The 72,089-nt window shown below is 41.3% G+C and overlaps 3 protein-coding genes across 5 annotated transcripts in view; all 3 read right to left on the reverse strand.

Annotated features, from left to right (window-relative positions):
• Positions 1 to 221: 221 nt before the first annotated feature.
• Positions 222 to 16,019, reverse strand: LOC115819466 (inactive all-trans-retinol 13,14-reductase-like). The gene is made up of 11 exons (XM_030782978.1): positions 15,848 to 16,019; positions 14,248 to 14,430; positions 13,471 to 13,712; positions 5,276 to 5,471; positions 4,868 to 5,065; positions 4,458 to 4,577; positions 3,570 to 3,708; positions 2,603 to 2,712; positions 1,958 to 2,124; positions 1,332 to 1,491; positions 222 to 367 (listed from the first exon to the last, which is right to left on the reverse strand). The coding sequence occupies exons 1-11, from the start codon at positions 16,017 to 16,019 to the stop codon at positions 222 to 224; spliced, it is 1,833 nt and encodes a 610-aa protein (XP_030638838.1).
• Positions 16,020 to 20,179: 4,160 nt separating this feature from the next.
• mpp2a (MAGUK p55 scaffold protein 2a) lies at positions 20,180 to 32,251 on the reverse strand. 3 transcript variants are annotated; one of them, XM_030782122.1, is made up of 13 exons: positions 32,221 to 32,251; positions 31,029 to 31,129; positions 30,690 to 30,694; positions 30,415 to 30,565; positions 29,405 to 29,560; positions 25,390 to 25,617; positions 23,642 to 23,773; positions 23,428 to 23,530; positions 22,691 to 22,759; positions 22,368 to 22,529; positions 21,996 to 22,198; positions 21,407 to 21,535; positions 20,180 to 20,356 (listed from the first exon to the last, which is right to left on the reverse strand). In XM_030782122.1, the coding sequence occupies exons 1-13, from the start codon at positions 32,249 to 32,251 to the stop codon at positions 20,180 to 20,182; spliced, it is 1,647 nt and encodes a 548-aa protein (XP_030637982.1). The 3 variants fall into 3 exon arrangements, with proteins under 3 accessions (XP_030637982.1, XP_030637983.1, XP_030637981.1); XM_030782123.1 differs by lacking the exon at positions 30,690 to 30,694 and having other exon boundaries at positions 30,415 to 30,567; XM_030782121.1 differs by lacking the exon at positions 30,690 to 30,694 and having other exon boundaries at positions 30,415 to 30,567; positions 31,014 to 31,129.
• A 36,063-nt stretch (positions 32,252 to 68,314) lies between these two features.
• Positions 68,315 to 72,089, reverse strand: part of pyya (peptide YYa) — a 4,444-nt gene continuing 669 nt past the window's right edge. Inside the window, exons 2-3 of the mRNA XM_030781425.1 lie at positions 69,571 to 69,651; positions 68,315 to 68,339 (exon numbers count right to left, since the gene is read on the reverse strand). Coding sequence (XP_030637285.1) covers positions 68,315 to 68,339; positions 69,571 to 69,651 — 106 coding nt within the window. The remainder of the gene's footprint in view (positions 68,340 to 69,570; positions 69,652 to 72,089) is intronic.

Genomic DNA, 72,089 nt, shown 5'->3' on the forward strand with positions numbered 1-72,089 from the left:
ATGTGTCATTAACCCATAAAACACTGAAGATGATCTATAGCTTTGTCTTTGGAAGATTTGTTCACGCAGTATACTAAAGATTTCTGACACACTTTTCCAAGATTTATTTTTGTTGATGACAGGAATCACTAGTGCACATTTTGACAAGCATAGGTGACTCAACCAGCAGAGGAAAGGAAAGACTGGAGACGAATTTAAGGACCATTCAGTGCCAAACACAGTCAGGCTCTATTCAGACTCTTCTGTTTCTTAAGTTGTCTTTTCAGAGCAAGCAGGTCAATGTAGACGATGTGGTTTAGAACAGCCGAGGCACACAGGAGGCCTCCGTGCAGAGCCCCAGCCATCCCGTTACAGAAGATGTCTTGGCCTGCAACAAGAAGACCAAGGACTGGTCATGAGTGACTGACTCTATGCCAGGGGCAGTGTTTAGTCTGTCAGGAATACACATGTATACAAGTATATGACAAGTACATACTGTGGGAACTGCCCAGTTTTCTCTGACTGCACTAAACAACTCTACTGATAGACAGAAACACTAACCAGCAAAATCAGCAAATGAAATTTATCTCCGGTAAGGACAGTTACTTTGGACCATGTAGTTTAAAAAAATCATGACAGACATGTATACAAACACACACATAAATGCAGAAGCACACATGCACATACACACATATCCAAGAACACAAACTCTCTCTCTCTCTCTCTCTCACACACACACACACACATTATACATTAGAATATTATACTACGATTATTATTTAAGTCAATCAGAGAAGGGCTGATTAAAGACTACACTCAGGATTAACATCTCTGCTGAAAAAAACATTCTGTGTGTAATGATCCTGTCTCCTCCCCACTCTGGTACCATCATTCTGCTTCCAGTGTTGCCAGCCTACTGATCACTGGGCTAATCATCCTGTCGTCTTATTATTGTTTCCATCAGTTTCTGTTCCGTTTCTTTTAGTTTGCTGCGCCTTTCGCTAATTTGCTCTGGTCCTATTGTTTTGTATAAATACCACTGCCATTTGACTGTTTCCTTTGCAAAGTCTTAGTTAGAGACTGAGCTCCTTATCCCTCTGAGCTCTCAACACTAGTAAGTCTGTGAACCTGTTTGTTTAGCTTGGTTTTCTGTATCTAGCCCTATATCCTGTTACCCCAATCTTCAATAAATAACTCGATTTGCACATGCATCTGGCCTCTTCTGAAAATCGTGACACTGTGAGTATTTAGTATTCAGCATCAAGTGTTTTTACAAGTGTGATTTTGTGTTTTTAAAAATTTGATTCAGTGTTTTCACAAGTGTGAAATCTCAGGTGGTGAGCAGGCCTGACCTGTGAGGAACAGCCCGTTTACAGGTGTCTGGGCCCGGGTTTGGGCCACCACCTCTGGGCTGAACCTGTGTAGATTGTGCTCAGCTCCATACATTTCCCCGTGTGGAGCCCCCAGGTAGTGCATGTTGGTGAGGGGCGTGGCTGCGTCCATGAATACGACCTGAACAGAGAGAAAACCTGTGAAAGTATATTCTGATCCATGTATCCTTCACCCCATTTTCACAGATCTTTCTGAATATCATAAACTATTCTTAGAGAGTTGCTTTTATGGCAACTACACCCATGCAATTCACTGGTGGAACAGAATGGGCAGCGGAGAGAATACAAGAAGAGGTCAGACTTTGCTTTTAAAATGGATCAGTGGGAAAAGTATGGGGAGTTTTCCATTTCCACAGTGGAGCCAGTTACATGTATTGGTATATGTAAATTTCTTTCTTTTTTTTTTTTTTTTTTTACATGTATGAGATTTAAATATCATTTCTTGGAATATTGACTTTAGTGAAGGGAACTGAGCTGTGTGTCGTGTCAGTTTTCATGAAAAGGAAACAGCTGTTCCCCATTGCTGTGGTTTCACCATTGCTGAGGAAGACAATCAAAGGCTTGGGTTCTTAATTGAGCTCATGTACCTTATCACGGAGCTGAGGAAAGATCAGGAAGGCCCATTCTAGCAGCTCCTTTGCCATATTCATCTTCAGATTCTCGTATTCTTCCCCTCTCCTGCTGAGCTTTGTGTCCTTCCACTCCTCAAACCACTCATACTTGGCCATGGTCAGGAGTGTCATGCATGACTTCCCTTCAGAAATAAATCAAACTGACCACACTGCATTTACCCGTATTGCATTTACCCATATTGCCTATACCCAAAATGCCTATACTCACATTACATTTACCTACGCTGCCTATAACCACACTGCCTATACCAATGCCACCAATACTTACACTGCCTTTACCCAAAATGCCTATATCCACACTAGCTATCTCCACATTGTGTATATCCACACTGCCTATTCCCACACTGCGTATGGGCTATCCCCGTACTGCCTATATTAACACTGCATACACCCACTCTGCCTATACCCACACTGCCTATATCCACACTACACGGCCTCTGTGGAGATATCCTCAGATATAACTTTCAGTTGGAAAGGGTAACTGTCTAAGAATTTACATCTAAGGAAGGACATGGTTCTCTTGCTCTCACAGGGTGGGTGAAAATTTTGAAAGTTTAGGGACAGTGGGTTACAAGGTGATGTATATCTCTGTGCAGTTACCCGGGTGTCGCGTGTTGGCACTGGGATCTTTGGCTGAAGGGAACGTGATGAACATCATGGGGATATTCCCAACCACCTCATCCCGGTTTAGAGAGCTGTACTGTTCAATCCTGAATCATTCACCATACAGATGAAACACATACTATAACAGGAATGACAACAGCAAGTTCTCTGTAGCTTCACTTTTACTAAGCAGCATTCACAGATTTCTAAGATTTCAGAGCTAAATTTAGAGGTCCAACAATGTCTTACACCAAAAGTGTTAAACATAATATAAAAAAAGGGGACAGTTAATGAGAGATACTGGGCTGCTAAGGAGAGAAGAACACTACTTGACTTTTTTCTTTTCCAGTGAAAAAAAAAGTAAATCAACTTTGTAAGCACATAAAACAAAGAGAAAGCTATTCTCAGGTCTAGTCAAATACCGGGCACGAAAACACCTATTTTCTTAGTCTACCAGATAGCAACTCAAAAACTCTAAAACCCATTAAATCTTTTGAAAAACTAAATTGTGACATAAACAGGACAAAATCAACAAATTATCAAATCATCAATTCTGAGATTTTTATAAGATCCTAAGGCTATTGACAGTTTCTCTTAACCCTCACCCTATCAACACTCAAAAGAAAACAATGATTCTCAGAAACTGAATTTGAAAATAGTGTTTCATTTCAGTCAAATAATTTTCCTTCAGCTCAAAAACTGCTCCTTGTCTTATGGGCATTACTCAAAGCTGAAAAAACGAAAACACAGCTGAACAGAATTCATTAGGAAATTGTCTCATACTTAAAGTTTTATTATATGGCAGCATAGTTCATACTAGCTTGAAAGACTGAAGCAATCTAGTTCCGCTGGATTATGAAGGCGGCTCAGGTAGTTTGATTAGCTGATTTTTGATAAAAGAGAACCTCTACTACAAAGAGGATTTGATTGTAGTGAACACAGACAGAATCTTAGGATTTCTTACAGCAGGTCTAAGTCATTGTGTTTGTACATCCAGAAGTTGGTGGGCACTATGCCGAGTTCCTCCTTGGTTCCATTGAGGCCAACGAAAACCAAGAACGAGCCCATGCCATGGCGAACCATGCCCAGTATAGACTGGATCTCTGTGAAAGCAAAGCACGACATAATTCAGTTTACTTATCAATGTGAGGACAGGAGGTAAGGCTCATCAACCTGCCTCACTTCTGGGACACAGATTAGGTTGCCTGGCATTTCTAAGAGATATTTCATTTGTGTAGAACTTAGGATTTTCCTCACATGTTAAGGTATTAATGTTACCTTATGTATTTTGCATAACTCCATGTGATACATCACCTCCATGACAGAGTATGTATATAAATCATAAGTATCCAAATCCAGACCTGGAAACCAATGTCCTGCTGGTTCTCTTAGCAGCCAACAATGGTGGTCTCTGATTTGCTGAAGGGTGCAGACACTTGACTCTCAGATAAGAACTGCCTCTAATTAAGGTCTACAAAAACACATGGACCTTGGTCCCCCAGGACAGGACTTGGGCACCACTGACCAGAAGCAGTGTTTATATGCCTACCCCATCCAGCTACTTTCTTTTGAAGAGAGAAGCATAGCAGCCATCCCTGAAAAACTTGAACCTCCTGGTCCAACCTTCACTGATTTTGTGCCATCACTGCTCATGCTCCCATAAAAGAAATGTCCAGAATGTCTCATGTTCTTGTACATGAGATGAGAATCCTTCTATCACTTTGGCCATTGCTTGTGGACTAGTAGAAGACACTCTTTTGATTACAGATCCTGATCACCAATATGAGAGGACATTTGAACATGATGAATGTGATGTCAGTGCAGTCCTTCAACATTATGTCATATCTCATACCATTTTTGGCTTGGATCTCTGCTGGTAGGAACTTCTCAAATGTGTTGAAGATGCCAGCATCAGAAATGACCACTGGAGCATGCACCTCAATCTCCTCTTGTCCTTTTTTCACTATCACGCCTGTCAGAGTTAGAGGGTTACTCTAATGTCGGTTAGATTTGTGAACATATTAAAGATCATTCACCATCAAACAGTCCAAGGGCAGCAATTTCAATTCCAAAGCTGATAGACATCTAATCCTTGATATAGAAATGATTTTATCTACCAGAATCCCTCAGCTTTGCTGTTCAAGATTTTATCTATGGGTCCTATTTGAGAACTGCTTATGAAGCATAATGTTAAAAAACAAATTTAAAATCAACTTGCGTGACGGTTTACAAACTGGAGAGAATCAAAAAGAGTTGGCTTACCATAAGCTGCTCCCTTTTGGTCAATGAGAATACGTTGCACTGGAGCTCTAACCAACACTGCACCCCCAGCTTTCCGAATGACTGGGATTATGTGGAAGGCGAACTCACTGGCGCCCCCACGTGGATAGTAAGCACCTCGCTTATAATGGTGCAGCAGCAAGGCATTGATGAGGAAACTAGAGTCTTTAGGAGGAACACCTGGAGCACACACAGACAAATGGAAACATCAGTGCCTGTAACTTAAGTCTTAAATATCATTGTTATTATCCTGTAAGGTCTAAACCGCTTTTAAGATTACTCTTTTAAGATTACTGCTTTTAAGATTACTCTACCTCACCCTGAAATAATATTTATATTTATTTATTAATAATATTTTCAAATCAAATCAGTATCAATTTGAACACAAACCATAGAAAAGGTATGCAGAGAGAGCCTGCAGATCCTTGTTCTTGGTTAGTTTGGTGATCATATGAGAATGACTCGTAGAGGCCAAGCGGAATATATAGGAAATGCGATCCAGAAGTCCTGTTCTGATCAGGAAGTTGGCCAGCCACAGTGGCATCATCTTCAGAGAGGCCAAAAGTGGAGTGTGTCTAGACGATAGCTGGTGGTTGAATATGGGCACACACACACACATTTACCATATTCTGCACCGAGACATCAATCTAAAAATAAATTGATTTAAATTTACTCAGTTGTTTTATTTTTATTCCAAGACAAACAACAGAAAGTTTTACAGTGAGAGTAGCAATGGAAATACTCAGAGTAAGTATTTGGGCTGCTAACTTTTTGGCACTAACAGATCAGGGGGAAGGGTCTGGTCATTTCAATTCAAATTGTCACATAAGAGTCAATGTGACCATGTGACATCAAATTATTGGTGCCGTTTTGTCTCATTTTTTAACTAGCGGTGAAGAAAAACATGTCAAGGTGTTTTCATGTCAAGGATGCCCAATGATTCTTGCATGAATTAAACACAACTGTGAAGCTTGAGCTTCAAAAAAGTATCTGGAGTCCAGAAGTTCCACACAGAGTCTCATTTACCCTAGAGTTGGGGATCGACTCAAACTTGCAAAAAGTTCTAATGACCATGAATTAAACCATACTGGTGATGAGAAACCTCCTCAAGCTTTATAGGTTCCATGGCCCTGTTTACACCTTGCATTAAGTCCGATTTTGGTGATCCGATCAGAAGTGGACAGCTCAAAAGCACAGGTGTAAACGCATCGAATGCGCATTGAGGTCGCATCGAGATCCGATCACTCAGACCACATTCGCGTATGTATACATTCGCTCGCAAACGGCATCATATTGAAGTGCGACAACAGACGACAACAACAGGAGAAATTGATATAGTTTTGATTTCTTCTTCTTCTTCTTCTTCCTCTTTCAATTTCCGACAGATTAGGCACGGGAAGTGCATTGATGCATCCCGCCGATTAAAAACAACAACGTTTAACGTGAAAAAGCTTAACATGGCTTAATGTTCCTAAACTGCGATAAATGATCACCAAATTTCTCTTGGACATCTCTTGTTAGAAACCCTCCTCCTGTCAAAAAATCACAGTCGAAATCCTAGGAGTATGGTCGTTATCTCACATTAAGCGTTTTCCACTCCACTGACGCCCATTATAAGGAAACAGCTTAAGTGCCTTAATGTCCCAAAATAGCAATCAATGATCACCATATTTGTCTGACATCTCACATGTTATAAGCACTATATCTAATTAAAAAAAGCAAAAGTGAAATTCAATGAAAGGGGTAATGTGTTGGAAATGATTTACGTGGTTTATTTGCATATAGCGCGGGGAAGTGAGATTCAATCTCAAGTGGTCATTCGAGACATGGATTCTAAAGCCAGGTGTAAACGGACGTACTTCGAGCTGTCCACTTGTGATCTAATGCAAGGTGTAAACAGGGCCTATGAGATCCAAGTCAGTAGTAACATATTAGATTTGAGTTTGCGAACCTCACAAATTTTATTGTCTTTTTGCATACAGTCTGTACTGTGCCATCCAACAACAAATAATCTTACAGAATGCTTCATTCAGGGCTATAACACATAAAACAGGACACATTCCTGCTGAGATCGAGGAAGAATACTCACAGTTCGCTCCCTATTAAGCTCTGCTGCTCCATGAATACACCTTTTCCCACAGTGTGACAGTAAAATACTGCAGAGCATGGCAGAGTAAAATTGCACACAGTATAGTAAAGTCAGCCCAGAGTATAGTAAAGTCAGCCCGAAGTATAGTAAATCAGCCCAGAGTATGGCAGAGTAAAGTCACCTCAGAGTATAGTAAACTCACCCCAGGGTGTAGTAAATCAGCTCAGAGTATGGCTGAGTAAATTAGCCCAGAGTATAGTAAAGTCAGCCCAGAGTAAAGTAAAGCCAGCTCAGAGTATATTAAATCAGCCCAGAGTATAGTAAAGCCAGCCCAGAGTGTGGCAGAGTGAGATAAGGTTTCCAAGGTTCTCCTGTCATCCAGTCATGCAAAGGCCACACTGACATGCAGTGATGACCCTAAAAGAATTAGTCATATACTGCAGACACAGGAACACACTGTTCAGGACATGCTGTAAGAAATGGGCGATGTCTGCCCCTTCCTCCTCAGACATGTCAGGTACCCTACAGTGTTTTTGCAGCGAAGCATACAGATATTTCTCTCCAGGAACAGTCAGTCACCCAACAGCCAACAGGCTAGTCACCTGAGAATTGCTTTGATGGCAGATAATCAAGAAATGTTGGACCGATGAGCAAAATCCACCACATCTATCTCAACATGGGGTCTAATTGATCAAAGATACAGGCTTTACAGCCACTGAAAAAAACACAACGGCAATGAACTGATGACCCTCATCACTGTGTCCACACTAGACTGTAATGAATCTTGGTTTAAAGGATCAGGCTGAGATAAGAGAGATTCCCCTTTCATCTGACTGAAATAAGTTGGTAACTTTCACATCTGTCCCAGTTCCAAACAGAACTGAATTAGTATGCAACGGCCTATATCACCAAAAAAAATTAAATAACTAAATAAATAAATGAAATCCTTTGGCATTACATTCAGACAAGCTGATCACATTTACAGCTGCTCCACAAGGAACAGAAATGAGTCGATGTTGAATTAAAACTTCACAGTTTGATGTTAAAATATTAAATGCTGGTCTCATGCACTGTGTTTCCTCTGTAAAGGTAAAGACCATGGAACACTACACATGCATGTGAATTACCCTGCAGGTGTTGCATAATGAATTTCCAAGTTATAGCGGTTCCTAATAACTTCTTAATCCCATGAATCTCATTGTGGAGAAAGGGGACAGTTCCCTATTCATACCCACCTGAACTTCTGACTGCTGATCTATAGAACCTGTGTGAAAGTCCAAATTGGTATAATGCCCAAAATATAATGTTAGTACATTATGGCCAGGTTATTACATTTTGGGCTGGGTGTAGAGACTCAAAATATAAGAATGACCAATAATGTATTCACGGCCAATAATGTAACAAAACATAATGGAATTAGGCCACAAGTGTAAGAATTGACCAATTTAATGAATTAATGAACCAGTAATGTAATAACATTTTGGTCAATAATGAAGAAATTTATTACATCATTGGGACATTATTATATTATTGCTTTTGTAACAGCTTTTTAATGAACAACATAATAACATGAACCCCAAAATATCAGGTAAAACAACACTCATGTAAAACAAGCCAAATGTTTCAGGTCTTATAAAGTAAAAATAACGATAGGTGAGAAAAATGTTTTACACAACACCTGAACAGCTATTTACCTTGAGAAATCTAATTTTACTTTACTTCGACTTCAGTTTCTTAAGTCACTACCGTTTCTCAGTTTGCGTTTTAGCATGGAGTTGTAGACAGAGATTCCCATGGAGTTCTATGGTTTGAGTTGCTTTGTGAGCCTCTACACATCAGGTTCACAAAATCAAGCACATCAAACTAATAAATACTGGGAGATCCACAGAATAAAGTGGTTCAGAGAATTAGATGCCAAACTAAATGTAGTTGTTCTCAGGGCCAAAGGAGCGAAAGACAACCAGCTTAAATGTGGTGCATGGTCTGAACTCGACAGTCCAGGCCTCCTTATCCACTTGTCACTATTCACAATATTTTGCTTCCAGAAGTCTGCATTGTGTTGCCATTTGGGATTGGTCATATTCTCTCACTCATACTGTAAAACAACTGAACAACCTGATAACCTGTCAGTTTGTCAATCAACCAGTGCAAAAACACTAGACCAGACATGTTTCCTGTGGTTGTAGTTTCCTTCCCTGACTACTCTGGGGCTCACACTCATGGTGCTATCCATCACACCATGCAATTTACAATTACAATTTACAATTTAGTTATTTGGCAGACGCTTTTTACCAAAGCGACTTACAATCGGTGCATCGGTCGGATTTCTAATACCTTTAACAGAGATCACAATAAGACTGTGCGTCAAATTGCCCCTTCGCTTTGCGCTCCTGGAATACTTTGACAAACGCAAATACAAGACAAAGGTTTTTTTTTTTTCTTTTTTTTTGTTTTGTTTTCTCTAGGAAAGGGAGGTTAGGCATTGGGGGACAGGTGAGTTCTAAAGAGGTGGGTTTTCAGTTTCCTGCGGAAGATGTTAAGAGATTCCGCAGTCTTGACTGCATGGGGGAGGTCGTTCCACCACCTCGGGGCAATGGCGGAGAAGAGGCGTGGTCGGGAGGAGCGGCTGCCGGGTTCCCGGAGTGAGGGGACCGTCAGTTGTCCGGAGGTCGTGGAGCGGAGGGTCCTAGTTGGGGTGTATGGAGTTATAAGAGACTGAAGGTATGATGGGGCGGAGCCTCTTGTGGCCTGGTAGGCCAGCACCAGTGTCTTGAATTGGATGCGGGCTGCTACCGGAAGCCAGTGGAGCGCAGTAAGAAGTGGAGTGACATGAGAATGCTTAGGGGGGTTGAATACCAGGCATGCAGCGGCGTTCTGCACGAGCTGGAGCGGCCTGATGGCGCAGGCCGGCAAGCCAGCCAGTAGAACGTTGCAGTAGTCCAGGCGGGAGATGACAAGCGCTTGGACCAGGAGCTGGGTTGCCTGTTGTGTGAGGAATGGGCGGACTCTCCTGATGTTGTATAGGGCGAATCTGCAGGATCGAGTGACTGCTGCGATGTGACCGGAGTAGGTCAGCTGGTTGTCAAGGGTTATGCCAAGGTTTTTGGCTGCTGTGGTGGGGAACATCACAGATCCCTCGATGGTGATTGCAGTGTCGATCGCTGGGGAGTTCTTAGCAGGAAAAAACAGGAGCTCCGTTTTCTCCGGGTTGAGTTTGAGATGGTTAGTAGACATCCAGGAGGCAATGTCAGCTAGGCAGGCTGCGATGCGAGGTTGAACCTGGGAGTCAGAGGGGGGGAAGGAGAAGAACAGCTGTGTGTCATCAGCGTAGCAGTGGTAAGAGAGGCCATGGGTGGAGATAACCTGACCAAGTGATCTGGTGTAGAGAGAGAAGAGGAGTGGACCAAGTACCGACCCTTGTGGGACACCTGTGTGTAAAGGGCGGGTGGAGGAGACCGATTCCCTCCAAGAGACCTGGTAGGAACGGTCAGACAGATAGGACTTGAACCATGCGAGTGCAGAACCCGCGAGGCCCAGCCCAGCAAGGGATGAGAGGAGGATCTGGTGGTTGACCGTGTCGAATGCTGCGGAGAGGTCTAGGAGTATGAGGACAGAGCTGAGAGACTTCGCTCTGGCCAAGTGGAGCTCCTCCGTGACAGCAAGGAGGGCCGTCTCGGTGGAGTGGCCGGCTTTGAAATCGGATTGATTCTGATCCAGGAGATTGTACTGCAGAAGATATGGTGAGATTTGGTTATATACTACACATTCCAAGGTTTTGGAGAGAAACGGTAGGAGAGAGACTGGACAGTAGCTACTGACATCAGCAGGGTCTAGGGTGGGCTTCTTGAGCAGTGGCTTGACCCGTGCTCTCTTCAGAGCAGAAGGAACCGTACCAGTGGATAGGCAGCTGTTGATCAAGGATGAGATGAAGGGCAGAATGTCGTCCGAGATGGCCTGAAAGAGAGGGGAGGGGATGGGATCAAGAGGACAGGTAGTAGGATGATGGGATTTGATAAGTAAGAGAACTTCAGCGTCAGATAGAGGGGAGAAGGAGGAGAAGATAGCGGGGGGGGGAGGGTGCAGGATCTGAGGTGGGAGGGGAAGGGGGGAAGGAGTCGCAGATGTCATTGATCTTCTTCTCGAAGAAGGAGACAAAGTCATCAGCAGATAGGGATGAGGGAGGAGGAGGAGGAGGAGGAGGAGAAAGGAGGGAGGAGAAGGTGGAGAAGAGTTTGCGGGTGTTGGAGGAGGCAGAGTTGATCCTAGAGTGGAAAAAGGCAGATTTGGCAGCGGACAGGGTAGAGGAGAAAGAAGAAAGAAGAGAGTGGTAGTGGGACAGGTCGTTGGAGGATCTCGATTTCCGCCATCTCCGTTCAGCCGTGCGAAGTTTGGTTCTGTCAGCACGGATACTATCAGTCAACCAGGGACTGGGAGCGGAGAGGCGAGCCGGTTTGGTGACTGGGGGGCAGAGGGTGTCCAGGGTGGAGGCCAGCGCAGAGAGGACCGTAGAGGATTTCTCTTCCACGGGGAGAAGTGAGAAGGCTCCTACAGATGGGAGAGAGGAGCAGACCATGGAAGAGAAGGCACTAGAGGAGAGAGTGCGAAGGTTACGTCTAGCTGCGACTGGCAGCTTGGGTGCTGAGGATTTCAGGGAGGGAGAGATCGAGAGAGAGAAGGACATGAAGAAGTGATCTGAGGTGTGAAGCGGTATGACCGTGAGATCAGGAACTTGGCAGCCTCTTGTGAAGACCAGGTCCAGTTGATTACCACCCTTGTGTGTTGCAGGGGACTCCACGAGGGTAAAGTCAAAGGACTGAAGGAGGGAGAGTAGGCCATCAGACTGAGTAGAATTTGGAAGGTTGAAGTCTCCTAGCAGCAGGATGGGAGTGCCGTCTTCAGGGAAGGCGCTGAGGAGGATGTCAAGTTCATCTAGGAATGACTGCAGAGGGCCTGGGGGGCGGTAGAGAACAGTCATATGTAGTTTATAAGGGGAATAAACAGAAACAGCATGAAATTCAAACGATGTTGGGGAGATAGAAGGGAGAGAGGTTGCTTGGAAGCTCCATGAGAGGGAGATCAGGAAGCCAGTTCCCCCACCCCTTCCCGAGGGTCTGGGAGTGTGGGAGAAGGAAAAGGCCGTGGAGAGGGCAGCGGGAGTGGCCGTGTTCTCCGGTGTGATCCACGTCTCAGTGAGGGCCAGAAAGTGCAGGGACAGCAAGGAGGCTTGAGCGGAGATGAAGTCGGCCTTCTGTACCGCCGATTGGCAGTTCCAGAGACCACCTGAAATGCCAGTAGCAGTGTTAGCAGAGCGTGGTGGATGGATGAGGTTAGAGAGGTTGCGTCCACGAGGATGCATCGGATGCCGCCTGCGGAGATTGCAAGAGGAAACTTGAACAGGAATAGGGAGATGACACATGATTAGTGTGAGGGGGACAAGGTTTTTAAGGAGGTATGGAAGAGACACAATTGCACAGTTAAGCAAATGAGAATAAAATAAATCAAGATGAAAATAGATTGCTTAGAGTACGGCAAACGGGCAGCAGTTGTCTCGGCTTCCTCGTTGTCCTTCCTCGGTGGACTCCCGCAGGTAGACTCCCTTGTCTTAGTCCGACCAAGTCTTCGTCCGACGAGACAAGGGAGACGAGACCGCTACAGCTGCCGCTCGGCGGAAGCACTATTACTAATGAGTAGTAATGAGTAGTCTAGTAGTCTAGTAGTCTAGTACTAATGAGTACTAATGAGTAGTCTGCACAGGCAGACTACTGTCATTTTCAGCATAAATAATCTAGGCTCTCAAGGAAAGCTTCAGTGTGAAAACTGAAGTAATATATAATGATATAAAATACATTATATGTATGGATTCAAAACAAATGAAAAGTGTTATAGATGGAACTGTGTCGATAGTGAGAATGCGAATATGTTGCAAGCGAGATGACCAAGCAATTGTGACTAGCTATCTAGGCTAGGCAGATAGTTACATTGTGATTAATACTGTACAAAGTTGCCACAGATGTGCAGCACAAGTGCACTCTGCTGGAAACACAAACAAATGCATTTGACCTGTTCTCTCTAAGTGTTATAACATTATGGGTTGTATTACTACATCATTCATTAAAAAAACTGGCTATCAAGGCAACAGTGTAACAAGGCTTTACATTATTGTTCTGAAAGTTTATTACATTATTGGTTCATGATTTTATCACTTTTTGGGGCAATTATCACACTACTGGCTGTAATACATAATGTTTTATTACATTATTGGCTGTTATTACATTCTGGGTCTCTACATCAAGCCCAAAAAGTAACAACCTTCCCACAATGTAATGATTATTACATTTTGGGCATTATTATGTTTCGGACCTTTATAACCTGAATGAACTTGACATGATAATAACAGAAATCACAATGCATCTGACCTGTGTGAGGGTGGTGCTTACCTATGCATAAACTCCTACTGTCTTTTCATTTCATTATGTGAAAGAGCGTGACCCTCTACCTTCATCAGTCTCATCAGCTCATCCACAGCCTCCACGTCCTCAGGGAACTGCCTGACCAGGCTGTCTCTCATCTCTGTCTTGCCTGCGTGGACGTGGTAGTCCCTGCGGTTGGAGCCCTGACCAATGATCATGGTGTCGTAGTGCTCCTCCAGCTGTGAGAACTGGAGCTGTCCCTCTGTGATCTGGTCAAGAACCACACGGAGCAGGCTGTTCTCATGCAGCTGCCCAAGGTAGTGGATCCCTGGAATGATAGCAAAAGAAATACATTACGCTCATCTGTTCCTCTTTTTCTTCTTCTGATGCCCCGGTCCTCCAGTCTGTCTCCTCTCACAGCTTTAGAGCCTGACTTTCTACAAAATCTCCTCACACAGACTTTACCCTCTGATTTATTATTTCATTCATAACCTGTGAATGGAGCTGTACAGAGTGATATATTTACTATGGCACTCAGATCACGTCATCTTACATTGCCAGGTTTGGTCACTTTACATGGCCTCACACCTCATGCATACCCTATCTTACAAAGATGAGACCTGTCAAAGGTGATGCATCCATGATTTTTTTTTAGTCTTTGTGAACAGATATAAGTAGAATGCCCTCCATGGTCCAAATAGGTCAAACACCAAAAATCAGTGGATCATTTTACTCTGGAAATGTATCAATAGGAGAGTTGTGATTATAAGACTTTCATTTATATGTGAAATTAGGGTATGCTAGAAGTGATATCTCGAATCAAGCATTTTTAAACATGGGCACATTCAAATCAGTTTCCTTACCCACGTCAAACTCAAAGCCCTGGTTCTCGAAGGTGTGGCAGCATCCTCCAGCCTGGTCATGCTGCTCTAGGACCAGGACTTTCCTCTGTGCCTTAGCCAGCACTGCTGCAGCCGACAGCCCTCCGATACCACTGCCAATGACAACAGCGTCAAGGTTGACTGGTATACGGTCCATGCGGAAACCTAAACAAACACACACACACACACACACACACATATCATTTCACAAAAACGTAATCAACAGATATTAAGTGCCCCTTAGTGTGTTTTAGTGATGTATGAGTAAATTCTGCTGCTTTGTCAGCTCTCAGTGGTTTTGTCACTGCACCAGCTTTTCCAAATTATGAAATGTGATGTATCATTGTTACCCTGACCGAGGATACATTCCTGGGATTTTTTGGGAATCTCCCTCTCTCTCTCTCTCTCTCTCTTTTTTTTTTTTTTTGCTCACACAAGAAACTCATTTTACTACTTTTTCTAAATAAAGAGTCATTGCCTGTATATTTTTTAAACAGTGTGACTAACCACTGTGAATTAACACTGAAAATGAATTAACACTGTGTTGGGTCACACAAAGACACCAGACAGTTTCTCAGATAGCGTGACAATGCCTCCAGCATAAATGATTTTCATTAATGAGTGTGCTACACATGCTGGCTTTAACTGAACTGACTCAAGCAATAATTTCAGCCACTGTAGCACACCAGCCTCAGGTCAAACCAGTCAACCCAGAACACATCTGAAATAATATCACACAGTAACACAGTGTATCTCGCAGTAACACAGTGGAGCATATCACACAGTAACACAGCGCATCTCACAGTAACACAGTGGAGCCTATTCACGAGCATATTAAGATGAACATGATCTCAAAGGGATCACATGCAAGTGTTGTTGGAGAAATGGTCCACATTTTGTTTGTTTTAGGTACAACAAGAGCTATTTTCGAATTTAGTAAGACTGTTTCAGTCTTAAGGACTGAAATACCAAACAGGGTAAACATTCAATTCTTCATCTCCTTCGATTCACATTTAAAAGTACACATTACACTCAGTACATTCAGTGATGCATTAGACACAGGTATAATCTACTGTTCTCTAATACAGCAGTCAATGTGAGTGATAACTATGCACAGTAGGTAAATTTCTGCTTTATAATTTAAAGTTAACCACACAACAGTAATCGATCTGATGAGGAGGAAGGTCAGGAATCTGATGATTGCACAGCCTAAGCAAAAACATGGTGACAGTGGCAAAGAAAAACTCCCTAATGAAGTGAATGGGAAGAGGAAATTTTGTGAGGAACCAAGACCCAACAGGGACCCAACAATCCCATCCTCCACTGGTAGGCACATAGAATAAGGATATTTAATGTACAGAATGAGTCAAGGGTAACCAGATTTATTGGCCTATGAAACAGTTTTCATATCAATAAGTTGTCTTTAACTGTATAACAGCTGTATAAGGGTTAGCAGTGCTGTAGTTATTGCTGGTATGACGTGGATAGAAAAGAAAGTTTAATCTTGGTTCCACAGTCAGGTTGAATCAGCACCACAGGTGGACCACAGGCTTAGGACAGAATAGACCATGACAGCTCCTACCTCTCTTTAGCACCTCATCCCTCTTCTTCTGGTCTGTCACGAGAGGTGCTGGTGTCCTCAGACACTCCTGAGAGAATATGCTGTTCCTCTGAATGGCCCTCTGGATACAGAAAGACACACCAAATACTGTCACTGCCACAGAGAGGAGCAGACCGGCGGAAACCAACCACATCCTTACTGATTTACAGCTCGTCCTGCTGGAGCCCGTTTCCAATCCCTCAGTTTATTTTTGAACTTCTTTTTAAATTGATTGTTGTCTCAGTAATGTTTCTGTCTCTGTATAGGAACTGAGTATGCTCAAACTCGTGTCAGCACAAAAGTGACAGCTTCTGAATACTTAAAGTTACTGAGTGCCCTCCACTGTTTAAAGAGATAACTTGAGAAAGAAAACTGACTATGTAAGAGAGTTGAGGACGAAGACAGGCCTGGCGTTCATTAGTCTGTTCTTTTAGTAAGACTCTGGCTGTGAGAGAATGACTTCCCTCAGTGCTCCCCTGAACTGCTGCAGTTTTATGGTGGGTTCCGTGTCCACGCCTCCTGTCTTGCTCTCTGTCCACGCCTCCTGTCTTGCTCTCTGGGTGGGGTCAGGGGAAGTGGGGAAAGGCTATACCAGAGAGTGGCTGAATAGCACACTTTAGGAAAGCAACCCTGTTACAACTCTGATTGGGGTTTAACTCAATTTTTCATACAGGTTAGCAAGTCCTTTTCCCTGTACTCTGGTTTTTCCTCACAATTGCACAGTGAACCAATAGAGGAAGTAAGTAAGTACATTTTTATTTATATAACATGTATCTAAACTTATGTTACTAAGTGTGTTACAGGAAAGAATACACTATCAGTGTAAAAAATACCGTACAAATTAAATAGATTAAACACAAAGTGGCATCAGTGAACAAAATAACTATATGTACACACACACACGCCTGCACGCACGCACACACACATTTGCTCTTGAAAAGCGTGCGCTGACAGTTCAGATGGGTAAAAGTAGCCTCAGATGTGATCAGGAGAGGCAGAAGTGTTTTTTGATCACAGAAGGTGAAGACTAGGGTATGTGTCCTCTGATACATACCACACATATATCTGCAAGTACACAAGCATGTCCACAGGAATGTAACATGTGCGGAAGCCCATGCTTTGTCCCAGCATTTACCTGTAACCAGGATTATCGGCATTGGCTGGCACTTTAAAGCTAACACTCTCCTGCTAGGGAGTAAGATGTATTGGTCAATGAAAGTAACCAGACATATACAGAGATACACTGGTGTAATGCAAAAAAGCCTTCCAAAGGCCTTCAGACCTCAAATTTTACACAACAGTGCTAAGATAAGTATACTTCCTGTATCAGCTCCAAAGACACAAACACCCTGTGGACACATACACTGCATACCCAGTACACTGGAGTCTGAGATGTGACATGTTTTCATTATGTCTGATTAACAACTGCAGTAAAAGTGACAGGTCATTTAGACAGGCCCTTTAAAATAACACAACTGGACTAAACTTTTCCTCTCTTTGTCTCATCAAAATGGTAAGCTGACTCTCTGTATGCTCTCCTTCAGTCTGGCCTCACACTATCTCTTCTGATTATCACCTGTGGTTCATTTCCTCTGCTCTGTGTAAATGTGACTCTCTTTCATTCACCTGTCTGGGAGGCATTGCGTGCTTGAGCCATGCGATTCTTGGTTATGGTGATTGCCCTGTATGTGAATTTACACTAATCACACTCATGCCTGTTTTATCCATATCCATTTTTGGTTTATGATTTTGATTTGCTTGACACAAATAACCTTTAACTCTGCAGAAGAATTAGCGACCCTCTTCAGTGAGCTAGCATTAAGACAAGCATGTAGAGCCACATTCTTCCCTCTGGCACTGACACACAGCGGCTTGACTTGTCCCGCTACGGACAACGTATTATCAAGTCTGTACTGTTTAAACCTTAATTGATACACTTCAGCTAAAACAAAACTTGAATTGATGTACCCTTTTAAAAACACAACGAATGCCAAAAAGGACTTTACATTCAGTTTAATTTAAAATCTATACAAACAAACAAAAACAAGACCAGTGCATTTGAACAATATTACAGTATCAGAGCCTACACTAAAGACCTGGTTAACTGAAGCTACCAGCTAAAGCTACCAGTCACTCTCATGCACTCTGTCCTCTGGCTTCCTCTCCCAGTCTGTCCCAAACTGCCAACTTCAGTTGTGAAACAGCATACTGAACACGATTTGACATGGTAAAACATATCTGAATGAAACCATTGTCAGAAACTAACAAGAAGTACTGATAAAGATGTTTACAGATGCAGCTCTCACATTAACCTATAACTGCATATTTTTTCTGTCAAAAATAAGACAAAAATCCCCACCCAGGTTACTGCTTTCTGTACGATATAATAGAAGCTTACTCACCTAAGGAAAACGCAACAGTACTGAAAAAAGGCAAAACACCAATCTAATGTTTTATAGTATATGATCTAATACATAAAATAGCCTTAAACATAAAATGATGACCATTGTGCTCTCTCAAGTCATACCGCACAAATCTGTATACCCGCCCAAACCTAATCCTAGCCTGGACTCCCATCTCAGACTGAAAGGTTTCACTGAGTGACCACACATTTATGTACAGAGCTGTTTATATTTGAAGATTTTATGATTCAGCGACTACTTAAAGGTTGCATAACACAGATCTCAAACATTTTGTTGTGAAATGTGCCAAATCAAGTACATATCTTTGTACCTAGAGTAGTATACATGTCTGAATTCTGAGCTGTTCATGTGAGAGCAAATAGCTTGACCGGGCTAGAGTGAGATCAGACCAGTCTCTCTAACATGCCTCACCCGTACAATGTGACTGGCAGTCAAAAAATACAGTTAAACCTTTAAAGTTTGCATATGCATGCGAGTATGAGCTTGTATGAGGATTTGAGAGTAACTTATGTGTCTGAGGACAAGGTCTGGTTGAACAGACAGACTGCTCATTTAGCCCTGGGGCTTCTCCCTTTCCCCACGTGATCAGCCATGACAAACAACATGCTTCACAAACAGCAACACATGCTCACACATTGCTTAAGTTCCAACAGCAACAAGCCAACACACAGACGTCTGCATGAGAAACATATCTAGATTGCTTACTACAGGCCAGTGCATGACAATAAAACAAGCTATACCATAATATAAGGTTAATTATATAGTCTAGCTGAAGAGTTGAAACTGTATGTAGGACTGATGAAGAAAAAAGAAAAAAGGGCCCTGAAGATATCTGTGCAATTTTGACTTTACATATGAAATTCTCTGATCATCTTTTTCCCTGTTGTGGTCTCAAATGTCTTACTTTCACGTTCATAGCTGTCTGCCCCCAAATCCTGAAATGAGAGGCATTATTAGCATTTTTTTGGAGAAATGTAAACAACTCTGCCATACATTCATAATGTATGATACATGTGGATCCTGACTGAGTGGGAAGTGGGTTTTACAGAGTAAATATACAGAGCAATGACAATGGCTGAGATCTACACACATTAAACTGGTGTAGACAAAGTGCCTTTGTGTTTAATACGTTAGACAATGCTATTGATCTGTGGATGTCCTAGACTCAATACCATCTAGGCTAAATGAAAATACATCTCCACTCAGTGCCAACAGAACAGTTGTGTTTCAGAAGCATCAGAAAACAAAATTTACTAGGACATATGGTGAGACCACACACACTGTGTCATAACCAATGTAGAATGGAACCTGCTCATTAAAATGAACCATGCCCCTCATGTGATTATGCTCAAGAGCAATTGTTGTAATACTTATGTATTTGGTGTCATTTCTAGTTTTCTACAGTGACTTTCTACACATTGTTGTTTCTGGACTTTTTAACGTCTTATCGGTTTGTAATGTAATAAAAATTTGGTGGCATCGGTAACCAAGTATACACTTTTCCTTACACTCTTACTGCCACTCCAGTGGTGAACAGCTGACCATTAGCACTACAGTAATGGTAAACAGTGTGCTGTCTAAAATTATGCTTTATCAGTTAACCATTATAGTACATCTCAATTCAAAAAATTATTTGCCCAGACAAAACAGTATTAGTCAGTGTCAGTTTTTCAACCAATATCAAAATCCTCTTCCATTTTTTTCCTCTGATAAAAAAGCTCAATAACAATTGATGGCACTGCTGACATAGTGACAACCTGAGAAATGTTTGTTCTGATCACTGATGGAAAAAACGCACACTAGCACAAATTCCGATTTTCTTCTTTCGGTACTTGAGGAGAACCATGGGTCTTAAACACTGGATCCATAAGAAAATGGACCCATTGCTGTTCTAGAAGACCCAGCTGACAGGTACCCACTGCTGGGCTCCATTCAGTTTCTCCAGTGAGGCCTTGAGGTTCCGGTATGCTCCGTCCAGGTTGTCGTTTATGATGGTGAGGTCAAAGTAGTATCTATAGGCCTGCTCAATCCTGCTGCTCTCCTCCACTGTCCTCTTCAGTTCAGAGTCCTGCAAGAGAAGACAGACTGACTATCAGTCCAGTAACGTCAGTCTAACTCACAGAACCATGACACGGTGGTGTTCCCTCAGGAATGACAGACAGAAGACAGACTGACCATCAGTCCAGTAACGTCAGTCTAACTCACAGAACCATGACACGGGGGTGTTCCCTCAGGAATGACAGACAGAAGACAGACTGACCATCAGTCCAGTAACGTCAGTCTAACTCACAGAACCATGACACGGTGGTGTTCCCTCAGGAATGACAGACAGAAGACAGACTGACCATCAGTCCAGTAACGTCAGTCTAACTCACAGAACCATGACACGGGGGTGTTCCCTCAGGAATGACAGACAGAAGACAGACTGACCATCAGTCCAGTAACGTCAGTCTAACTCACAGAACCATGACACGGTGGTGTTCCCTCAGGAATGACAGACAGAAGACAGACTGACCATCAGTCCAGTAACGTCAGTCTAACTCACAGAACCATGACACGGTGGTGTTCCCTCAGGAATGACAGACAGAAGACAGACTGACTATCAGTCCAGTAACGTCAGTCTAACTCACAGAACCATGACACGGTGGTGTTCCCTCAGGAATGACAGACAGAAGACAGACTGACCATCAGTCCAGTAACGTCAGTCTAACTCACAGAACCATGACACGGTGGTGTTCCCTCAGGAATGACAGACAGAAGACAGACTGACCATCAGTCCAGTAACGTCAGTCTAACTCACAGAACCATGACACGGGGGTGTTCCCTCAGGAATGACAGACAGAAGACAGACTGACTATCAGTCCAGTAACGTCAGTCTAACTCACAGAACCATGACACGGGGGTGTTCCCTCGGGGATGACAGATCTCTGACGGTGCAGTCTGTTTTTTTTCTCTTTTCCAGAGACTGCTGAGTGTGTTTTTTAAAATATGCCTCATATTATTTTGTATTGTAACTCTTGGAGTGCTGCAATCTTTGTGACACTGCCATGTGTCGACGGAATCATGTGCCATCAGAAGACGTTGACAGGGTCACAGAGGTCAGGTTTGGGGCTCTTACCGTTAGCTGTTTAGTCGCCACGCCCACCTCGATGGCCGATCTATTCATGGCCTTCAAGACTTCAAACTCAGGAGCCTTGATGAAGACCACGTAAGGTAAGAACTCCGAGGTTCTCATGATCTTAATCGCCTAACACAGAAGCATGAAGAGCATTATTACATGAGACAAAACAAAAATATGCATTACTACAACACAAAACAACAAATCAGCATTACTACACCACAAAACAACAAATCAGCATTACTACACTGCAAAATGAAAATCAGCATCACTACACCATAAAACGAGAAGCTGAAACATCTCACTGCCCATCTTAAAGATGTCTACTCTCAGCTGCTACAGAGGAGCTACAGATTTTTCAGATTATAAGCTTTTTATTTGTATAATGCCATACAAGATTATGAGCATTTTAAAGGCATACAAGATTTTGACAATTATTTTTTTACGCTTGTCCAGTACATACACTTATTCATAGGCACTATGCTTTTCTTAAAGTAAGATGTCACACAAGGTCTTATCTCCTAAGAAGAACAGGATCAGCCGCCTCTGTGAGTGAGGTCTGTAGGGCTTTAGGGGAGAAGTTTCTCACCTGTGGGTTGACATCTAAGATGCAGATCCGACCAGCCTCCACCACCTCGTGGATGGAGTCAATTTTGGTGCCATAGAGATTGCCATCATATTCTCCATATTCCAGATATCTACCATTCTTAATGTCTGCCTCCATCTTGCTCCGGGATGTGAAAGCGTACATCATTCCTTCCCTCTCACCAGACTTGGGCTTCCTGGAGGTGTCTGCACCAATGAGGTCACAGGTTAAAGGTCATGCAGAAATGGTCACATTCAAACTTGCCTAACTTCTATTTTAATCTTCATCTGTCCATTAAATAACTGATTACATAAGCACATGTGCAAAGTCATGTAGGCGAATGGGATACACTCACAGGGAATGGGACACACTCACATGGAATGGTAGTGCCATAGTGCTGAGGCTCTGAAATGAGCAACTTGTTTTTCAGGCTCCGCCTCCCCACTCCTTGTGCACCAATCAAAACCAAGGTCTTCCTCTGGAATGGTGGCATCTTTGCTACCTCTTCATATATTAGAAGCTCGTGTCTGTCAAACTCTGACAGAGAGGAGACAAATAATGGAGAATGTTGGAGCATAAAAAATTAATAATAATAAAAAGGGTTGAGAATGAAACCTCACTGAAAGAAGCACTTAAGACATTCAGAATGCAGTCATGGTGAACCAGTTATTAAAAATATAGTATACAGAAGTGCAAACCTGCATTCTTGGTGGTTAAGTACATCATCTTTTTCTTTTTCTTGCCTCCGATTCCACTACACAGAGCTCCTGTCAAAGAGACCTGTCAGAACTCAACAATTTCTCTTAAAACATTGGTGCTGGAGCCTATCCCAGTGTTCACAGGGGGAAAGGCAGGGAAACACCCTGGACAGGTCGCCAGTCCATCGCAGTCTCTTAAGACATGGCTTTTAAAAATTATGACAGATACTCAGTCAAATGTTCAGTCCCTTATTTGTCTTATTTGTCAAATAAGGTTATAAAATGTATTAGATCGACAGTAATATCTAATCTGAATAGGTTATATGATGTGCTGATAGGCACATATTTTCCTTCCAGACAACACAGTGTGTGAACACATGTCCATAGACTGTCAAGAGCAGAACCTCTGTTCAAAGTGAGTAGAACACCCTGAGTCAACCACTTGGTGGCAGCATACCCAAGCCAAGCATGTTGCAATAATTTCACATCAGGAGTGAACCATCCAACACCAGCATGTAACCTCCCTAGCCTTCGCTTACTATTTACAGTGCAAATTAGCAGTGGGTAGGATTTTAAGAGAAACAATTTAGTTCAGCCACTTCAGCTGAACCGATGTCTGTATCCTCCTCTAACCTCAAACTACTTACTATACAAATTAGCAGAGGACAGGATTTTAAGACAGACAGTTTGGTTCAGCCATTTTAAATGAACACAGTTGATGATGGAGGTGAGTTTACCTGCTGGCGTGAGCTCCACGTCTCTCTTGACGAAAGCTTTCCTCTTTTCTTCCAGAAGCTGACTGGGAATCAGGCCAGCTCTACCCCCATCCACATGGCGTGCCTTCAGGACAAAAAAAATTATTTAAATGTTTGGTGACTTGTTTCACTGTCGCTCATAAACAGAAATTTTTCCACATGAATGAATGAATAGCATTAAGCTGCTGTGACCCACCTGCCACCAATTGACATCCTCCTGGTTAACTATCTGTAGGATGTCTCCACTGCTGAATCTCAGCCCCGCCTCTTTACATGGGATCAGATTGTCGTTGACTGGATCATAGTCGAAGTTACACTTTACAAACACCTTTGAAAATTAATGGAAAATATTACCAAGTAACTCAAATGCAAAATGAGTTTATCCCAACGGCACCTCACTCACAAACATCCTAAAACCCCTAATATAAGAGAAATGAGTTGAGATATCAGAACCAAACAGTTCACAGGCAGTGTGTGTACTCAATTCCCTCTTCCAATCTTTCAATTTGAGTCTCACACACATTACTCATGGTGCAGTCTAATGGTATAATATAGGTCCACCATCAGCGGCCACTATGCTGGAGGACAGGTTTCTGTGCCAAACCACACAGAGAAGAAGACCCAGTGAATCTTGGCCTAGAGGAGCGTCACAATATTGAGTTCCTCTGAGTGAGATTAGGGTGGGAGCAAAGTCTACAGGAGTGTGTTCGTCCAGGAGCAAAACTGCCAACTCAGGCTGGTCGGTGGGGGAATCGAAGAGGTGACTCATTCAAACCTCTGATGTTACTGTCCATACAAATTCAGTTTCAGCATTGGTTCATATTGTGCTGTATCGACCTGTGAATTACTACATGTATGACAGAGAACCTTGATTAAGGATCTCACTGTGACCTTACTGTCAGAACCACCAGCATAGCGAACCTTACATCTTACATTGTTTAAAAAAAAAACCATACCTCATATCCAGCAGTATTCTATATTCATTCAATAGTGCCAATACAACAGTCATGAGAAGTAGAATGAGTGTAGCTAGATGTGTGTACCACACGTGTAAAACAAAGTGAGCGTGTGTGTGTAGTGTGTGTGTTAGGTGTAGCTGTGTGTATCAGTCATGTGAAATAGAGTGAGTCTCTGTGTGTAGTTGGGTGTGTGTAGCTTGTGTGCTTAGTGTGGGTGTGTGTACCTGGTGTGTGAAATAATGTTCAGTGCAGAATTGCACAATGTATGTAATTACTGCACAATGCAGACAGACTGATGCAACCTTTCTATTTTATTTTATTTTATTTTATTTTATTCTATTGTTGTGTTTGATTTGTGCTAGATAGTGCTGTTGTGACACTCAAATTTCCCTTGGGATTAATAAAGTATTTCTCATCTCATCTCATCTTATGTGAGCGTGTTGTGTGTTGCGTGTGTGGTGTGTGCGTGCACCATCCGTGTGAAATAAAGTGAGTCTGTGTGTGTAGTATGTGTACCAGCCATGTGAAATAAAGTGAGCGCGTGTGTGTAGTGTGTGTACCAGCCGTGTGAAATAAAGTGAGCGCGTGTGTGTAGTGTGTGTACCAGCCATGTGAAATAAAGTGAGCGCGTGTGTGTAGTGTGTGTACCAGCCGTGTGAAATAAAGTGAGCGTGTGTGTGTGTAGTGTGTGTGTGTACCTGGTGTGTGAAATAAAGTGAGCGTGTGTGTGTAGTGTGTGTACCAGCCATGTGAAATAAAGTGAGCGCGTGTGTGTAGTGTGTGTACCAGCCGTGTGAAATAATGTGAGCGTGTGTGTGTAGTGTGTGTGTGTACCAGCCATGTGAAATAAAGTGAGCTTGTGTGTGTAGTGTGTGTGTGTACCTGGTGTGTGAAATAAAGTGAGTGTGAGTGTGTGTGTAGGTGGGTGTATGTACCAGCTGTGTGAAATGAAGTGAGCATGTGTCTGTAGTGTGTATGTGTGCACCTGGCGTGGGGGCTGGGGCTCCTGGTAACTGGGGAGGACTTTGAGGAGCAGATTCCCACTTGCCTCCTGCAGCATTTCCTGGAGCACACGGGGGTCATCACCCACCTCCTGTCCGTTCACCTCCTTAATAATGTCACCAACACGGAGGAGCCCCTGCCGGTCAATCATTCCACCATGGAGGATGCGTGCAATCACTAACTCTCCATTCTCCACACGGAACGTCACGCCCTAGCACAGCAACACAACATCTACTGCTTTAACCACTGCAATTTATCACATTCATCACAGCTAATCACAACAATCAGGCAACCGGAGGTGCTTCCATACAATAAACACTATATCAGGTGTGACGAGTTATATATATCAATAGAAAATGAAAAGAAAACAGAAACAATCTGCTTTTCTACTGTGAGATTGCTTCCCATCTCCGTACTCAAACAGCAATTAAAGGACTGTCGCAGTTGAACAGGTCTCATCTTGCTAAAATCATCAACTGAGTGTTGTACCTATAAAAAGTACCTCAAATTTGATATACAAAAGTGAAAAATTCAATTTGGCCTGAAGTAGAGTGAGTGCTTGTGAATGTTTACGAGTGTTCACGAGTGTTTCTGAGGGTTTCTGAGTGTTTTGAGAGTTTCTGAGTGTTGCGTATTTCTGAGAGTTATGAGTGTTTCTGAGTGTCCCTGAGAGTTTATAAGAGTTTCTGAGTATTTCTGAGAGTTTGAGTGTGTGAGTGTTACGAGTGCTTTGAGTGTTTGAGTGTGTCCGAGCCCTTCCGAGTGTTTCTGAGAGTTTCTAAATGTTTTGAGTAGGGTTGGGTATCCAATACTGATGCTAAAATGATACTTTTAAAACGGTGCTGTTGTCTAAATGGTGCCTGAACTGATACTTCAAAAAAAAAAGGGGGGGGGGGGCACAAAAGAAAGGTCGACTACATTTAAAAACAGCTTTTTTTTTTCAAAGGCAAATTTGAACTTCATACCGAACAATATATTAACTTAACACCTTAAATATATAAATAAATACAAAAAAAATTACATAATAAATAAAACCTAACCCAACTACAATAATTTAACACAGTTACAGTAATAATAATAGCAAAATAAATTTTGTGTTGGAATTCTTCATATTCTACAAACTCCAACTTCAATCTTCAGCAATTCTTTTGCAGAAATACTGTCATATTTCATAATTTGACACATCCCTCTGCTTTTCATTCGCGCGAGTGATTTAAGTACCCATTGTTATGTCAGCATGCAATACCTAATTACCAAAATTCCAAAATCACAAATCTGTGACTGTAGGCTGTGGTGACCACTCAGACGCAATCACATATTTGTGACTGCAGGCATCCAGGTAGTTGCTAGCTAATGGTGGTCGTCTGCTGCCATCAGAGAAAGTGTAATGTTAACTAGCAATCACACGTGACATGCAGTCATGCTTCTTTTGCCTGTAACATCCGATTCGGAACACAAGAGGGAAAATATTTCAGTCGACAGCGCAGGCATTTAAGTGGCACTGAAATGAGGCACCGAAATCTGCGTTGCGATTCGGTCTGGTAGATACCAATTGTATGGGTTTCAGTACCCAACCCTAGTTACAAGTGTTATAAGTGTAATGAGTGAGTGTGCATGGATGTTTGGTGAGTGTGATGAGTGTGATGTGTTATAAGTGTTATGGATGTTTTGAGTGTTATGAGTGTTTTGAGTGTGGTGAGTGTGGTGAGTACTGTTTGGAGTGATAGGAGTGTTTATGATTATTTATGAAAGTATTGATTGTTTTAAGTGTTATGAGTGTTGAGTGTGTATGAATGTAATGAGTGTTTGTTTATGAGTGTCTTGAGTGTTTATGAGTGTGTATGGATGTTTTGAGTGTAATGAATATCATGAATGTTTTGAATGTGGTGACTGTGATATGTGTGTATGAGTTTTTATGAGTGTGATGAGTGTTATGAGTGCTTTGAGTGTTTACGAGTATTTCTAGTGTCATGAGCGTGTATGAATGCTATGAGAGTTTATGAGTGTCATGAGTGTTTGTTTATGAGTGTTTTGAATGTTATGAGCAAGGACGTCGCTTGGCCTGGGCATTCAGGGCTGTAGCCCAAAAGATTTTTTCTTTAGCCCCTAATGATCACTACTGAATGCCAGCAAAAGAAGATGGCAGTGTTGTAATTTTGTATCTTCAGTGCACAGAGTGTTGTATTTTATCTTCAATGGACAGAGGCAAGACCAATACGAGAGGGTTTGTAGGAAAATATGTGGAAATACTCGTCTCTTATTGGCTGACAGGTATCTGTCAATTCTAAAACTGATGGGGTTACTATGCCAAATGCTAGCTCACACAGTAGGTTAGTGTGAGGTAAAAATGAATATATGCAGATTTTTGGTAAAGGGGTTGAAAGGGGTTGAAGCTGAAGCATAAACATCCTCTCATGCTGAACCAGGAAAACAAGATCTGTAAATGTCTATATAAGTTACGTGATCATGATATGAGCAGAGCGCAAGTTATATACAGCTAACATACTTTGCATTGCACTGTAGCACTGTTGCTAAACCATTAGCAATGATAGTTTAGTTGTGCCTCTCTTTGGCTAGCGACACCAAACTAGCCTAGTCTTAAATTAGATAGCTAGTTTTATATTTTATTGGTCTGGTAGTCCTACAAACAGAGATAACACCCGAGGAAAGTTTTATGACCAATGCAACTTTTTTTCTCTGATCCTGTTATATGTTGACAGTTAAGTGACCACAGCTTCTATAAATCAAAACTTTAGGCTACTAGCTTCAGAGAACACAGTTCTATTTCTTTCTTTCTTTCTTTCTAATTGCAAATAAATTCAGTCATTTCATTTCATCCTAACCTGTCTGTTTCCCTTCTTCTATTGCAACCTGGACAAGTTGGGTCGTAACAATACTGAAGTAGGCTGAATTTAACCAGATAATATAATCTTAAAAAGACAGAATTCAGTCATTGTCTTCATTGTTCCACAGGTAACAATATTTTCTAATCTTTTACTACCTACATGATTGAGGTGGGAATTGTGGTTCATATTAAGTAGGTCCATCAGCAATGATTTTTCAACCAGATTTTGAAAGTTTACTTTGAGTAGTTAGCCGTTTTCAACTCTCATTCGTGAAATTGCCATTGTATTATGGGTTTTGAGGATTTTCCATCATGTAGGCCTAAAATAAAATGTTAGTAGGTATCTAATATGATGCTCATTTTGGTTTGAGACATTTTAGTGGCTGGAATATTCATGTGCAGATTATATACTAAATCATATCCAAACCCTTCCTTCCTCCAATTTCCACATTTTTAAGCAACATGTAGCCCTCTCATGCAAGAAAAAATGCATGGAAACAGTCTATTTATAAGTATGTTTTTAAATGTTTTTTGATGGCAAGAATCTGGGCTCAGCCCCTGATGGTAAACAGTCCAGCCAATGCCCCTGGTTATGAGTGTTTGAGTGTTATGAATGTGGTATGAGTTGTATGAGTGTATGAGTGTTATGAGTGTTTATGAGTGTTAGCTTATGAGTGTTTTGAGTGTTTCGAGTGTAATGGGTCTTTATGAGTGTTATAAACGTATATGAGTGTTATGAGTGGGTATGCGTGTTTTGAGTGTTTATGAGTGTTATGAGTATTTTGAGTGTTTGTGAGTGTGAGTGTTATGTGTGCTTTGTTTATGAATGTTATGAGTGTTTATGAGTGTTTTGCATATTTCTGAGCGTTTATGGATGTTATGAGTGTTTTGAGTGTTATGAATGTGTATGAATGTTGTAAAGAACAGTATACTATTATTTATTAGGAAAGTCTGCAGCTGCATATTAAACTTATATAAAGTTTTATCTAACACCACCGTCCACTTCATATATAAACAGATACACACATAGTCTGCAACAAAACACAGAGACAGAGATACCCTCCACCCCACCCACCCACCCACCCACACATACATACATTCACACACACACACACACACACACACACACACACAGAAGAGCTGTGAGTCTTACCAGGTGTTCCCCAGACACCTTGCGAATGCCAACCATACGGACTGCGTCGGGAGGCATGAGCTGACTCAAAGGAGGGGGTTCGATGAAGGCTGAGGGGCTGAGGGGCGGGGTCTCACACGCCTGAGAGGCAACCGAATCATGCGTCTCCAGAAGAGACTGCAAATCAAACACATATAACTCAGAAACAAACAGCCATTCAAATGACAGAAACAGACCTCTTGACTAATATGAATAATCTATCTAGAGGCAGTGCAGTGTAATACAAAAATACTTGCAGATGGGTTCTTTATGATAAAATGCTCTTACCACTAGCTGTTTTAACATTATCATAAACATATTAAGCACTACTTCTGTGTTTGAGTGTTTTAATTTACTGTTAGAGGTACACAGTGCTAAATAATCAACCACAATCAAAGGCATAAATAATATATACATATAATATATACAGCATACATGTAATATACCTGAACACACTACATACACATTAGCCATCAAAAAATATTCCTGAAAAAGATCTCTTACTCAAAGGTGTAAAAGTGTTGGTTTTAAATACACTTAGACTAAAATACATATGATAAATATTGTGTAAATGAACGTATCGTATCAGTGCTCTCTTTCCATGTAACTTTGCTCTCTCCATGAACAGTATGGCCATTTTAATAAAGAGGGGGTGAAGACTTAAATGAAGAAAAGTTGAATACTATATATACACACATGTATAAATAATATTTTGTTCAGAGCTTGGAAAATGTAATGTGGAGGGAAGTATGATAATTTCCAAACATCATACTTCATTAAAAGTATATCATAAAATGCACTTTAGTTTTGTACATGAGTTATTTGGTTTTAACACAGTAACAGATCTTTACATTCATGAAGGATGAAGGCACTTAAAAACTTTAAAAACTTAAGAAATACACTAACTGGCCCATTTACTCAGTAAAAGATTGAGGAGTCAGTGTTGGCTAAAGAAGTAAGTTGCAAGGGCCTGGTGAGCGAGGCAGGGGTACCTGGAAGTGTGGCTGGTTGAGAATTTGAGAGAGCTCGGCTGCTGTGTTACTGCGATGTGTGAATGGGCTGAGTTCTCTAAGGATGTCCTGCACCAGCTCAATGTTATTATCCCGTACTGCCTCCAGCCTTGTCTCTTCCACACTCTCTGGGCTCTGCCAATGTTTAAATATCAGTATTTATTCTTATAGTAAAGAACAGCAAATTTTCCATTTTTGTTATCATTTTTTGGAAACAGTTTTGGAATCAGGAGAAAAAAGAAGAGAATACATTACACTGTTCCTTTATTTGTTCTGAACAGGGTTGCACTGAAATCTAAAATATGTGTATGATAATGTATGATTATGTCTTTCTTAAACCTACTGAATGTTGTCACATGTGGAGACTGGTGTTGAGTTAGCGGAGACTGGTACTGAACTAGTGGAGACTGGTATCATAACTGGTGGAGACTAGTGTTGCAACTGCTGGAGACTGGTGTTTAACTGGTTTAGACTGGTATTGTAACTGGTGGAGACTGGCATCAAACTGGTGTGGAATGGTGTTATAACTAGTGAAGGCTGGTATTGAACTGGTGTAGACTGGTGTTGTCAGTGGTGGAGACTGTGTGGACACTCACCACAGGGCTCTCCATAATGCCCTTGAGGAAGATGAGGTCAAGGTCATTGGCAGTGGTAGAGCTGTTGCTGTCACTCAGGGAGTCCAGGCCCTGAGGAGCAGCTGCTGGTAGACAACAGAGGTTTTACATGGAGGTCAGACAAACATCTCAACTCCACAGCATTCATAAGAAACAGGGGTGGGGGCGAATAATTTTAATTTGGCAGAGCCAGGGTTATTATAGTTAACGAAAACTAAGACTGAAACTAAAACTAGCAGTGAAAAAATAATTTAATTGACTGAAATAAAAATGAAAACGACAGTTTTCAAAAACACGAAAACAAAATAAAAACTACAGTGAACAATGCAATGTGAACTAATACGAAACAGAATTGCAGATAAAATCAGCTTTGTTTCCATTTTCGTTGCGTTTCATTTTTTTTAATTCCTTTTTCAGCTTCTATAAATCAAGGCTTCCCTCAAGATACCTGAAAAACTAAAACTAACACTAAAACTAATTAAAAATTTCACTAAAACTAGTCAATACCTCAAAATAAATCTAAAACTACTTATGCACTCGTAAAACTAACTAAAACTAAACTGAAATCAAAAACCAAACTGAAAGACTACATAAAAATAAAAACTATTGAAAATTTCAAAACAGTATGAGTGTAAGACTGGCTTTTTAATGGAAGAGAAGACTGGCATTCACTTTCATTATCAGTGTGGGCGAGATCTGTGGGATGAGAGTGATTCTCTTTCCTTGTTTGTTCTCTCTGATAAAGGATCTTCTCTCTCCGGGATCTCTCTGATAAAGGATCTTCTCTCTCTGGGATCACCCTGATAAAGGATCTTCACGCTGTCTATGGCCGATTATTTTAGTCAGACTTTGGTCAGATGAAAGAATATGTGAGGACCAGTATACACAAGGAATCTATTTGAAACAATCATTATAACTGCCTTTTCTCAAAACTTCACAGTTCAATCTTCGTGACAGCCTCTTTAACACCCGTGAAGACTGTCTAAGGGTTTCCACACTTTGTTTCCACAGAATTCCTCCTGTCCTTACAACCTCATTTATTTGGGAATGAGGCTTAAGTCAGGGGGTGCTGTCCTGTTTTGTTTGTTGTGGGCATGTAAAGCCCTTTGAGACTGTAAACAATGATATTGGGCTCTAAATAAACTTGAAACTTGAAAAAGACACGGGCACTCACCAGGCTCTGTGCCAGTGGCTGCCACGGGCATACTGTCTCTACACCAGGCCTGCTCATGGAAAGAGAGGGAGAGCGACGGCGAGTGAGAGAGAGAGAGAGAGAGAGAGGAAATAGGTAAAGGCATCAGGGAAAAGGAGCATAAGAAAGAGAAGAGAATGAAGAAAAAGAATGTTTGGAGCTGCTTTCTGCAAGTCCGTATTTGCTATGACAATCCATACAATGAATATAAGGTGAAACAGGAAAGCACAGTGTGTATGTGTGTGTGTGTGAAGAAAGAGCAGTGACAGGAAGCAGGTGCAATTTAAACATATGGTTACAGAGAGAAAAAATACACTGAGTGGCCAGTATATTAGCTACAGCATTTCAGTATTGTCTCTGACCCTGCCCCTCTCCCCCAGAACAGCCTGACGTCTGCACGACATCGATTTACACCTGTCAGATATGTTCAACAGAAATGTTGGCCCACGCCGATATGAAAGTATTAAATTGTTGCTGCAAGGACTGGAGGACAGGATGTTTATGCTGTGAGCAGCCTGTTCCATATCAACCTAAATATCAAACCTAAAAATTCCTTGTGATGTGTGGACCATCCAGGCCACGCAAAGTAAACTCACTAAGTGCGATGTGGTTTAACATATGGAGCAGTATCCTAAGAGGTTCTTCACTCCAGTATTTACTATTCACATCACAGAATACACCAGCACAAAAGAAATTAATGCATAAAATGTCACTCTCTCATGTCCATAATTGCTGTTCGGGCACAGGGTCGGTGTAAATAGTAATAACCTGAAGAACTGCTGAGTACTGATGATTTTTGCTCCTGTGACTATTATTTAATGAGACATGTATTTAAAGTTTTTAGTGTGCTGATGAGACTGTGCTGCTTGGTCAAGCATGTTCTTCTGTGGCTGATGCAGGAGAAATAACTAGAATTCAGAGCAGCAGGTGTAAGATGAAGCAGCCTGCTGAGGTGAGCTGTATGTAAGGACTGTATTGGATACCATTTTCATAAAGACATCATGAGTGTTTTTAATGGGGCCTCAGAGAGACCATTACCATCAGGTCTCACAGGCATAAATCCCACTCTCTCACAAACAGTGCTGACCGAAACAGCTGCTATGTCAACTATGTCACACTCATATGCTGTTGTTATTTAGGGTACTGTCATGGAAACTGGTTCAATGGCTCTTAAGCAGGTCAGCACTGCTAGCTTACGTGAAAGGTATTACTGTATGCTAATGGTGACTTTCAACTCAACAGAGGATGTACTGAGGATGTAAGACAAAGACTTACTGATAGTATGTGTGTGAGGAGATGAGAGAGCATGAATGAGCCTTACAGTGAGTTCAGAACCTCCGTTTTATAAAGTCTTTTTGACAGCGTGCGACAGGATCCTTCAATGCTGTATTTGTAATTACACTTGATAACAGACTTTAATCTAATCCTGTTCTGCCAAACTATTTCAAACACACGTTTTTGTTTGTTTGTTTTCCGGTATGACCCTCATACCTTAAAAAGTCAGCATTTCCTTTATTTCAGCTCTCTCACACATGCATTTCCTTTATTTCAGCTCTCTCACATATGCATTTTCTTTATTTCAGCTCTCTCACATAGGCATTGTAAATCAGTACAGGTTACAAAAGAAAAGTACTCAGCTCAGATGTTGCTGAAAAAAAAAGTTAAAAAAAGAATCCAATTTACTTGCAATCCAGCAGTTCCTTCCTAATCCAGCTGTACTTTCCTAATCCGGCAGACAGTTTCTAAGTCTGAATTACCTTTTTAAAATATTATGTATATTTGAATGTATATGAATATGAATTGGACTGGCAACCTGTCCAGGGTGTCTCCCTGCCTTTCGCCCAATAAACCCTGAGATAGGCTCCAGCACCCTGCGACCCTAATTAGAGAGAATCCTCTTTCACTCTTTGGATAACAATAAACAGTAACTCATGCCTCACTGAATAAACGTATCTCGAATAGAGCAAAGCTCCTCTGTTTGCCAACAATGCCCCCAGCCCATCCCCCTACTCACACACCCCAGGGCATCTAACTGCCTAAACTATCATCTGTGTACAACAAAACCCTGATTTCTGAGCTCTGCTCAGACAGAGTTTGTTTATTCTTTTCACACACAATTTAACAAGTACTACTACTAAAACCAGAATAGCAACTTATCTCCCCTGAAATGTGCCCTTTTTTTTTAAATCACAGTTAGTTTAAAGCTAATTGCACTTATATTGAATATTCAGATGTGAATCACAATAAATGCATTTGTTGTAATGGATTTCTCTTGATGCACCAGCTTAAGCATTCAGAAAAAAAAAAAATCAGTGACCTGTCTGTGGTGTCTTAAAGCAGCCTGTAGTTTGTTCTAGACTGTTCTACCAGCAGGATCACTGACAGACACAGCAACTGCCCTGACATTTGAACTGAGACTGGGACAGGTATGCCTGTTACCAAACTTAGGCTTATCTACAGCATATGAAGTACACTTTACTGACTATGTCCTCACACCTTGCTTCTCCTTCCTTCCCTATTCCTTTATTTCCTGAGAAGGCTGGGGTCCTATTACATATGTAGGAAACTCCTGCAGATGTTGTACCAGTCCATGGTTGCCAGTGTTCCTTTCTATGCTGTGGTGCGCTGGGGAAGCAGCATTAAGAAGAGAGAAGCTATGCAGCCTGCTTTTTGTGTGTGTGTGTGTGTTTTTGCTTTATTTACTGGCTGTATCAGCCCTGCTCACTAAGCCACTTTATTTACTGTCATTGCGCATTCTTTTGCATTCTTTTTGCAGTGTGAAATTACTAATCTACCGCATCAACATTCTCCATATGTACAGGGCCTTGTAGTCCGAGTCTTTAGTATCCCATGTTTATGTATGGATAGTCTCTTTATACAGGCTAATTTTTATCTTATTTTATTTGATTATATTTTACTTTATTTCAATTTATTCCATTGTGTGTACTGCTAAATTTTTATTGTGTGTATTTAACTGTGTCTGTGTTTTATTGTGTGTATAACTGTGTATAGATACCTAAATTGCTTTCAGGATCAATAAAGTATCTATCTATCTATCTATCTATCTATCTATCTATCTATCTATCTATCTATCTATCTTCTCAACCACAGAAGGTCCAAATTATTTGAGGTTGTACTGAAATGGTCTTAATCACATGTCTTACAGCCACTGTCAAACCAGCACAACCCACTCAACACCAGGTCAGTACTACAGTTTTACATTTAAATTCCATCACCAAAAGGACTCAGACATGTGAGAAGGCCAGCTCTGTAACTGTGAAAGATCTCCCAAGAACCCCCCCAGCATTGTCCTGTGGCTGCTCAGACAAAAGTACTGCTCCACTCACCATCTGCTCCATTCAGCCGCATCCCATCTGCTCACCAGGACAACAAAGACAACGCCTTGAGGAGCATGGCGGACACCTTGCCGAAACACCAGACATGACATTTCTTTTCGTTGGATTCACGCGTGTTTAACATAGTTTAATGTACAGCTCAATTAGCATACCAAATCTTATATACTTCTCAGTTTTATGTTGTGGTTTTTTATTCATCTTTTCTGGTTTAAAATGAAATCTCGCTATACTGTTATTTAGGTTAAATCCTTGCATACTTGCCTTTTATGGAGGAAATATCATGACCTGAGTTTTATGGTTTCTGTTAAACTCTCCCTCACCAGTTTGATCCTTTGTTTGATCCATATTATGCACAGCATCATGGTATAGTGGCTGAAATCACTTCCTGAAAAGTGTTCTGTGTACTCTCCAGTAGTTATAATTTTAAAGTGAACTTCAAAGCGAGCTTCATTCTATTTAGAACGGCTCTTCGAACGGCCAAGTCATTCCCTGGATAGAGACACTCTGTTACTTACAGTTATTCACACTGTGCACTAACTGTCTCTAATTTATACCGTTGCTTGGCTATTTCCTCTTCCCTGGACCATGCTCACAGTGCCAACACCACTATTCCAGGCAGAGTCACCTATTTTGTAAATTTAAAAACCTTCAAACGAATGATGGCAAATTCAGCAACTTCTTCAAATATTAGTTTATATTGTAAGTTCAAGCAGCTGTTGCTGGAAAAAGAGAGACAAACATTGGTTGACACAGAAAGAGCCAGTAACCTACAGCAGAAACAAATCCACAAACAGACACAGAGAAAGGGAAAGATAGAGATGCAGCTAGCATGTGAACACTAATGGTTGAAGGCTTACTGGCAAACCAAGTTAACTTAGTAAGCTAGCTGTAGATAATCAGAAAGCAGAACCAGCACTGAAACTTGGAGAGTCCCAGAACACGTGAAAAGCATTTCCCTGCTCCATTGTCTGCCCGAGACTGTAGTTACATGGCTTAGAACATTAATGTAATGTAAACTCATCTGGCTCAATGGCTACTGGCTCCACAAATCCACTCTATCTTCATCACTACTGGCCAAAGGCAATGCCTATCACATATTAAAAAGATTAACTGACAGGTATCTTGTTGTTATACCTTCAAGCATTTTTCCCCATTCTGTGTACATCTGTACACTTCATATGATACTGGGAGTATGCTTGTATCTCAAAAAAGGCCATTCCTGAAAGCGCAGTGTGAATGAGGATATGCTGAAGTCACATGCCAGGCTGAATGGAACCAAAATGCCTGTGTTTATAGATGAGTTGGGTGTCCTAATTTTAGAGGGACACCTTAGTAAAATAAAACCCGAGGACATCAGAAAAAACACTTAGAATCCTCCAGACCAACTCCAGCCAGACACATGAAAGTCCACTGGTGTAACTGGTAAATTATCCCTCGGCTCTCAAGGCAGAACAGCTGTGAATGATGCGAGTGATGTGGGTTTTTTTTTTTTTTTTACTTTATAATTATGTTCTGCTTTTCTCTGTTCTTGGATTGGTTGTGTTATGTGTCAGTTTCCATGTGCCATGTCCACTAATGTGCAGCACATGAGAAATGCACTTCAATACAGACTCCACAGGACACAGCCAGTAAACAAGAAGATTGATTCATGTTTTTTTTTTTTTCAGCACTGCCTCACTTCCCTCTGCCTGTTATCTACAAGTGTAAATGCATGGGTTTCCATTAAAAACAAAAAAAGAACAAAATAAAACAAAAAACAACCAACCAAAAGAAACCAAAAAACAACAACTCACTGTAGTTGAGACCAAAGAATCCAGTTCCTTCTCTGTACCGCTTTTCTGGGTAGGCTATTCGGTTGTTTTTTCAGGTAGTTTCAGTGTGCGGCGATGCTAAAACTGCTAACTGCTGTGGCAGGGTTTTGTAAAGGCAATGAAGGGGCTGTGTAAAGGCAGTTAAGGATCTGTAAAGGATACACACACACACACACACACACACACACACACATATATATATAAGTAAAAATCCAAAAATATACTAAAGTACTGTTACCAATGGATGAGCTATAGAGGGTTGAATAAGGCCAGGTGGAGAGAGTAGATAAAGGACTGAAGGTTTGGACTGAAAAGTAAAACAGTAAGACAGAGTTGCTGTGTGGTTATAAAACATGTGCTGATGCAACAGTGATGGTGACAGTTGCAGTGATTGATTAATTTGTGATTGTTTAATAGATAAATAACAGAGATGGAAGATAATAATGATGATGATGATGATGATGATGACAACGATGATAATTATGTAATATATATGGTTAAATGGCTAATTTGTCTAGATTATTTCAAGATAAATAACGGTGATGGAGAAATGGCAGTATAGAAACCATGGGATATCTGAGATCTTTGTAGCAGTTAGTCAGAAGAATGTGCTGAAAAGACAGTTCAGAGCATTAACGTTTATTTGTATGGATGGATGATAAACAGATAATTGGTGGGTTGGGAGGGCAGAGTGAGGGCTGCGGAGAAGCTGTTTAATTGTATGTAGTCTGGCGAGAGACTCGAAAAGGCAGGGTTTCCTAGGAACGTCATAACAATAGGCTGGCCGCGTCAAGATGGATAGGCCTTAGGGACTACCACATGCTTCTGCCCCCCTCTACCCGCCCAATCCTCTCTCCTCTTTCTCTCTCACTGACACCGCTGGTCTGTAAGTGTACGCTAATTCATACTGGCAAAGCATGGCATACGAATTCTAGCAAATATACAAATACCAAATAACATCCACAATCGCGAAACTACGCTTCAGTGCATCACTAGAACATAAAAAACGAACTGCTCTTTGTGAGCTCAAGCACTCCGTGAACATGAGCGGATGTCAGCATATTTACTGTGCAGTAAACATTACAAATTAACAATAAACCACCACGTATTTTTTCCACTCAAGGACCACAAATAGAGAGTAAGAAATGAAACATACAAGAAAACGTTAAAACATTTCATCCATGTTCTTATCCTAGGTAATCGACTGACAATGCAATGATCATTCAAAGCTGTGTAAAACACCATGCATGTTTACGTGCATTGTGCATAGAAAGGAATATCTGAGATGGCAATAAAGCTACGTCTCTAACAGAACAAAAACATTTGTAAATATATAGTGCATAAGACTAACCTCCTTTTTTTATGGTAGTTGAGTTCTTGTCAGACGCTGAAGCAACGTTGTTTTTGTGAACGATAATCAATCGTCAAATCACGGTCTAAACCTCGTGTTGTTTTTAAATGGGCAACGGCAAGTTTAACCGGGAGGTGGGGCCCGGGTATTCACTGCTGTACGTTCTCAAGCATCTCAACCGTTGTTGTCCACACAAAAGGATGTATATGAGTGCTGTTATTGTACGACATCTGAGACCTTAAAGAATACATGCATATTTAATTTTCTACAATCGTAAGAAAACGTGGCGTATACTCATTATAGCGTAGTGTGAACCCACTATGCCCATGCAAATGAAAATTATCGATACGAATATCAATACGAAAAATATACAGCAATGTAATCAGGCTAGATTAATAACCACTATCTAAGATGTGTGTGATGTGGTGACATACCACTGGATCATAACACTTGGTATCTAAACTAAATCTGAAGATCTAGAACAACACGAATACATCTTCACCCACAAAGATCAGATATAGGCAACGATAATGCATTTTCACATACACGGCATTTTCAGAGGCAACTACAAAATTAAGGAAATACACTTGAACAAATGAGGCACACAGAGAACCACAAAAGCAGGTGTTTCCACATGTGGTTCCTAACTTAATTATGGAAATCGTACTCCGTCACACTTACGCTAAGGTCTATGGGGAGACGTTTGTAAAAAGTTGCATTTTTTGTTTTCCTGCGCAGTTTTTGCACATTTAGTATTGCCAAATGTAAAAAAAAAAAAAATCAAAACAATTTTCAACTGTCACTTTTTAAAAATATATATAGAGAAAAATTAATATAAGATAGTGTATCATTTTTTCCAAGAGTAATGATCTGCATTTAAGCAAAATTATAAAATAATGTATTATATAAATATAAATGTTGAATGTAAATGTTAAATCTAAATGAAACTGTTAAATCTTAATGTAAATGTTAAATATTGAATCTAAATGTAGGATTTGAAAACTAAAAATACAGCAAATATGCTAATTGTCCACGCCCCCAATTCATTCATTTATTCAACCTTTATTTACTTCTCGGGGAGACATTGAGGGTAGCCCTCATTTTCAGTGCTGCTGAGATTACAAATACAAATAAAACATAATAAATAAAACAATAAAGTAATAAAAAGAAACAGCAATAAAACAGTAAAACATGGTAAAAGCAAATATATGTAAATGTATTGTGTCACTTTAAATAGATTGTTTGCAGTGTACTTGGTGAACATGTGGTGAAATTGGAATACAATGTTACTGTTTAGTCCTATTATATGTAACTGGCTGTTTATTAGTTATGTCACTTTTCCTGTATTGTAATTGGCTGTTGGGTGGGAGCGGGCTTGGAGTGTGTGGAGAGGCAAAGAGTTTCGAGAAATGGTAAAAGAAAAACATGAATGGTAAGCGAATGTTAAAAGAAAAACATGAAAGTACAAGAGATGTAGTAATATGAGTATTTCAGTGTAAAGTGTGTCTGCAAGTTATATTTCTGTACAAACTAGAACATAAGGCTTCAGATTAGCGAAAAACTGGATATTTACACTGTGAGTAGCTCAGTAAAACTTCGACACAGTAGCTGATTTTGTGTGATTAGTCCTCCCAGTTAACTAGTCTAGCTTGCTGCCCACAGGGGACATTTCGAACTGCCCAGATAGCGCTCCAGGTGACCTGAAGAAAGCCTGGTAGCTCCTCTGGCAACGAAGAAGAAAGAAGATTTCCCTTGTCTGTCTGCTACAGTCAGCCATCATCCTGCCAGTTCAACCCACCATTATGTTTGGAGACGCAGAGTTAGGACTCTAACTCAGCCTCCGCTATTGTGATCACGCACCTTTTATTTGTTGCTCTGATAGAGCGAAATGGCTTTAACTGTTTTGAAGAGCCACTATGTTCCCCAACATCGACCAGGCCTGCAACGGGGGGTTTAACTAAAACAAACTAGGGAATTAAGTTTACAAACTCAGGGCGCTACCAATAGGAAAAGATACAGAAAGCGTTACATATTAGACCCTGGAGGTGGAGTACGGAAGAAGATCCTACCTTGTTTCTTGTCACCCTGGTTGACAATCCAGGGTTCTGAGTGAGTGGGTGTGGAACAGATCTGTGCCTTGGCTTTGGCTTTAAGCCTGGGCCAAGAGTCCTGTTCGTGGGTCAGTGGCTCTGGCTTTATGGTTACGGAGGGCTTTTTGCTGATGTCAGTGGCCATGCAAATGAGAACCATGCAGAGAGCCAATCAGTTCATCGTGTGATGTTTTTGGTACGTGACGCTCTCTAGACAGGTGGGAGTAACAAAAAAAGTCTGACCAAGATGGCAGAGGCTAAATGCTGCATGTAGCATGAAAACATGTGTATTAAAAGATGTATGGGCAACCATTTGTGTCTATATCAACACAGGTGGTTGTTTACATGTTAAGTGAATGTAGTCGGGGCCAGAACGGTACAAAAAACTCAATGGCTCTGGTTGGGGCAAATAGACCACTGTGACCTTCATTTAAGTACTCGAACTTTTGAGCTTGGTGACAGGCTTGCTTCTTTTGCGAATTTCGCCCCCGGAGCGAAAAGTGGTAGTGTGAAAAACGCGAGCTGTTTCACTGTGTGGAGGCCTAGCATAAATGTAAAATTATAAAAAGCAAGCAAAGCAGATGCATTCTGTCTTCCAAGATTTTTTTCCCCACGAAAATTACCCCAACTTCCACTAGATTGGGTGGCGTCGCTTGAGAGCGGATGTGGTGATCTTGTGCTCCGGTATTTTGCGCTTAGTTTCTGTGTTTATTGTTTTAAAGTGCTACTATGCGGATTCTCTACAAATGGGAGCTAGACTAAAAAGGTATGTTTTTAGTTGCCATTTAAAACTGTCTACTGAGCCTGCCTCTCTAATAATTCTTGGTAGGGTGTTCCACAGTTTAGGTGCATAGTGGATAAAAGCAGCTGCCCCAATTTTATTTTTGGGGACTTTTGGAATGTTTAAAAGACCTGCTATAGAGGACCTAAGGGCTCGTGAAGGAACATAAAACGACAGAGAATCGGTAATGTAATGTGGATTGATGGAACAATGTCTTGCCCCTCCTCTAAAACCCTTCCCCATTTGTCCATTGTGTATCCCCAGACATGATTTCATATGGTTTATATTATTCTTATTATTATTGTTATTATTATTATTGGTGGTGTCGTTTTATGTTCATAGATAGATTGTATAGATAGTCCGGCAAACAAAAATGAATTACACAAATTTTATTATAAATAAAGAAAATACAGTATAATATAGATTATAAGGCATATAAATTGACAATTTTATATATATATATATATAAACATCAATGCACAACATATAACAGAATAGAATACATTAGAACAGAATATACTGTAATATCATAGTATATAATATAAATGCTTTTTGGGAGCATAAATGAAACTCTAAATGTTGAGCATTCCCAAGAACAACCCAGCTTCTCTGGTCTCCATTGTGAATCTATCCGACCCAACTCCTGCACGGTGATTCACAACATATTTTTGGTCTTTGTCCAGTCTATTCTGTAGCACCCACACAGTGCAGACAACTCTGTGCTAGGCAGGAGGACCCATGCTGGCCTTCCATCCAAGATGGCGTCCTCCTCTTCAGAAATTATATCTGCTGATGAGGTCCTAAATATGGCAGCCTCTTCCTCAGTTTAAAGAACACTAGCTCTGGCCTTGTGCTGCTGCAAAACACAGTGAAAACAGAAATTAGATCACTGAAAATAGCAAATGGAGAAAAAGTCTAAGAACTACTGGGGAAATGATGTTTTGACTTACTCTTCTCCTCCTTTGCCTCGTTCGAGTGGTGATCCTGCCCCCCTCTTTGTTCTCTAGATTCATCCTGTAACTCTTTCGAATAGTCTCAATAGGTCTTGCAGGATGCTAGAGAGAGAAAAAGAAAGTGGAGAAGAAAGGAAGATTGATCAAAAGTTTGTTTAGAATTCCAGGTACTGCTATGAAACAATCGCGATGATATAGTCTACCAACAAAACACGCTGTCTTACCTTGTCTGTGGATCATATCTGTGCGTGTTTTCAGCATTATGCATTCTCCGCACAGCTTCCTGTAGAAGCAAAATGAGTACAAGAGTTAAATTCAACCACATTAAGGGATAAAGCAGATAAAGAAATGTGAACGTATCAGAATGTGCGGCAGTCAAAGACAAAAGCCAGAAGGCTGTAGAAATAAATTTACCGAGACATAGTTATTTCCCGCTGGTCTTCTTTTTTTGAGCAGACTCCTCTTGTGCCTCTTTGATGGGACTCCATCCTGTCCAACCGCTGAAAAACATTCTCCATGAACGTTTACTGCTGTTCAGACATCTTCCTAAAAATGCATTTAACGGGGACACCAGTTGTTTGTTTTTGTTCGGACTCGGCGTTGGAAAAATTGGATATTCCTGGCGCACGAGTAGCCTCTCCACTCCGCTGTCCGTTCTCAAGTGTTCTTTTGCAAGTCATCTTCAAAATGCACACTATCAACAGAATACGGAGTACAACTTCTGTAATCCTTCAGTGACTTGCTTCTATGTACAGGTAACCCCTTCCCCAAAGCAAATTTCGCGCTGCAGTTGCACACAATGCTATTGGTTACTGTCACGCCACGCCATGCACGCACAGAAAACTGATTGGACAGGACTCAACCTTAGATTCTGAGTGGGTGGTTTGAAAACGGGGCACGTGCTTGTACTGAGGAGAAACATTGCAAACAAACATGCGAGTAACAACATCAACAACAACAAAAACTCCTGTGCCCTGTAAACTTAAAAAAAAAAAAAACTCCTGTAGCCTTTGTTCCACATCCCTCATACTGAGATAATGTCCCACATTTTCGCTAGTCGTTTGGTTTTTAACTGTCAGAAATAAAAAAATAAATGGATCCATTTTTTTACCCACCCAGCACGTGAACCGCTTATGCCGTTGCGGCATAGTTTCTAATCTGTTTAATAGCGCTATGTCAAAAGCAGTAAAAATGCAACATAGCCGATTTTTTTTAAAAGCCTTGCTTTCACCCAATGGCTGAGAGGAGAGCATTGAGGGCAGTCATCAAGAGGCTGTAGCGGCCGTCAATCAAACTGTGCAGCTGTGGGGCCGACGAATTTCTTTGCTACGTCACAAAAAACAAACTTAGTAAAACTTTACAGATTTGAAGGTAAACGCTGTCAGCCGACATCATGGTCAAAAAGAAAGGAAAAAGATCTTTCGTCACTTCTGACCATGCTACTCATCCAATAGAGATTTTGGCTTGATATAAAGGTTTGCATTGAAATTGTTTTATTTTATGTAATATTTTATTTTGAGCCTTATTTATTCTTATAGTTGGATTTGGTCAGGGGTTTAACATGAAAGACTTGAGCTGTATGATGCCTGCTGCTTTGCTTAAGTACAGTTCCCTTTGATGGGCCTGTAATGGCCAATGCATGTTGGATGTCTATCAATACAAGTGTATACAAGTGTTTCTTATTCAGTTAGACTGACATTATATCTAAGTTTTACGTTATCTCTCAGCATTGGTAACATGTCCCACATTGTCCCACAAAAACTTACTACTTGTCCCCCATTTGGTCTGTCTGCATCTGGTCACCCTATACCTTTGACCCCAAGTAAAGGACAGTTGCATAACCATCAAATATGTAATTAATGAGCCTCTCATTTAGACTTTTTTTTAAATTATGTTTCCAGTGTGTTGTTGTATGCTCCATTTGAAGAGTCCATCGTAACTTAGCTACACGACAGTGCAATGACATTAAAGGCTATATGGGCCTACCACTGCCGTATTGTACACCATGCAACACCTAACAAGTTTGTGTGGTTATCAAAATATAGCCTAAATATTACATATAGGCTAACTGATAGAAAGTTACGGCGAGGAAGGGGGGCAGGCTTCTGTACCCAGTCCCACCTAGACCACTGACTGTTATTAGCATTTGAAAGGCCAAGCCATCAGCTAACGACTGTGGTCACGCGGATGCCTGAAAACCTCCGTCTAACAGCTGTATTCGGACATTTGCGGGAGTTTTCAGGTCCGCATAACAAAGTTCTGCGGGCATCTGAATATCTCCGGCAAACAGCAGGTTTAGCGGAAGTTTACTTTGTCCGGATATTTCCGAATACACCACTTTTCACGCAGTGGAACTTCTGATCATTAGGGGAATATTACCAACTGGTTCCTATCCCGAATTTCAAAGTTTACCCACGGATGTTTTATGAACCTCGGACTCAGGGGTATGCGGGAATCAACACCGTGGCGTGCAGGTGAGGGTACGCCCATGGAGTCTACTTCCCCGCCGAAGAGCGAGAGGGAAATGAGTGGGCTGCTCTGTTCATTTACAGAGCAAAGGATTCCGCGCTCCTTTACCTGCACTCATTCTGGCTAATGTGAGATCACTCAGCAACAAAATAGATGAGCTACAACTTCTGCTGAGGGCAGATAAGAGCTATTCCCACACTGCAGCTTTTTGCTTCACGTAAACTTGGCTCCATTCTAACATCCCAGACATCGCCGTAGATCTAACTGACTATGAGCTTTTCAGATCAGACCATGAAGCTGCAGCCACCGATAAAAGAAAGGGTGGTGGTGTATGCTTCTACGTGAGTACAGGCTGGTGTAATGATACTACAGTCATTACTAAATCCTGTTCACCCAATCTTGAACTATTGATCATAAACTGCCGGCCATTATATTCACCCAGAGAATTCGCATCGGTTATTCTTGCGGGTGTTTACATTCCACCGCAGGCACATGCTGATACCGCAAAACAACTTTTAGTGGAACAGATTACTGAGGTGGGGAACAAATTGAACAACTCCCCTATAGTCATCATGGGTGATTTTAACCACACTGATGTGAGATTCGGACTCCTGAAATACCACCAGCTAGTTTGTTGTCCCACCAGAGGAGATCGGACTTTTGATCACTGCTGCTCCACCATCAAAGACTCGTAACCCACATGCACGCACCACTTGGCAACGGAGATCACGCAGTGGTTAAGCTAATACCCACACACAGGACATTACTAAAACACAAACCAACAAAGAGGTCAGTTCAAAGATGGACACCTGAGGCCATTCAATCTTTACAGGACTGTTTGGAGACAACAGACTGGGACACTTTTAAACGAGGATGCAACAACACTGACGATTACACAGACTCTGTCACATCCTACATCAGCTTCTGTGAGTAGATCTGTATTCCCACGAACACCATTGTCAAATATGACAATGATAAACCATGGTTTACCAAGGAACTACGATCTCTAAGGAGGGAGGAGGTTGCCTACAGGAGCGATGACAGAGATGTGTACATCAAGGCAAAGTACACATTCAACAAAGCCATCTACAATGCAAAGAAGAACTACAAAGACTCAATTGAACAAAAATTCAGCAACAACGACACAAGGGCAGTCTGGCAGGGATTACAGTCTTCCACAGGCTACAGACACAACCCTCCCCCAGCCCCCGTCGTCCCTAAACTCCCGGGACAGTTAAATGTTTTCTACACAAGATTCGAATCACAAAGGATCTTCCCTTCCCCATCCACCTCAGCCATTGTCTCCCAAACCTTCCACTTCTCACCTCCCCCCCACTCAGCCAACCCTTCACCCTAAATACTCAGTCTGCCTCCCTCCCCCCCACACCGGCCACTCCACTCTCCATTTCTGGGCTAGAGGTATGGTCCCTCTTCAAAAAAACCCCCACAAAGCTCGAGGTCCAGACATGGTGTCATCTACTGCCCTCAAACACTGCGCCAGCGAGCTGGCTCCAGTATTCACGGACATTTTCAATCAGTCTCTGAACCTACACAGAGTCCCCACCTGCTTTAAATCAGCTGTCATCGTTCCAGTTCCCAAAAAGTCCAAAATCTCCTGCCTGAACAACTACAGACCAGTCGCACTCACCTCTGTAGTTATGTAAACATTCGAACGTCTAGTCCTCTCCTACCTCAAAGCCTCCACTGAACATCTTATGGACCCCTTGCACTTTGCATACAGGCCCAATATAGGACGCTGTCAACATAGGGCTCCACTACATCTTGCGGCACCTGGACAAACCGGACACCTATGGTAGAGTCCTGTTTGTGGACTTTAGCTCAGCCTTTAATACAATCATCCCAGACCTCCTCGACAGCAAACTGACCTGGCTGAATATCGACTCCTCTATCTGCCAGTGGATCACAAACTTTCTCACCAACAGGACACAATATGTCAGACTGGGCCCTCACCTATCTGATCCTCTCACAGTTAGCACAGCTGCCCCACTAGGCTTTGTTCTGTCCCCCCTGCTCTACTCCTTTTACACCAATGACTGTGTCTCTGGCGACCAATCTGTCAAAATCATCAAATACACAGATGACACTACAGTAGTTGGCCTCATCACCAACAAGGATGAATCCAACTACCGGAGAGAGGTTGGCCTCGAGTCATGGTGTGCAAGCAACAATCTGGAGCTCAACACCAACAAAACAGTAGAGCTGATAATAGACTATCGGAAAAATGCCTCAGCCCACTCCCCCCTGGCAGTTAACTACACCACTGTCGCTCAGGTGGAATCATTCAAGTTCCTGGGTACCACTATCTCCAACACACTAAAATGGGACAACAACATCACCACCCTAGCCAAGAAAGCACAACGGATGTTCTTCCTACGACAGCTGAAAAGACTCCATGTCAGCTCACATATCCTGGTTCAGTTCTACAGGGCCACCATAGAGAGCATCCTGACTTCATCCATCATGGTCTGGTATGACTCTAAGGCCAAGCTACAAAGCATCGTACACACGGCTCAGAGGGTTGTCGGCTGCCACCTGCCCTCCATCAAGGACCTACACAGCTCCAGAGCTAAGAAACGTGCATGGAAGATTGTGGTTGATCCCTCCCACCCAGCCCACAGCCTGTTCATAAGACTCCCCTCTGGATGGCGGTACAGGTCTATCAAGACCAAAACCACACGACACCAAAACAGCTTCTATCCCAAGGCGGTAGCTCTCCTCAACACCTCAACAACTCTTGCACTGTTTGTTGTATAAGTACTTATGTGGAACCACTGTGCCTTCAGTATTGACTTCGCATACCCATTACCACCTTCTTTGCCTCTGTATCAATCATTAATACCACTGTAATGGAGCTACGACCCGTTCCAGCTAAAAAGGAATAGGCGTACATTTAATTGTCTACCCCCGTAGCTTACTGGCAAGCGGTAGCGAAACCGGAACTGCAATGGCGGCATCTGCACCGGAAAATATAACTACAGTCATCGCTTTTCTAACGTTTAGGGTGGCCAACTAGACGGTTAGGAAATTAAGTCGAATGTTATCATTTCACACTTTCACTCAGCAATAAGGTATTCTGGTCAAATACTTACGGTGTAGATGTCGCCATTGGTTGTCACAGGTGAAAGACCCGACGGCAGGGTTGCGGGGATATTTGTAATTTTAAGGAAATGATGTCATTCCTGTGGACTGTAGCAGTTTTGGGAAATATGGGGGGATTTTAAATTGGTCTTAAATCACGGAACTCTAATTTGTAAAATATCAACGAGTACATTTCTAATTGCGTATATCTGGTATGAGTTATTGAGGTAAATTATTATAATTTTAAGTTATTGTAAGTAATTGTGTCCATATGTTTCTTTTTCTTTCTTTCTTTTTGTGTGTCTAAAGGTAATTTTTCGTTGTTATTCCTCAATTAGAAATGGTTTCTTCCCCCAGCTTAAAACCCCAGCGCAGTTCACACAAGGGGGGGAGATGTGAGGAGAGCTAGAGGAACACGATAATTGAGCTGTTGAATCTAGACCTTGAAAAAAAGAAGTTGTTGACACTTGTAAATAGAGAATACTTTTTTTCCCCCATTTATCATCATTATTATTTTCATTTTTGAGGAAAATAGTTTTGTTTATAGTTTTTGGTTTGGTGGCACCTGTTCTGGCTGGTTGGGACCCTCATCACTGGGAGAATCACTGTGGGGAACAAATAAAATCTACAGTGTTTGGCATCACACAACAGCAGTCCTGCCTTTTATTCTGTGACGCAAGGTCATCCTTCACAACCACATACCATTGACCTACTTGAATCCCACATATCATTTACCACCTAGCATTTATCTGCTCATCACACTACACACTATCCTGGTGTTGTCTGTTGTACTGTATTTTGTATTGTGTATTGCATACTGCAGATTGTACATTGTACTGTATATTGTGTTGTTGTGTCTATAGTATGTATATTGCTGGTCCTGCACTGTGCATTGTATTGTATATAGGACGTCTTGTACCCACTGCTGTATTGCACACTGTATCGTATTTATTGTGTATTTATGATGTACCTATTGTATTTTTTTCTTGTATTTGTGTATTTTGTGTACTGCATGGAGAACACCAAGAAAAATTCCTAGTACGAGTAATGTACCATGGCCAATAAAGGTGATTCTGATAATGTGCTGTTCTCAAACCTGTCAAAATGAAGGCCGGTTCTAAAAAGGAACCAAGGCAGAACTGGCTCCGCACTGGGCCGGTGCTTAATCGGGGCCACGCTTTTCCACTGAAAAAATACTGGTGCCGGTGCCAAAAAGCTGGCACTGACACGGCTCTGCAGAATTGCTCGTCCTCAGTTCAGCGTTTGATGTGTTTGGTACGTGATGGTGGTTTGCGGTGTAGAAGCCTAGCATAAAAATAAATTTATAAAAAGCAAGCAGATGCGTTCCGTCCGACATTATTTTTTCCCCACGGAAATTATCCAAACTTTCGCTACGTAGCGTTCGGTTCCCAAACCTGTGGAAATGTGAGCCGGTTCTCAAAAGGCACCAAGGCAGCACTGGCTCAGCACAAGCACCAGCACCGTCCTAATGGACAAGAGCTATTGGTGGAGAACAGCTATCAAATGCTTCAAAATAGCCAGTCCAGTTGCAGCTGGAGATAGAGCTGCTCTACAAGCTCAAACTGACAGTGGATTACTTGAAATTAAATTGTACAAATTAAATTCCGTGGTAAATAAAGCAACTTCATGATGTTAAAACGAATGAGCAGGTAACTCCAACTGATCACCTAAAGTTGACAAAGCTGACTGAACTTGACTCGCCCAGACTTTGAGTAACCTGCTGTTTCCGGTGTTCATAGCTTTGGCCAATGTGGCTGAGACCACGCCCTTCTCCATGCAAAAAACTGAGGTCTCAAACTGAGGGCGGCGAATTTTCAAAATGTAGTATGGCAGAGGAAGACTCATTAATAGTCATACAGAAGCACTACCTCATATGGCCAATACAACATTCCTGCTCTGACAAGTTGCATGCATGCATAAAGCCTTTCAAAACCGTGGCAGTTAAACTGCTGTCATCACAGAATTAGCTACTGAGAACATTTAAATCCTATCGACTTCTATCGACATCAGACATCCTGAAGTGCTCATTGTACAGTATATAATATGACAGGTCTGTTGTGTCGCAATAAAAACGGTCTTTCTGCACTGTGAAGAGGGAAAACCCAGATATTCACAAAGTTTGAATGAATGAATGACAGGTTGTATCTTCATGCAAAATAGATTCAGTTAAGCTGTCTATTTTAGGGGTGTAGGACAAAGGGAGTATATAGAATGTTAAGACTGTAATGGTTAAAGTTAGCATTAAGTTAGCGTTAGCCAACGTTTGCTTGTTGTCATGTCTCAGCTGACAAAATGATAAACGGTAACGTAGGCTAGTACACGACAGGTTCATCATAACAATGTTTTAAAGTTTCAAGAGATCATTTTCTGTTTTGTTTTCTTCAGAGAGAGCATGACAATTAAGTGGTGTCATATTTGCAGCTGAGCGGGAACTAGGGTGTCCATATCTCCGGCTTTTGGACTGACAGTCCGTTTTTTTTAGATCTGTCTAGCATTTGGCGCAATGTCTGGACGGATACCTATTTGTCCTCCTTTTGATGGTATTGAGTAAAAATTGTGCACACTCGTAAATTCACTCACAGAGTGCTAGGGCGCACTTTGTTACACTGCGTCACTCTTACAAAAAAGTCTGTGTTTTTATTGGCTAATGGTGTGTGTGCGCCCTCTGAAAGTGCGTGTGATCCTAGTTATTTTCAACGTCAATATTTATTCTTTTGCAGGTTATTGGCTGATGTACTTGAGAAATCAATGACCTTGTATTCATTGGTTTAATGTATAAACGCGCGCCAATCACCAAATAGTGTAGTGTAGTAACAGTGTCATCAGTGTTGGTACCAGCTGATAGTTGAACTTGTCTCATCTAGTTTACCTAAAGTTACTTAAGTCAGTGAAAATGCCAAAACGAAAAACTGCATACAACCGCAAGTGGTATAAAGAACATACATTCATTACGAAAACTGCCAAGAATGAATTTCAAAATCTTGGAAGCAGCTAGGAAGGGGGTCAAATATCACAAGTAGGCATCTTTGGTGAGTAGAACATTTATTTTATCCTTTTAGTTTATAGAGCAGGGTTTGGTTCAGTTTGATTGCAACTTTGTTTTTCCTTCTGTCCTCCTTTTTGGGCTTGGGTGTCCTCCTTTTGGCGGTCTTGACAGTGGTCACCCAGCAGGAACGCTGTATCAGCCAATCAGGTAGCGCTTCTTTTATGAATATTAAGGAGTCCTCCCCTGCCACACTATGTAGTATTAAGTCATTTACATAGGTAGGAACCTTTGTATAAGTTGTTTGCATATGATGTCACGTCACTGTGTTACTGTGGTGCGAACTGCAGTTGGAGGGCAGGAAGTGATTTTCCACATAGGAAGCACTATCACAAGCAGTCAAAATGCTTATAGTTTGCGTCGTTTACAGTTGCTAATTTCGATTAAACCGAGAAACCACGAGGAGCTTTTATCGAGTACCAAAAGTAGTTGTTCAGAACGGGGGAAAATGCAAGAAACTGACTGTAAAAAGGCCGGAAAAAATGGCTTGCAAACCTTCGTCTGCGGTCAGGAGGAGTGGAGTCGGATTGTAACGAACGCTCTCTATTTCTCAAAATAGAAAGGGTTACGAACGCATAAAAAGGTCTGGGCGGACTACTTGACTATACCAAAGCTTCTGGCGATGATGAACAAAAAAACTATGCCGTCCTCTTTAAAATCACAGTAAGGACACAATACATATTACTATACACACAAACCTCCGTTGAACAGCCCGTATTTATAACAGATTTGAATTAATCCGTTCACAGATCGATAAATCCCCACCATACATTTATCCCAAAAGAAAAAGAAAAAAAGAGCGTACCAAAGACTGCGCACGTTATTTATAAAGTGCACCGGACAGACAAACAGACATCACCATACAATCAAACAACACAATTCCCCAACAAAAATTCATGATTTACATTATATACAATCCCACAGATCCCCACCAAGAAGTCCACTATATACATGGAACGTCCCAGCTTCGCGAAGCGCACAGGTCTTTTTAATAGTTTCACTCGCGGCAGCGTACCGACCAATGATACGCTTACACCTCTCCGAATGGGACTCGGCGGTCCTGTTTAAAAAACCCCGCGTCTCACCCGTCTGTACAAGTTGGCAACCGCTTCCAGGATTTTTGCCCGACAAAAGGGTAACAGAGCAAAAAAATGACCAAAAGGTGGAAAAAGACCGATTGCGTGCGTCCACGCCAACAAAAACAGTAATCCTTCTCGTGTGCGACACGTATCAACACAAATGTTGTCCAACAATGATCAAAAGGTGATGCCGCCTCTCGCCTGTGCCACTTCTGCCTCCTTCCAACCTAACCTGCTGTCAGTACATAAAAAAACTTATCCCATCCCACCAACACCTCCAACTGATTGGCAGGCCAATAGATGGAACCTTAGTCCCTTTTCCCGTGTTTTTTTCTAATGCTTGCTGTCTGAAAGTCCCATCCTCCGACTGTCTGTTTATTATTAAGACAATTTTATAAACAAACATTTCAATGAGAACACAAGGAGGAAAGGTGAAAAAATAGACATATTAAAACATATATATATTTCTATATTTTTTAATGGGTGACCATTACAGGATTATGCTTGTGTGTGCAGTGATCACTTCGTTAAAGGTAATGTAACTTAAGTGGCTATGTTTACTTTGCTAACTGTTTATTTACTTTGCAACGTTAAAGTTATTGTTTTTTGCTTGCTTTGTTGGAGTTTGTACCCCTGTAATTGAACAACAATACGTAGCAATGATAACTAACGCTAGCTAACTACAAAGTGTTTTCAAGGGTGCAACCTTATTGGTACAATCGATTATGGTTTTGTTGTTCTCATTAGGCTGCCCTAGTGCTTTAAATGACGTTGAGTCTGTAGACTGGTCTCCTACAGTTAACCTCGGATATCAGAAAGGTAATCCCATTTCCGAGGCATTGAAGGTGCATTGTGGACAGATATCTGTATTGGTGAAGCCCATGAGGTGCATTCTACGGTTGGTGATGTATGTTCTGTGCATGACCTTATACTGGATTAGCTGTAGTTGGGAGTTGTTTGTCATGGAGAAGATGTTGCTACATATTTGTTTCCTGAAATTGAGATCAGTCTTGATTTTTAAATCTTTTTCCCAGTTTGTATTCGGGATGGGTAGTGTTTCTTCTTTTGGTGATGATATGAGTTTGTATATTTTAGATCAGGGGTGGGCAAATCCGATCCTGGAGTGCCATGGTCCTGTTGTTTTTCTTGTTGACTAACTAAATACAATCTGTGATTGGCTGAAGAGCGTGCACACCTGTTTTCAAGGTGAAAATCAACAGGTAACTAAGAGGTGAAAACAAAAACTGGCAGGACACTGGCCCTCCATACCGAATTTGCCCACCCCTGTTTTAGATAAAGGTTTCTCAGATGTTGGAATGGATGCTATCTTTTCTATTATTGGTGGTGGTTGTAAATCATTGCTGGAAAGTTGTACTTTATTTTTTAGTGCATTCTTAAGTTGGAGGTACTGTAAAAAGTTTGGTTGGGTCATGTTATATTTCTGTGGTAGTTCATGGATTGTTAAGAATTTATCATTTGAAAACAGGTGTTGTAAGTGGGTGATTCCTTTACTTTTCCAGGAATTAAATGTGAAGGCGGTCTTACTGATTCAGAAATCTGGGTTGTTCCAAATTGGTGTGAGGTTACACGGTTTAAGTGGGTGATTTGTGATTTTATTGGTTTTCCACCAAGCTTCCAGAGTTGTTGCAATGGTGATGACCTTATAGCAGTTATGTTTTTTGATTGATTGGGATAAGAATGGTCTTTAATAGAGAGTTCTTCACAAACTGACTGTTCAGTTTCGAACCAAGGATCTTGTTCCATGTCTGAATATGTCCATTTCATTATGTACGGTAACTGATGAGCTAAGAAGTAATGGAGAACGTTTGGGGCATTTAAGCCACCAAGCTGCGTGCTTTCCTGGAGTGTTGAGAGTTTAATTCTTGGTTGTTTATTTTTCCAGTAAAATTTAGTGATTATTGAGTTTAGAGTAGAAAACCAGTTGGATGTTGGGAAGATGGGAGTCATTGAAAAAATATAGTTGATTCTTGGTAGGATTGACATTTTCACTGCAGCTATGCAGCCAGCAAGTGAGAGTGGTAAGTTATTCCAACAGTTTAAATGCTTTTCTGTGGTTTTAAGAATTGGTATGAAGTTCAAAGTGGTTGATATAGATTTATTACTTGATTTTTATTTAGCCTGGGGAGTTTGATATTGTCAAGAAATGTTTGAATTGCAGAGGGATCACATGTACAGTTGGATTTGTAAAGGTTATTATAAAAGGACTGAAAAGTTGGTGAGATATCATTTGGAGTGGACACGGTTTTCCCTTCAGAGTTTTTAATGACTGGTACGATTGTTTTTTCTTGTTGTCTTTTTAGTTGATTTGCCAGATACTGTCCAGATTTATAATTTTGTTCAAAATGGTTATGCCTGAGTCTCTGTATAAGGAACTGGGTTTTCTTATTTATGATGGTATCAAGTTTACATTTTGTTTCAATGAGCTCTTTACGAAGGTCCTCTAATGGATTTTCGGCTGCTAGCAGAGTAAGCTCACCACTTCTCTGCTCAAGCTCCCCCCCCCCCCCCCAAGTCTTGTTCTTTCTTTTTTGTGTGAGTGGAATATGAAATGATTTTTCCTCTTAATACTGCCTTAGCTGTTTCCCATAATAATGTAGATGAGGTTAATGGGGAGGCATTCAGTTCAATAAAGGACGTTCACTCTTGTGTCAAGTATGTGTTGAATTCTGAATCTTGCAGTAATGATGTATTAAAGCGTCATCTAGTCTGTGGTTTTATGGAGATTTTGTTTATGAGATTGAAGCTAACTGGGGTATGCTCAGAAATGATAATCGGGTGAATCTTTGCATTTTCTGTGTTAGATATAATAGAACTGCTTTTTAAGAAGTAATTGATCCGGGAAAGTGAATTGTGGTGTGGAGAGTAATAAGTATATTCTCTGCTGGTGGGGTTATGTAGTCGCCAGTTGTCACTAAGACCAAAGTCATTTATGTATTGTTGCAGTGTTTCTGAAGATTTCATTGGTCTGGAGAATTTTGTAGTGTTTGAGTGGTCGAGGTTCAAGTACATAATTGTATTGAAGTCACCTCCAAGAATGATGGTTGTGTCAGAGAAGTTCATATGCTGAGCAAAAAAGTTGTGAAAAAATGTGGGGTTGTCCTCATTGGGTGCATATATGTTTGCTGTTGTTAATTTGATATTGCCAATGGAACCACTGATTATTAGGTAACGTCCCTCGGGATCTGCTGTGACTGAATTGCTGGTGTATGGGGTATTTTTGCTGATTAATATTGCTACTCCTCTTTTTTCAGAGGTATAAGATGCTGCAAAAACTTGGTTAGCCCATTGATTTTTTTTAATTTTTCATGGTCTGAAATAATGAGGTGTGTTTCTTGCAATAGACAGATAGTCTTTTTTAGGGTTTTGCAGGTGAGTGAGTATTTTGACTCTCTTTGCCAAGTTAACACCCCTGACATTCCAACTTACAAATTTTGTTGAAGACATTACATGTGTTTACTGTGTGTCATTGGTAGTAGAATCAATTGGTGTCAAAGAAAAAGTAAAATAAGATAAATAATAATAATAAAAAAGGATAGATAGGAATAGATAGAATAGAAATAGCGAGAGGTGAAACAGGCACTTCAACATGAACTCCAAATATGCGTGATGTTAACATATAACAAAGAAAAGAGACACTCAGTTTATATACAGACACAGAGTCAGACAGAAATATATTTGAACATAGACCACAGAAATAGACAGTGCAGAAGGGTATTACAGAGACATAAGTCTGGATAAGATGTAACAGTGTATAAGAAGGAGAGCAGGGAGGGAAAACGGAGTGAGGAAAGGGGTAAATGGTTTGAGTCATTGGAAAAGGAAAAAATAAGGCAAGATATAGTGTAGAGAATCGAACAAATAAAATAAACAAAACAAAAAAAAAGGGGGGGGGGGTAGGTGGGTAACTTTTAAGTTAAAGAAAAAAGAGAGATGGAGAGAACACTAGTTTTCACAGGTAATTCGCATTTGGGGTGTGATTTTTTTTTTCCATTTAAAAAAGTCACGGTGTAATCCAGATCGCGAAATAGTTGGCCGTCGATGTACACTTTGTCTACGGTGATTGAAGCTCTTTTCCCTTCTCCTCGATGCTGTTTAATAATGGGGTAGAGCTTCGTGCGGCGTTCGTTTATTTCACGAGGGAACTGATCACTGAGGCCATAGTGAGTTCCTTTTAATTCTCTGCCTCTGCTTTTCACGAGCTCCTTTTGTTGAAAGTGTTTTGTTGAAAACTTTGCAATGATGGGCCGAGGCCCCCTCTTTGCTGTGATTCCAAGGCGATGAACCTGGTGGAAAATTATATTGTCAACAATGTCGGAGGGAAGTTTTAGTTCGGTTCGTATGAAATCTTTAATCGTGTTTATTGGGTTTTCGGTTTTATTTTTTGGGATCCCGGAGAAAATTAAGTTATTGCGCATGCTGTGTGATTGTATATCCAATATGGTTTCTTTTATGGTCTTGTTTTCTTTGACAATGTTGTCCAGTTCCTTGGTCAATGTTTCAACAGTGATTTTCAAGCACTCGTTGTCTCTTTTTAGATCCTCGATTTCCTTGTGATTAAATTCAAGGCTCGCTCTCATTTCTTTCAGTTCAGCAGGCAGTGATTCTAAAATGCTGAGTCTTGCATTAATTGAATGAAGCACACTAACCTCTGGTATCGGCGTGTTTCTGTCGGTGGAGGATTCCCGGTAGCGTTTCTTTGCTGAGCCCTCTGTGCGCTGGTTGGGCCTTTGAGCGGCATTTCGCACAGATTACTATGGAACTCGTCGATGAGTTTTTCTATTTCCTCCACGGTTGATTTCAGTAAGGTGAAGACCACCATCGTTTAAACGTGTAACAAAAGCAGGGGTCTGTATACGTTGTATTTTTGAAATTGAAAAAAAACGCGCCTCAGTGAGCGACCGGCAACACCGTCACATGACTGATCTCACCCGCGCCTGCACGTGATTCTCAGAGTTTGCGCATCACGCCCTTGACGGCAGACGGCCCTTTTTTTCCCCCGCATGTTTGCAATTTATTCATATACAGACTTCACTGACACAATGGCAGAGACATATTTCAGTGGCAGCTTATTTTAAAACACGTGAATTTAGAAACAAGTAAAAAAACATTGAAGAAATAACATATTTACACCAGTTTCACTAAGGTATCCAGGTATCCATGTAGGGAAACTGCCTTTTACATTTAATTTCATTTCCATTCTGCTAAAAAATAACATACAGTATCAGTTAGCATGCAGGAAAGCAATCTGCTTGGTGACTGTCTCCTCCCCATATTTGTAGAGTAATTTGAATAACTAATCTCTCTCCCTACTGCCGTGTATTGTATGCAGATGCAGGATGCCAGACAGACCTAACCATGGATGACCTTGAGAGGATGGAGGATGTTCCGAAGCAAACCACAACAGAGCTGGATGATCTTTGGGCAAAAGCATTGGAAACACAGTTTAGCCAAGAGTCTTTTGAGAAGAATGAGGACAAGACAAAGTTTTACACTGGGCTCCCCAACTTAGTTTTAATATATTTTTTTCAGCTGTGTGAGCCTTATTTCACCTGTGGGCCTTTGTCTATGCTTTCTAAATTTGAACAAGTCACTTTAGTTTTGATGAGGTTGAGACTAATCTTCCTCTGAAAGATTTTTCTTTCAGGTTCTCCTCTTACGCGACTGTTTCTAGAGTTTGGCACAAGTTAATTAGTGTACTTCATGAGAGATTGGAGTTTTTAATTGAGTGGCCAGAGCAGGATGTACTTCAAACTACAATGACAATGGCATTGAGGCAAGCATTTGGATGTAGAGTTGCTGTGATCGTAGACTGTTTTGAAGTATTTGTTGAAAGACCATCAAATTTGCTTGCCAGAGCACAAACGTGGTCAAACTATAAGCATCACCACACTGTGAAATTTCTGATTGGGGTTGCTCCCTAAGGGTATGTCTCTTATATCTCTCCTGTCTGGGGAGGAAGAGCTAGTGATAAACAGATTACCGAAGAGAAAACCTGTTACCTGGAGATGTTGTTCTAGCAGACCGTGGGTTTAATGTTGGGGAAAGTGTTGGATTCTACTGTGCTTCATTATAGATACCTGCATTCACTAGTAGGGCCATGCCCATCGAACACATGGCAACAAAACCAGGTGAGTCACTGTCATTGATTGATAAAATTGGAGTTATTTGCCTTGTCAGTCTGTAGTCCAACTGGAGTAAGAAATTGCCTTTGAATGAATTTACCCCTTGGTCTGAAAAGTTTGGACTTGAATTGAATCCAGTTTGAATAAGAAACCACTAATGCCTTTGTTGCATTATTTAATGTTCTCAATAATAATCTGATTGCCAAAAAAAGAACGTACATTCATGTTAGTCATGTGTTTTTCATTTGCAAAATATGTCTGAATGTAGTGCCTGAGCTGATGTGAGCTAGTGTCCTTTTGTTATATTAGATGTCAACATTTTACTTTGTAACCTGCTGTCCTAACACCTCTGGAAGTATACTGTTTCTGAAAAAAAATTTGTGATTATAGTTCCACACCACAAAGTCGCAATACTCAGCATCCACAATGTGAAGCTGTGCCTGGACTTGGAAGTAGTGAGCATGGCTCCTATTCAGTGTAACACCACCCCCATCATTGATAAGACAGAATCCCTTGTCCCCAGCACACAGGTGCAGATTGACCATATCTTGCTTGCAGTGTGAGCACTAAAATTCACAGAGAAAAGAACATGTAAACAATAGACTGAAGAGACCTTTTATTTAATTCACTGATTCTTATGTAAAGACAGGTGTTTCGACTGCAGTCATCATCAGAGGTGTTGCCGAAGCTTCCTGTCAGCTGATTTATGTGGACATCGTCCTACCCGTTACCATGTAAATCAGCTGACAGGAAGCTTCAGCAACATTTGATGAAGACTGCAGGCTTGGTAGTTGGACCATATCAGTTAAGAAAAAAAAATATTGTCTTTATATAAGAAATCAGTGAACTAACCATGTAAACAAGCATGCATGCTAATGTCTTTCTACAGTTTAAATGCTTTCTGTCTTTACATTAAAGTGAAATTGTGAATTTATATGTCGAACATCTTTTTAGCACGTTTATAATGAGCCATAATATTACATTTATCTCACAAATCCCTGATACATAACAGTCACAAGTGACAATCCCAACAGGCGAGGCTCCCATGTATGGCCACTTGGGATTCAGCCAGAGACCTAGCTGATGTTAACACTTGTGCTAGTCTTACCCAAAATCTAACCTCTGTCTTATCCTAATTCAAACCCTAAATACCTTGTTGTGACTGTGGTGAACTTGTGTGCCTCTGGGTAGCATATGGCCTTAATCAGGCTCTTGGATGGTTGCAGAGGGTTAATCTTAAGAATTTGTTTAAGTTTAGAGGCAGTTATGCATTCAGCTCTTTGTCGACACCAGGACCTGAGAAGGGGTTAGCTCTTCTAGCTGGAAATCCTGGCATAGCTCTCTTTGGGGAGGGGTAGCTGCAGAGTATCTGGTGTTCTGTTTTCAAGAACAGTTTTAAGCAGCATGCAAGATTCGGGGACAAACTCCTTGTAGTAATTCTCCCTAGCAGCACTCCTTGGACAGTTGCTGCCTAAGGAATCAAAAAACCTAGCATATGTTCTTGACCCTCTCTTCAATCTTGGACATTGAACTGGTTTCTCAACCTTAGATTGTTCAGTTGAACTCCCAGGAATGGCATCGTCCAGTCTTTGTCTTTTGGATTTTGCTGAGGAGAAGTCTATAAGAGCTACAGGAGTGGCAGGAATCTGAAAAATGTGAAAAGCATAAAGATGATGAAGTACTGCCCTACTAATGGAAATGATAGTAACTGACAATTTCTAACATAGACTTCTGTGGCCCATAACATGAATATGACATTGCAACTACAATTTGTGTTGTTTGTCTTAGTCTAATACAAACTGTTGCAGTGTTTGAACCTAGTTTCCTCGTGTTAGGATCTGCAGAAGTGTGTTTTAGAAATTGACAGTTACTGTCATTTCCCTCAGTAGGGTAGAGTAGGCTACAATTACATGTACATACAGCTTATACAAAACAAAAGCAATGATATGTACATTTAAATACCTTTTTTACATGTGATGGCATCAGCCATTTCCACTTTTCCATTGTGGCGGAGGCTGTCTCGCATCTCGCATCTGGTATAAAAGGGCTAGCAGGGCTCAGCCCTCTCTATCTTTACAATAAAGATGAGAAAATTATTGTTAAAAAACCTTATAACAGATTGTTTTAAATTTTGGTGGAACCTAGAGTAGCAACAGCACCAAATAGTCACAAGAAAAACACAGGATATATCTAAATGGGATTATTTTTTACAATCCAAACACAGTAGCATCAGCTTCCATTCATCTTCGTAGTGTTACGTGAGTGACAGGTGTCGTGGCATGCCCCCTTGATTTGATGATCATTTGGGCTAAATAAAATCAGCCCACAGGCCATTGACTTTTGACCAGTGACAGCGAATGTACAGACGGTACATACAGTGAGGTGCTACTGTAGCACCTACATGTATGAGAGCGGGGAGAGAGAAGTGAGCCACTGTGTCAATGGTGAGCGTTAGCATGAAGGAGGCAGATTACTTTCACATCCATTTTCTTTGATGTCTTTGGTGGAAAAATTGGAAGTGAAGAGACTGGGAACACATTGTCCAAACGATGTCAAAATTACACAAAAAGACAAACGACAAAATCGTAAGTTTTGTAACTTGGTTTTAACTAAAGGACTGGCTAGCGATAAGTGTAGCTAAGAATTCGCTTTTCTGTTTCCCATGCTTGCTTTCTGGAGGGGACACAGCTTGGACCGTGAATTCCTGTAAGTTTCAGCTTCTGATCGTCTTCTATCCTCCAACTTTCATTCTTGATTTATGAAAACATTTTTGGCAAATGCTTTCACCTTTGTTTGCCTTGCACCGGTCCATGAATTTCACCTATGTGCAGTATGGATGCCCCGGCTGTCCCTCTAAATCAGGGGTGGGCAAATCCAGTCTTGGAGGGCCGGTGTCCTGCCGGTTTTTGTTTTCACCTCTTAGCTACCTGTTGATTTTCACTTTGAAAACAGGTGTGCACGCTCTTCAGCCAATCAGAGACTGTATTTAGTTGGTCGACAAGAAAAACAGCAGGACCATGGCCCTCCAGGACCGGATTTGCCCACCCCTGCTCTAAATCATGGCCCTGTGTTGCAAAACAGTTGTGATAAAAACAGTTGCAATATCTATTGGCAGTCGTTACAGTTGGAACACGTTTTGTAGTGCATCCCTAGGTAGACCCATTTTCTGACATAAAGGGGAGTTCTGGAGTTACAGGTGTGTCTCAAGTCATCTGTTGTGTCTGTCATAATAAGGTTTATCGTTGTTCTGAAAAACAATAGAGCATGGTATCAGAAATATAGTACTTACCTGATATTTTTATATACTCACCAGTGAAGTTTCATCTGCGTCCGCGGAGGGAAAAAACAGCGTTTCCTGTGAATAAAACTGAGTTAATGAGATTAGTATAGTTGTTAAGTGACTGTTACAATGCAAGAATATAAGTCTTTTCCAAGTCCCACCGCCAGAGAAATTCAAATTCAAGGCTGAAGACTGGCCTAAATGGATCAAATGCTTTGACAGGTTTCGGATTGTGTCAGGATTAAAAACGCAAGCAGATGAAAACCAAGTGAATGCGCTTATCTACGTGATGGAGGAAGAGGCAGTGGATATTCTGACTTCTTAACATCTGAGTGCTGCCAAAGTGAGCGAATTCAACACGGTCAAAAGCAGGTTGGATGCTCACTTCATAACGCGCAGAAACTTCATCTTTGAGAGGGCCGAGTTTAATCAGGGGCAGCAGGAGTTGGGTGAGTCAGTTGACAGTTTTATTGCTGCACTACATTGCCTAGCCGAACATTATGGATGCGGAGAGCTGCATGATGAGATGGTGAGAGACAGGCTAGTAGTTGGGCCGAGAGACACAAAGCTATCTGAACAGTTACAAATGGACCCTGAATTAACACTTACCAAAGCAATCACCAGAGCTTGACACAGTGAGCAAGTAAAAAAGTAACAAGAAATACTGAAAAGGAATTTCAAAGGAGATATTTCTAACACACAGCTCGACAGCATCCAGAATGTCCAGCAGTGAGGCAGTATTAAATACACAAAAGCCAAGTCACAGTCATCTCAGTCAGTTAACAGAGTAGCATAGAAAAGGACTTTCAAGCAGACACAATGTAAAAGGTGTAGTGACATGAAAGGCCACAGCCTGCAGCAATGTCCAGCTAGGGAAGCAGTGTGTAACCATTGCAGGGAAAAGGGACATTATGCCAGAGTGTGCTGAACTAGAAAGGTCAATGATGGGAGTATTGCTCTACTGACTGAAGATGTGGAGGACGAGGTTGCATTCCTTGGCTCACTGACTGTCGATGCAGATGAAGGTCCATGGATTACTGAAATAAAAATGGATCACTGCAACACCGTGTGTAAAATAGACACGGGCAGATGTAACAGCAGTGCCAGAGATGCTGTGCAGTCAGGACCAGCTCAGTAGACTGGGAAGATCATCAACGGTCCTAAAGGGACCAGGAGGAATGCCATCGACTGTAAAGGGGAAATTCATTGCCACACTTATGAAAGGACAAAAGAGCACAAAACAGGAAGTTTATGTTGTGGAGGGGCTGGCCACACAATTATTAGGCTGTTCAGCTGCCACAGCACTGCAGTTGGTAGCCAGGCTAGATGTTGTCAGGCTAGACTCAGAGGAAGCAGTAAAAATTTAATTCCCAAAGCTATTTAGTGGTCTAGGGAGGATGCAGGGAGAGTACAACATTGCACAGAATCCAGAGGCTAAGCCATTTTCTCTCTCCACTCCTAGACGCATTTCCCTCCCTCTCTTACCAAAGGTTAAAGAAGAACTAAACTGCATGGAGCAACAGGGAGTCATCTCAAAAGTGGAACAGCCAACTGAATGGTGTGTGCCTATGGTGGTGGTACCCAGGCGAACAGGCAGGGTGAAACTATGCACAGAACTCACAGCACTGAACAAATCAGTCATGAGGGAGAGGCATCCACTTCCCTCAGTAGAGCACACACTAGGACAGCTGGCAGAAGCCAGAGTGTTTTCAAAGCTGGATGCTAATTCAGGCTTCTGGCAGATTTCACTTTCCAAAGAGTCTTTGCTACAAACCACCTTCATAATACCATTTGGACGGTATTGCTATAATCACCTCACTCACTCATCTCACTCATTATCTAAACCGCTTATCCTGATTAGGGTCGTGGGGGGTGCTGGAGCCTATCCCAGCGCACATAGGGCGAAAGGCGGGGAAACACCCTGGACAGGTCGCCAGTCCATCGCAGGGCAGACACACAGACAAACACACATTCATACCTAAGGGCAATTTAGTGTCTCCAATTCACCTAACCTGCATGTCTTTGGACTGTGGGAGGAAACCGCAGCTCCCGGAGGAAACCCACGCAGACACGGGGAGAACATGCAAACTCCACACAGAAAGGACCCTGGCCACCCGGCCGGGAACCGAACCCGAAACCTTCTTGCTGTGAGGCAACAGCGCTACCCACTGCGCCACCGTGCCGCCCTGCTATAATCACCTGTGCTTTGGAATTTCCTCTGCTCCAGAGCACTTCCAGAAGCGCATGACACAAATCCTTGAGGGTCTGGAGGGCGTTTTGTGTCAGACGGATGATGTGCTGCTCATCTGGGGAGCCACCCAACAGCTGCATGATGAGAGTCTGCGCGTGGGATTGCCACAACGTCAGGAGGCCGGGGTCATGCTCAACAAGAGCAAAATCAAGTTCCTGGGTCATTGAGGCATCAGTGGTGAGTGCAGATCCTGACAAAGTGAATGCTGAAACACTGGTCTCTGCTGATACTTCATTATATGGGCTGGGTGCTGTCCTCCTCCAGAGGCAATCAAAACAAGACTGGAAACCAGTAGTGTATGCTTCACGTGCCCTCACCAACACTGAGCAGAGGTATGCTCAAACAGAGAAGTAGGCACTGGCCTCCGCATGGGCCTGTGAGAAGTTTGCAGAGTTTCTCATAGGGAAAAGAATAGAATATTGCAACAGCAGATGTGCTTTCCAGAGCTCCTGTAAGCAGCACAGTGAATACAGACAATAGGCTCAAAGAGATCCAAACGCACCAAGACAATGACCTCATACTTCACCAGGGGTAATTCAGCCTTATCTGCCATTCTGCGGAGAGTTCACGGTACAGAATGGACTGCTGCTCAAAGGAGAAAGAACAGTTATCCCAGCATCACTCCGAACAGACATGCTGAACAAGCTGCATGAAGGACATCAGGGCATAATGAAATCTAGAGATAGGGCTAAACAGTTGGTGCGGTGGCCGGGCCTCAGCAAAGAATTGCAAAAGATGATGGAGAACTGTGACACGTGTGCACATGAGAGGACAAACTTAAGGGAACCAATGCCGCCTACATTGCTTCCAACGAGACCATGGTCCACTGTGGGAGCAGATTTATTCCAATTCAACAATCAACACTACTTAATCATTGTCGACTATTTTTCTAGATACCAAAGTTGCCAAAATGCCTTCTACAACATCAGAAGCAATGATCCAGCACTTTAAATCAGTCTTTGCTCGCCATGGAATTCCAGATGTGGTGCATTCAGGCAATGGGCCACAATTTTCATCAGGTTGTTTCTGAAACTTTGCACAGAACTGGGGCTTCAGCCGCATGATGTCCAGTGCTCACTTTCTGCAGAGCAACAGGAAGGCAGAGAGAGCGGTGAGAACACTCAAAAATCTTCTAAAAAAGTCAACCGATCCTTACGTCGCTCTCATGGCCTACCGCGCTACTCCACTGACCAATGAGCACAGCCCCACTTAGCTTCTCATGGGAAGAAAGATTAGAACACCTGTTCCTGTCGTTCCATCCTAACTCAAACCAAGATGTGTGGACACTGAAAAGCTTCAAAAGACAGAAAAAACATATAGGCAAAAGCAAAAACCAAACTATAACCGTAGACATAGAACACATTACATATCACACCTCCGCCCAGGCGAACATGTGTGGATCAAAGACACTGTGGAGCAAGGGACAGTGGTGTCTGGAGGCACCCTGCAGAGATATAGGTTCCACCTCTCTCCAGCCCTGGTGGCTCCTGAAAATGAAACCAACATCCCCACTGTCAGTAGAGAGGCTAGGGAGTCTACCCCACCCTTCTCTAAATTTAAAAAAAAAAGTTTAAATAGTGTTGAAAAAAATTGTTTAGGTAATAAATAATAGTTTTGTTATAAATGTTGAGTTCAAAACAGCAAGTGTAAATGTAAATGCAGGAAACAGAGTTGCATTACAGGCTGTGAAACTGTTTATTATTACAGGGAGTGAAACTATTTATTTAGTACATCTCCCAAGAAGAAAAACAAACAAACAAACAAACAAAAAAGCACTTGTCTCAGAAAGGGGGGTGCAGTATTAGGTAATTCACATAGGTAGGAACTTTTGTATTGTTCACTGTTGACTGAGGGGGAGGGGGTGGAGGGGGGCAATAAAGGGGAGCTCCGGAGTTACAGGTGTGTGTCGTGTCATCTGTCATGTCGCTCTTAATAAGGTTTAAGGCTGTACTGAAAAACAATAGAACACACGACATTTTGAAAATTAGCTTGGGGGCATGGGCAATTAGTATATTTGCTATATATTTAGTTTTCAAATCCTACATTTAGATTCAACATCTAGCATTTACATTCACATTTATATTTAACATTTACCTTCAACATTTATACTTCTATAATATATTATTATGTAATTTTGCTTTAATGCAGATCATTACTCTTGGAAAAGATATTACAATATTTTACATTAATTTCTCTCTAAATGTTTAAAAAATTGACAGTTGAAAATTGTATTGATTTTTTTTTTATTTTTGATTTACAGTTGGCAATGCTAAATGTGCAAAAACTGAGCAGGAAAACAAAGTGCAACTACTTTTTACAAATGCCGGCCCATACAGGACATGTATAAACAGACCACCCCCACCCCCACCCCCCCTGCTCCGCTCCTCTTCTTGTCACCATCAGAAATCACTGACATCAACTAAAAATGTACTGGTTTTGAAAACTGCTAGAATTGCCCTTATAGTTAAACAAATTCAGGAATTTTTTGCTTTGTGCTTCATGGCTTTTATTGTAATGAATAAGATTCTGAATTATTCTTTTTATAATTGTATTTCAACTGGTAGCAAAGTAAGTTGTAAGCTGTACGTTTTTAATTGATTTTTAGGGTGGTAGTTTGCATGCTGACAGTTTTTCATAGTATTTGCTACACCCTATGTATAGGTCTGTTGTCTATTTGTAACCTAATTGTCTGCTAAGGTGGTATCCTGTTTTTAAAATTTGCATTTAGCTTTATATCTTTGTTCCAGTTTGTTTACTTGTAAAATCACAAGAAAATCCAACAGAACTCATATGGATGTCATGAGTAATCTAATAATCAATACAGATTATGTAAGCAAATTTAATAAACTGTATCTAAAAACAGTTTTATTGAGTTTAAGAGACCAGTTTTAAGAGCTTAGACATTAGTGCCCCTGTTAAAAATAGAAGGTGCCCGATGTACCTGTTGGCATTGGGGTGTTATGGAAGGTGTTTCAGATCCTGTTTTAGAACGCCCGCAGAACTGCAGATTATAGACCTCTCACCGCTCATAGAACCCATACCCACCTCAAAATGCAAATGAAACCCACAGGCCCACAGTCTTGTTTCCCCACAGTGGAGGACCACTTTGTTATGGTGCAGGGTCTGTTTTCCTGACATAGCTGAGCTCTGTAACACCACCTGTGGGGAAAAACTTGAATGTCCATAGCCAATACCAAGCCATGCTGAGTGATCACCTTCATCCTGCAAGAAGTGAGGGTCATTCGACAAACACAACACCAAACGACACAATGCCTCATAAGAGAATGGTGTAATATGCCTACAGCAGAGTTTGAGATATTTGTGGAATCTAAATCAAAGTACGTTAAAGCAGTTTTGACGGCTCATGACAGCCCAGTGTCTCATTTAATCACTTTATGTTGGTGTTTCCTCTTTTTGGCAGGCGCTTGCATGTAAGTGACATACTCAGCTAGTTCAGCGGTCAGGTTATGCAAGCGGAGCACTTACAACAGCGACATCTTCTGGCTGACAACTGACAGTCATCACAGTCTACTCTATAAACAGATGTATTCTGATAACATCTTTTTCTATACTAGTTTTGTGGGCAATGCTGACAGGTATTTGCCATTGAAAGCGTTTTATTCCTGGACTAGGCAGAATCTGTGTCCAGAGAAAAACACCTATATGTGGCTTTTCCACTACTCCTTTTTTTTTTTTTTTTTTAACTTGGCCTAGTTAATATATTTCAGTGCATATCATATACATCTTTGCAAGCACAGTAGTTTTACCCAAAAGTGTTTAAAGAGGATAAAAAAGATAAAATGAGAAATATCAACCCAGTTTTTAATTTTACATTTACACTCTGTCTACAGAAACACCATACTGCATATGATCTTCATTTTATTCAGTGTTCAACAGATGTTTTATAGTCGGTAAAACAGTGCAGCAGACTATTAAGTTGATGTTCAGCTTAACAAAAACACAAGATTTTTGTAAATATGAAGATTTAAATTTCGAAAACTTCTCATGAGTTCTTTAGATGTATATTTTAGTGGGAGCCGAAAGACCACAACAACACTGCACTTTGAATCATTCAGGACGCTTTAATCACATTTAATAATTTAAACAATACAAACAAAAGAAGAATACTCACATCAAGACACAGTGAAGTTTACACATACTAATCCATCATTAGTTTCTATTTAGTAACAAATTATGTACAATTTGAAATGCGAGAGATTCATTTGTTGTGTTCATGAATAGAATAAAGATATAAGTGGTTGTGATGCTGTTTCTGATGGGTGCATTCTGACAGAGGCACAGGTGGGTTTTACCCAAAGCGGTAAACACCAAAAGTGAAAGAGACGCCATCACCACATGTACGAGTCATCATATCTGTCGTAAAAGGCAAGAGATTTGGTTAATTTCACACTCTGCATTAGTACAGCCATTAAATATTTATATTCAATGGCTATTTAAGGAATATTTATCATTATTTAAACCATGTCAGCTCTCTTTTTCTCAGACAGGTATTGCTTTACACCACAGTGCTTTAATTACAGTGTTATTATTTGTGTAAAAGCAGCAAAATAAGCCAAGTGATGTGCAGATCCTGATCACACACTCTCATATGTGTGTTTAAGAGTCTGTTGTAGATCAAGCCTTGTGGACACATCCCTACACAAGCCTCACAGACAAACACATATTTACATTTACTCAAAAATATTTGTGCCAGAGTTATTTAGCATGTTGTCAGAAGCCAGTACCTGGACTAGGCCTAACTGATTTAGAATTATAATATAAATAGAACAAAATACTTTCATACTGCTAAGTAAAATAATTTTGTGTCCAAACACCATCACTTCCTGTTTCCAAACACTATCACTTCCTGTTTCCAAAAACTACCATTTCCTGTTTTTTAAAATGCTGTTGCTCCCTGAGATAGTTCAGAGATAAACACTGGTGAAAGATCTCTTCAGTGAATGTTAACATTAGAAAGGGAGCAGGGACACTGAAAGGTGCTGAAGGGATGAGGAATCTTTTTTTTTTTTATTAAACTCACTATAGAACACTTCAGAAGTTCAGTTTACAGTGTTATGTGATGTTTGTAAGAGGGTTTTAAGTTCAGGATTCAAGATGAATTCTGAACAGTTTATCATTGTTAAATAGGTCTGCTAAAATAGCTGTAAGATGCCAGTTCCTCTCAGGCATTCTGTGTGTCGTGTCATAAACTCCTGTCCTCTTATCACGGACAGCGAATGAAAAAAGAGCCCCTCACTTCCTCAACTGGTTTCAAAAATTTATGACTTACTCTACTCCCTCATTAACTGCACCCCCCCCCCCCCCAAGCACACCATTCTTCTTGTGTCCATCCCATAGGTCACATATATACACAGTGCCCTTGGAAAAGCTTTTTAGTGTTCACATATAAACTCTGCAAAGAGCACCTTAGGGATGCTCACTAGATCTCACAGTTTCACAGAGTTTGGTGGCCCTCAGTCAATTCTGATGACTTAGAAATTCAATCTGTTTTTTTTTTTTTTAGATGTAATATATGGCATTTAAATCTTGTGCATGTAAGGAATGAATATGAGTTTAGTGAGGAATGAAGGATTTGAGGACTTGCCTTGATCTCTGGTCACGTTCCATGTTGTCTCCAAACATCAGCTCTGACAGAACTCCCTCAGTGGTGGATCTCCTCCCATACCTGGAACAAACCATAGCCCACTGAAAACCCACTCACAAACCATAGCCCACTGAAAACCCACTAAAAAGACAGTCCAGAGGATCACTCTTTCACTAGAAGAAAATAAATACTCTCTGTTTTCCTGGATGTAGCATTCTGACTGCTGTCTCAGACTCTTTGTCACTCAGTGCCTGTAGTCCTCTCCTCCAAGGCTCAACAATCATAAACCCATCAACACCTCCGTTTCTCACAATATTTTTCCAAGCTTGATGGCTTTACAGTGTCGATGTAAGAGCCACCGCACCTCTTTAGTGAGACTGATGTACTCAGTACATGCCACAACCATGATGCTGTCTAATTGGGAGCTGAAGATAAGGCACTGGCTGACACCAGTCGTGTTTGAACTGGAGACATCCGCCCGCACTTACAGGGCGGATAACAGTCACCCAGACTATTAAGGCTTAATGATACATTCCTGCTACTGTGCAGTTTTAAGGCCTTGAGAATAAGTTACTTCTGAATTCCTGCTGCACACAGGGTCACAACTGCCAGAACAACAAGGCTCTTTAACTGGGGTGAGGTTGTAAAGCTCAGATAAGATGGACTGGGTGAGAATATTCTGGCTCTCAGGGATGACAGACAAAAGGACAAAAAGAGCTCATGCTTTTAAGTTCATTTCATCTGCATTTTTGTGCAGTCATGCATCATTCTAATGCTGGAATTCTTTATTGTGGTATGATGTTTCCTCTGTTTATCATTCAGTAAATAATTAAAAGATTAAGCTTCCGGAGTGTTGAATGTTTCGTTAGTCGTAATCAGAGGACGTACCTACTGAGAGCATGCCCCAGGCGGTCTGCAGGACAAACTTAGGAAATAAGGGGCTGTGAGAGCAGTTTCATTCATTCATGAAACCATTATGAAGATAGCTGACTAATTATTTTAATGACTGCACAGATACACAACAATCACACAGCCAGGGTGAGAGAGCAATTATACTTCTCTATACATACAAAACTGACTGCAATAATGAATCATTATAAGAATCTGTTGCAGTTCTTTTTAAGAGCGTTCTATGTGTCAGTGAGAGCAGTACATGTGTTGCTCAGTGTGACTTATTCTGATACACAATGCTATCTAAGCAGTTAGGGATTACATCTCTCAGCCTTGCTTGGGCCTCAATGATAGTTTTAATGACAATATTATAATGGCCAGTTGGACCAGTTTTTACCAGTTTCACAACTGAGCAACACTGACAACCATAAATACCGCTGATTTGCTCCATGTTTTCGAATATGGAAGAGTAGCCTACTCTACCTATTGCATCATAGCAGCGGGTAACCACCCTGACGACAAAACAATTTTCAGCTTCAATTCCTTCTCAAAAGGCTCCTGCAGGTATTGTCACTGAGCCAGGGGCAAAATGAAACAGAACCCACTTCTGTAGTGCAGCCAGTGCAAATTCACACCTGCTCCCTCTCTCAGAAACCAGCTTTAGGATGGAGGGAGGCATCCGAGCATCTCTGATGGAGTCATGATTCGCCACTCGTTCTAATGGTGGGGCTGTAGGGGCCAGCTAAGCTTTGAGTTTGGGAACCAGGAGTGTTTGTTCAGAATCTGGTGGCCAGACTAATAGAACAGTTTGAAAGCAGTGTGACTGTGAAGTGTGTATGTGAACTTACTGGTGTGTGTATTTGTTGGTTAGTGGTCTACACTCATTAAGCAGAATCGCTGCTTTATGAACAAACAGAGGATCATAAGAACCTCATTCCCATGGTCTTTCCGCAAGCTCAGATGTGTCTCCAAAATTTAAGTTCTCCAGATTTTAATTGTAATGATTTTTCAGGGGATTTTTGGGAGGAAAAATCAGTGTGATTTTTAGGTTTAAACTATGATAAGGAAAAAGGGAATATTTGCTCAAGACATTCAGGACAGTTCTGTGCCAAAGAGCTTTACTTTTTTGACTTAAATAATTATGACACAGTTATGTCTAATTAGCCATAGTGATGTGAGAAAGACAGTAGGAAACTGTAGGTTGTGCTGAACTATCATTGATTTTAGACATGTCTCAGTGGTACATCCGTGCACTGACCTTACTGTGAAATGCTACGTTTTTTTCATGTTTTCTTATTTAGGCAAATAGAAAGAATAAATCCAAATGGCCATTCTTTTAATCTCTTTAAATAAGGGACCATCTAAAATATTTCAAGACCAGTTTGTTTGGTGTGATGTGGATTTTTTTTTTTTAATTAATCTCATAAAATCTCATAATCTATCTATCTATCTATCTATCTATCTATCTATCTATCTATCTATCTATCTATCTTTCTATCTATCTATCTATCTATCTATCTATCTATCTATCTATCTATCTGTCTTTTGAAAGCCCTGGTTTTGTGTCATATCCTTATGGTACTGAGAACTAAAACAAACCGGTGTAGATTCACTAACTTCACTGAGTT

Source organism: Chanos chanos, chromosome 8, assembly GCF_902362185.1.
Source record: "Chanos chanos chromosome 8, fChaCha1.1, whole genome shotgun sequence".
NCBI lineage: Eukaryota > Metazoa > Chordata > Actinopteri > Gonorynchiformes > Chanidae > Chanos > Chanos chanos.

What these genes read in the sequence shown, in the direction of transcription:
- LOC115819466 (XM_030782978.1), bottom strand. Translation starts at nt 16,019, where the DNA reads ATGTGGTTGGTTTCCGCCGGTCTGCTCCTCTCTGTGGCAGTGACAGTA. An exon ending in GGATGAGGTGCTAAAGAGAG is followed by an intron (nt 14,431 to 15,847) that starts GTAGGAGCTGTC and finishes GTGTTTGTTTAG; the next exon opens with GTTTCCGCATGGACCGTATA. An exon ending in CACAATGACTTAGACCTGCT is followed by an intron (nt 2,713 to 3,569) that starts GTAAGAAATCCT and finishes TGAATGATTCAG; the next exon opens with GATTGAACAGTACAGCTCTC.
- mpp2a (XM_030782121.1), bottom strand. Translation starts at nt 32,251, where the DNA reads ATGCCCGTGGCAGCCACTGGCACAGAGCCTG. An exon ending in AGGTGTCTGGGGAACACCTG is followed by an intron (nt 25,618 to 29,404) that starts GTAAGACTCACA and finishes TTGCTGTGCTAG; the next exon opens with GGCGTGACGTTCCGTGTGGA. An exon ending in CGTGGAGCTCACGCCAGCAG is followed by an intron (nt 22,760 to 23,427) that starts GTAAACTCACCT and finishes TCTCTTTGACAG; the next exon opens with GAGCTCTGTGTAGTGGAATC.